The sequence below is a fragment of the Lissotriton helveticus genome, chromosome 9 (assembly GCF_964261635.1).
Source record: "Lissotriton helveticus chromosome 9, aLisHel1.1, whole genome shotgun sequence".
In the NCBI taxonomy this organism is placed as follows: domain Eukaryota; kingdom Metazoa; phylum Chordata; class Amphibia; order Caudata; family Salamandridae; genus Lissotriton; species Lissotriton helveticus.
The window spans coordinates 1,123,324,041-1,123,396,129 of record NC_136070.1 but is presented as its reverse complement, the minus strand read 5'-3'; positions in this window follow the sequence as shown (position 1 = coordinate 1,123,396,129).

The following is a 72,089-nucleotide window of genomic DNA, read 5'->3' as shown; positions in this document are numbered from 1 at the left end:
TGCCTTGCCACTGCCCTGACAGGTGACACAGGAGCTGCAAAACTCCTTAACCTTTTCAGACATACGGGGCCAGTAGAAATGGTTCACCAACCATCTCCAAGTCTTAGTCTGTCCTAAATGTCCTTCTAAGGGGATATCATGACCCAGGGTCAGGATGAACTCTCTATACATTTGGGGCACCACCAACTTTCTGATGGCCCCTTCCTTGAGGTTTCTGACCTCAGGATAAAGCACTCCATCTTCCCAGTAGATTCCGTGGAATCCACTGTCATCACCCTCCTCTTGCTTAGAGGCAATCTGCCTCAAGCTCTCAAGGGTGGGGCAGTCTCTCTGGCCATGACAGAACTCCTCACTGGAGGGTCCACCTGCTCCTGTCAGTTTTGCTAATTCTGACAGATCTGGCAGGGATGGAATCCCTTCCTCAGAGATCAGATCCTCCTGTCCCACTGGAGTTCCCTGGACTGGATCATCAGACCCAGTACCCTTGTCCTGGGAGGCTTGGCCCCTTGTTCTAGGGTCAAGGCACCCAGCCTTTTCCTTCTAGATAGTCTGTGATCTAGTCCTAGCATACACCCATTCAGGGAGCTCCTATATTTTCATACTAAACCCTCTCTCCACCTCTGACCAAGCATTTGAAATCATTGCCTAAATACACTGGACTGGAAGTAGAGGACACACAGCTACTTTCACAGGGCCTGTCATACCTCCCCATTAAGAAATCCACCATATCCATAGGATGGAGTTTGGTGCTGCTGTCTGCATAGGACACATTGTGAAACTCACACGGTAGCAATCTCTCCTGAGACACCAGGGTATCTAGGACCATAGTCACACTAGTCCCTGTGTCTCTGATAGCCTCAACCTCAGTCCCATGTACTTGTAGCCTCTGCCTGTACTTATCCATGTTTGGAGGATAGGTGGACTAGTCTTGCAATACTCACCCACCCAGGGACACTAAGGTTGCCTCTACCACTTGCCTCCCCCTCTCTGGGGCACTTTCCACTCCCGCACTTACACTAGCAATCCCTGGGGGTGGTCCACTAGTGGGGGCTTTCTTTGTGCAGACAACACCTACCTTCTTTTTCCCTGGCTGATTACAATCAAAGAACTTACCCTCTTTTAAGGGATCAAATTACCTACCATTCCTTCCCTGATACCCCCTCCTTTTGAATTTGGGTTGGTTCGGGCACCCCACCTGTTCATTTTTTTGTGGGTGTTACGGAGGACTACTTTTGTTTTTGACCTTCTTTTCCCTGGGCTTTCTCCTGGGTAGGGACATGTCCTCCTTTCTTCTAGTCACCCCCCTGACGCTGAGTGGAAACCCGGGTTCACATCCACTCATCAGCTGCCTTCATTAGGTCTCTAGAACTAGACAGCTTTGAGTCCACTAGGTACTGGTGTAGTATTTCTTTAGCACAAAGAGTCAAAGCGTGCTCTCTCAAAAACAAGTTATACAATCCCCAATTGTGTATTCTTTGATACCAACAATCCTGTCTTCTAGTGCCTTCTGTTAGGCGTCTTAAAATTATACTCATGACTTTGTACTCACTTTCTGGGTGTCTCTGAACTTCACCCAGTACAGTTCTGAGTTAAACCAAATTTCTCAACTAAACATTGCCTCCTTCGCCTGCAGGGTCAGGAGCCAATCCCTTACAGCTACTAGAATCAGTTCCCACAAGAGTGAACACCAAGGCTTGAAGCAGACCCCACATTTTGAAGCGACCACCCATAGACATCTCAATCTCTTCATCATTATCACTGTCACCATTTCTTTTTGCTTTATTTTCCTCTCACTGTTCCTTAGGTAGTACCAGTTTCCTCTGTTCCAAAGCTATCAAAGCTAGTTGGGCCTCAAGCTGCCTCTCTGCAAAGGACAGTGATGGCTCCTGTGTAGGGGACCCTCCCCTCCTCACACCATCTGAAATCACATAGCCAACACTGGAACCTATGGAGGAAAAATCGCCCTCACCCTCTTTGTGGGTGACATTAGAGGGGGTCAGTCTCGACCCAGCCCCTTGAATCTCTTCAGCTACCCCAGCACAGGCCTTCAGAAACTTAATCAATCCTGTCTTCCTAATCTTGTTGGATCCAGGCAGCCCCCCTAAGCCTACACTGTACACTAAGCTCAGCCATCTTGAGTTGAGCCAGTTTAGCTAGGTCTAGCTCCATGGTATTCCTAGTTTTGGGTCACAATAACTAGCAATCAGACTTAGAGAAAAATTTGGGCAAAATGAAAAATAAAACAAAATGGTTTAAACACTGTTTAGCCCAAACTCAAAAGTTTTGTTCTAGGACAATTATGAGGATTTTTAAAATCTTAATTCACTTTACTGAAAGGTTTACTTTTCAAAAACAAGTTCTCATTCACACCGCAGAACCCCAAACATTGAAAAGTTGATCATTAGTAGTGTTAAATATCTATCTATCTCTGGCAAGGGGACTAACACAGTCCAGGGCTCAGAATCGATCTCAGAAAATTATGCCCATGTTCGACCCTTGGTATATTGGCTATGAGCAGGCAGGTTTACCTTCAGAGTAACCCTGGGCGTAGTGGGCGTAGTGGGGCTTCGCGAAGCTACGCGAAGTGGGCAAAAAACTACGCCTACCCGCGCACTTCGCGTAGCCCCACTACGGCCACCCGCCTCCCTCCCGCCCTCCCTAAATGCTTTAAAAGAAGTTATAAATGAATTATAAAACCACTTAACTTGTCCGCCGCGTCCCCGGGGCTCCCGCTCGTCATCGCGCCGCCGGCGCCTGCGTCCTGAATACTAATGCGCATGCGTGGCCGCCCGCGCATGCGCATTTCTCGTGAGAAATGCGCATGCGTGGGCGGCCGCGCATGCGCATTAGTATCTACAACGGCGGCGCCGGCGGCGCAAAGACGAGCGGGAGCCCTGGGGACGCGGCGGACAAGGTAAGTGGTTTTATAATTCATTTATAACTTCTTTCAAAGCATTTAGGGAGGGCGGGAGGGAGGCGGGCGGCGGGCAACTTCGCTACGCCCACGAAGTGGGCGTAGTGTTGCCTGCTTTGCCTACTTTGCAAAGGGCGAAGTAGGCAACACTACGCCCACTTTGTGGGCGTAGCGAAGTTGCCCGCCCAGGGTTACTTCAGAGACAGGTATGTAAGGCACTTAAAGCACCAATTTCAGTAATTAACTAAGACCCAAAACAGAATGAAAATTCAATACCAATTTATAAAAATAGGAAATATTTGTATCTTTAAAATGACATCAAAATGAAAAAACTCCAATGTAGAGAACCAGGAGCTTTGATTTTTTAAATATTTAGCACTACATAGAAACCTAGAGCACCTATTGGGACATCTGGTTGTGCTAGACAAGGACAAAGTTAAAGTTTCTTGGCCAACTATGATGTAAGACCTTCGGACTTAGACTCTTTTTTGGAGCTTTTTCTGTCGGGTTCCTCGATGCTCTTCACCAGTCCAGGTTCAGTGAGGGTTCGCCAGCATGCTTTCCAGGGAGCTCCCCATCAAACTCTGAAAGTCAGACCCCAGCTCGCAGTGGAAGGCCACCAGCTTGGCTCTCGCGTTTGAGTCTGTCCTCATCTGAAGCTTTTTTTCAAAGTTGCTCCAAAGTCCTCCAAAGTTTTGGAACATCTTCCTGAAGTTCTTCTGGGGATCCCAATATGACCAAAATACAATTTACACAGTTTAAAGCACACGCATTTGAAGTCAAATCATAATGCAGTACAATAAAGTTGTGGCAAAACAATGATGTAGACTCTGTATCTTCTTTGATGTTTTTATTCCATCCACTCCTTTTAGCCAACGCGTTTCCTCGCTTAGGGGTATCACCCTTACGACTTCCTCAGGGCTAAAAGTAATACAAATACGATTTTTGAAATACACGTAACAGTTGCATATTCAAAAAAACAAAGCATGTCAGCAGTTTTGCCCAGTGCAAGAAAACCAAAACAAATTCATGCATAATGTGCCCCTTGTGTGCACTATGTAGTATAAAACACCAACATATTCACAATAATCCAAGTGTTCAGTGTATTTACCGCTCTGTAGCTTAATAAAATCATGCCTGGGTTTGAAAAATCAATTGGCGACATATCCTTTGAAATTTAGGAAATGGACAGAACACGTCAACAGTAGTTACCACACCCCTATCGTGTTGTGATATTTAATTCTAGCCATAGCTTGTGATAGTTTATAATCACTGATCTCACATGAGTAATACATACTCCCAAGGTATTAAAATAAACCCGGGAGGTATGCTGCACTTTAGGGTATCGATTTGCAGTCAAAATCCCATTCTGCGAGAGGCAAGAGAAAAATGTAATAAGGCATAAGACATAATCAGCCAGATCCATCAAGCAAAATTGCGATCGCAATAGCTGCGAATTAGCTATTGCAATCACAATTAACAGAAAAGCAATTCATGATGTGAAAAACACAGAAATTGCGAAATCGCTAAAAATAAATCTAGGAGGAACCCCTATAGCGAATGGGAAATAGCGAGAATCCATGGATTATTTTGCGATCTCGCTAAATATTCGCTAATGCAATTCATGAAAACTTGCAAATTGCGAAAAAGCTGAAAATCGCTGTTTGCGACGCGCAATTTAAGGAGAACCAAAAAGCAGGTGGTAACCGTGAAGGAAAAAAAAGAGAAAAAAAATTCAAACTAGCCACAGGTGCAGTCCTGATCAAACACACTTAAGGAAACACAGTAGGAGCATGAGGACTCTCACAATGCCAGGACTCTTCGTGGTGGTCAGGCGGTGAAGGCTCCAGGCTGCAGCATGGAGCAGACGCAGGATCCAGGAGCGAATATTCCGCCAGCGGATCACCCTTCTGGGCCAAACTGCGGAGCAAATTTACTCTAAGTACCGCCTGAATGGGGCAATGATCATCAAGCTGATCCGGGACCTAAACCCCCTGATGCAGCACCCAACAAGGAGGACCAATGCCGTGCCCACCCATGTCCAGGTCTTGTGCAGCCTGCAACTACTGGCCTCCGGAAGCTTCCAGGGGATAGTCGATGTTGCAGTGGGGATATCGCAGAGCACCATGTCCCGCTGCCTACGTAGTTTCCTGGCTGACCCGGCTACACCACTACATCTCATTACCGACCACCCAACAGGACTTGAATGAGACCAAGCTTCATTTCGACAATATTGCGCAATTCCCACATGTAATAGGATGCATTGACTGTACCCACATCCACATCTGCCCACCAGCACAAACGGAATACATGTACCACAACCGCAAGTCCTACCACTCCCTCAATATCCAGATGGTGTGCAACGCTAAGACTTTCATCACGGACATAGTGGCACAATACCCGGGGAGCACACATGACTCCTTCATATTCCGGCACAGCGGCATTCACACACGACTGGCCAGGGGAGACTTTGGCGAAGGACACCTACTAGGTAAGTACACATGCCCCCAAATAGTACACTGTGATCATGTAGCTGAGCAGAACATGCACTCACCCTGTGCCTCTTTCATTCAGGTGACAGCGCTTACGGTCTCCGTGAGTACCTCCTCACCCCATACCTCAACCCTGCAACACCACATCAACGGCGTTACAATGCTGCACACATACGCACAAGAAATTGCATTGAGACGACATTTGGCCTTTTGAAGAGCCGATTCCGCATACTTCACAAGACTGGTGGGGCCCTCAAATACGAACCTGAGGTCTGCTGCCGCATCGTGGCCGTGTGTGCAATACTCCACAACATTGCTACCAAGCGCAGGATACCTGTCGAGATCTCTGGCAGTGAGTCGGAAGGGGACAGCCGCCCACCTGCACATGTGCGTCATGCATGTGGGGAGAATCCTGCAGAAGGACACAGGCGCCGCAAACACATCACTATTAACTGTTTCTAGTGCACCCATTCCCCTCACACAACACTGCACTCATGCATGACAAATGTAATAATGAAATGAGTCGGATTTACGTGAGACCATAAATTCGTATTGTTTATTCACAATAATGTGGCCTTTGTTGTCCATGATTTCACATGAGAACAGTATTGCATCATACGCACCATGAAAGGGTAGAGGGCTTGCTTCTAGATTCAGCATGGCCCTGCAGGCAGAGTGAAAAGTGTCACTGGTGCCTCCGTCCTGACGCTCCCAGTCGCCTCTCCATGTCCTCAATGACAGTGTTGACCCGTGATGCTGCAGTGGGCCTGCTGCTGCGGCGGCGTTCAGTCACCGGCGGCAAGGACATGCTGCTGTGGCTTGACATGCCCTCGCTGGCATCATCACCACCCCCTGGTTCACCATGGGCAGTTGGCTGCAGACTATGCACTGCTGCTGTCACAAGTTCCAGTGCCCTGGTAACGTCCTGGCAACACTGGACCATTTGCACCTGCATTGCGAGGGACCGACGGGAAAGTTATGAGGTTGCATTGCCAATGATGTAATTGGACCTGGTGTAGGCTGACAGGCGGGTCAGCAGCTGGCGGTGGCGGCGGCGGGTGATATCCTGCTGGGATACCAGGATCTGGCTATTCTCTCGAACAGCTGCGGTCAGCTGTCCAACATTTTGTGCTGTGTTGTGCAGCTGCAGATGAATGGCTGCCAGGTGACGTGCCTGCGTCAGATGTACCGCGAGCATGCGGCGTTCAATGGCCAGGCCAGGATCCCGTACATGGACAGCCCTGCCCGGGCGCGTTGAGGCGTCACGCTGCTGGCGCGTCAGTTCGCTGGACAGCGATCTGACTGCGGCTGTGCGCCTCCTCTGCCTCCTGGCTGCTGGTGGTGTGGCCTGTACCACTGCCGTGGGTGTCAGTTGGGGTGGTTGCTGGGCACCTGTGGCTGCAGGGGTGGCCCTGTCCACATGGGGTGGTGGTGCTGGTACTGCTGCAGGTGGCTGAGATGGTCCTGTTCGTGGTTCAGGTTGGCCCTCACCCTCGGTGTCCTCCGAGTACTCCTCTATATGTAGGGCCTCACTGTCGGTGCTGGGTTGTTCTGCTGCACCTGTGATGTAAATGGGTGCATGATTAATGATATGTATCTTGCACATGAGATGTTGCTACATGCATGCAGGCTTGCTTTCCCTGACTGGCTTTTGGAATTATTTTGAATTGACAGGTCTGGCTGTGTTGGGCTATCTGGGAATTTTGATTACACTACAACTACCACAATGCAATACGGCATTTCAGGTGTGCATGGCCTGCATAACTGGGGTTGTCAAATTGCTAGCTCAGGAGTCATGGGCATTGTTAGGGGACGGGGTCGCAGTCACATGGCACTTACCTTGGGATTGTTGGGTGGGTCAAGACGAGTCGAGCTGGGTAACCCCCACGCAGGCTTCAGGAGTCAGGGTGTCCTCCACAAGGTCCTCCAGTGGAGTGTTGGGTGTGGCAGTGGGGTCTCCTCCACCGGTGGCAAGTCGCTCCCCCAGCCTCTCCGCGATTCGCTCTTTGGCACGCCCTCTGACGTCGTACCACCTCTTTTTTAAATCGTCTATTGACCGCTGGGTCACCCCGACAGAATTGACTTTGGCGCGGATGCGCAGCCAGATGCGGTGCTTGTCAGCCTCTGGCACCCTCCGGGAGTCCTTGCCAAACAGGCGAGCATGGTCCTTACAGACCCCCTAAATGAGGAGCTCAAGTTCTTGATCCGAGAACTTTATCTTCCTCTTTCTCCCTGGGGCACTGCTCCCTGCTGCTTCCTGGGACATTTTGGAGGTTGTTAATGTCCTGCTGTGGTGCTGCAAGTTGACTGTATTGGAGCTCTTCCCAGTACTGCTTCCACTTTCAGGCTCAGTTATCTGAATGAGGGAGGGAACAGCCTACTTCCTGGTTGTGATGTCATCATTGGGCTCGAGATGCGACTTCCCGTTTTTGCGATCGCGCAGTTAGCGAGATCGCAAATTGCGATTTCGGTAATTGCGAGATCGCAATTTCAACATGGAAATTGGCCGATTCTGCAATTATTATGCGATTGGGGCAAAATCGCAATCGGCAAACGCGGCCGATTGCGATTCGCTTTTTTTTATCGCATTTCTTCATGAATGCCATTCTGCGAATTCTAAATTGCGATTCGGTATTTATCGCAATTTGGAATTCGCAGAATGTTGCATTGAGAAATCTGGCTGTAAGTCCTGGATCTAAAATTGGAATATTTCAAGGATTAATGTCGATATTTGGGCTTACCTCCTATAGCCTGAAACCTTTTCAAGAAGTCTTGTATCCAAATAGTGCCCTTAAAATCCAAAAGCCAACTTATAGTAAAATCAAATGTTGCCAGTACGTGCCAAGTTCTGCAAAAATAGTCGTCAAGAGTATAAATAAACTAGTTCCCCAAGCGTTGTTGTTTAAATCCCTCAAATAAACCAAAAGGGTGCTTACCGCAACGTAAGTAAGTCTGTTTCAAAATCCCTCGGGAGAGTTAAGCTCACGTATGTTTAGAAGCAGGTCCCTGAAGTACGAGGAATACCTGTACGAACAAAGAATATAACGATCAGTAACATGATAGCCATTATGTCCAGAATATCTTACAGTATTGGTTAACATGTATTCAAAACATACCTGTTGCCTTCGTGTTGTCGTGCCCGACTACAGGTGACGTAGCTGTCTTCCCGCGTTTGCTTAAAGTTAATGAGTCATGAGAATCAAAAACGGACTTCACGCTACCGTCACCAAGCTTGAGCGCCATCTTAATCGGGTACCCCTAATGCATTGCACGTAGTAAAATCAATGTCTCAAAGACAATGAAGCTATAAAAATATAATTATTAAAGTGCATGCGCACCAAGTTGCGAAACCTCATTTGTACGAATCAGAAAAAAAGAAAATACATGCCTACCCCTGAATATAAGGTAGAAACAATAGGCATCAAGTCAGCGATAAAGGTAATCTCGCTGAAAATGTGTAATATATTATCAATTAGCACCAAATTTGTAGTTTATTTAATCTCATGTAAATGTGGAAAAATCTATGTTGGAGCACTATAACGCTGCTAAAAGATCGTATGAGTGAGCACATGCGAGCCATTAAACAGAATGATGTAAGATACCTTATTGCAGAGCATATACACAATTGTGCAGACCAGGGTCCTGAAACGACTTTTGCTTTTTATTGCATGGAGCACAGTTTGCAAGATCTACGCGGGGGTAACAGAGTTAATACTCTGCCGACATGAAGCAAAGTGAATCATGCATCTTGGGGCTGTGGAAGACAGACTTAATTTTGATCATGAGTTGAAATATTTCTTGGGGGATTTAATGTTATATTATTTCGACTTGGGAGCCGATAATCTTCTGTACTTGCCTGCCACACCGCCTCGCTGCCGGGACCACAACCCCCAGGGGGTCAAGCGGCACACACGCTGCCAGCTTCATTCTTCACGCCTGGAGGCGCATATCAGCCTGCCAGGGCTCCGCAGTGTGTGACATGTGTAGGCACACCCGGGCAAAGCCTGGGGCAAGGGCGGGCCCGTATGCGCCTGCCCAAGACTGGAGGAGGCTGGGCCTACCCTATTGGTTTTGTTATGCCCAGCAGGACGATCCCCTGTCCTTCTGCAAAGTCAAACCCTCTTCTACATGTAAGCTGCAGACGACCAGGTAGGAAGCTAACTTACCGCTATTTATTATCACCCCTTACATATGCACCTACAATTTGGCTAGACTTTCAGTTGGTCACCGGGTACGGATTTTGCTTCCTAATACTACCTGGATATCTCCCGCATGGCCTGTATTGCCTGGACTGTCTTATTATTATCTAATTGATAGCCTGATCTCTTGACATTTATGTGCGTTGTGCTTAGTATTGATTTGAACACCTTTAACACTGCCCTTATAAGAACTGACACACTAACATTCCAATCATGGGCAGCTGCAGGGTGGCGGCAGAAACTACAAGTAAAGAGCCTTTCTTTATGGGCAGCACTATGGATGCTTTTCTCCAGCGTGCAGCAGTGGTCCAGGACAATGAGATCGAACTGGCCACTAGACATTTATCCCGTTCTCCTGTTCACTGCCCTGTTCTTATCCCCCACCTACACCTCAGGCTGACACCTCAATACAGCTACAGTTTCCTGTGGTAGACCGGGTCGAGTTGCTGGCAACTATGGTGGATGGCACTGTCCCTCTTTCCTCCACTGTTATCACCCGGCGTACTGCACTTCCTACAGTTTTAGGCCCAGCCTGTGGGTCTGGACCAGGTTAGCCACTCGGCAAAGGCCTGAGCGCAGGAGGCTCAAAGAGGAAGCCCCCTTCGGTGGGAGGGCCCTCTAAATGCAGTAAGAAAACAGGTCCTTAGTCAAACCCAGCAGTACACCTAGTAACATCTAATTTGGACGGGATCTCGATTGACATGCTCAATACTGCACTTTTTCCAGACCCTATTTTACTTCATCTTGCTGTTTTGGAAAAAACGTTGCATACTAACAGACCTCGTGCAAAGGGACCGTGTCTCTCTGACCACAAGTCCTCTCCCTGTAATGCCTCTGGCCACGACCACGACTAGCACTCTAAGTCCCAGTGGTAGTGGCTCAGGGGTAGGAAACGTGCTGGTGTCTTCCACTGTTCAGCAGCCAAACCTTGAGCGACCTGCCAACTCTGCATAAACCATGACCAGGCATGGGCCTGTACAACCTGTTCGTTCAGAAATCTGTAGGAGGGACATCATCTTGAACTCTGTTACATCCCCTTTCCGCCAACCTCGGAAGGTTAACATTGGCGGGTTGCTTAGTCACGCAGACAGGCGAGATGGGGCCAACGTCGCACCACCCTCCCGCAGTGCGGACTACGTCCATCTCCCTCCTGAGTCCACCCCTTACGTTGTGGTGTTATCCAATGTACCGTGCCTTGAACCTAATAACAAGGAAGATTTTTGTCAGCTTAGGAACAAGGTGGTGCACTGGCTCAATTCTAATATCGCCCCTGGGCCTACGGTGGACAATCAAATTCTCATGGAGCGACGGACACCCCAAACTCTGGGCAAGGGGACTTTATCATTGTCAATTTTATTAGACCAAGTATTGTTAATCATATTTTAAGTTCGGTAGTTCTGTTTGAATTTAGGGGTTGGAATTCTACAATTTTGGCACTCCCGTTAGGTTTCTTTTATAGACCCGGTAATTATTACCTAGGCCCCCGTCCCCCAGCGGATCACAGAGAAGGCCTATGGGGGTCGTATGAATGGGACCTTAGGGGTAAGCATTGTAAATAGGTTTGCCCCACTGAGCGTGCTGGAAGACTGTGATTGACGCTGTGTGGGCCTGTTGGACTCTATGGTCCATATATCATGTGGGTACGCTCCTCCCCCGGTACAGGTATCATGTAACAACGGAGGGTGTAAGTTCCTCTCTTGGAACATTGCGGGGCTGGCATGCAAATAGATAACCCTGGGTGGTTGGATCTTGTGAAATCATTTCATGTGATTTGCATTCAGAAAACCTGGGCTACAGAGGGCAATTATCATCTGGATGGCTATAAAACTCTCTTTGTCTCAGCAACTCCATCCCTGTCAGGGAGAGCAAAGACGGGGCTCGTTACTTTCATTTCGCTGGCTGTCCCCGACATTGGAGTATCTGTAGTTTATGCCTCGCCCAACGCACAAGTGTTGTCACTATCTAGTGGCAAAAGCAGACTCTTCCTGGTAATTTTTTATAATGCGGGAGCCAATTTTGAAGGCGAGGGTAACATAACACAGTTGGGGTCAGTATCATGGGGTTGCACCTTGAATACCCAGAACTGTCATCATATCTTCTTAACAGGGGACTTTATTATCAACATGTGTGGGGACAAAAAAGGGAGTGGAAGCCATGGGTTGTGCACGTCATTTGGGCCTGCATATGAAGCACACCCCCCAGGGAACAGAGCTCAATTCTCTTCTGCTTGAATTTGACCTGACATCAGTCATGAACAAGTTGCCCCCCCCCATCCTTACTGCTGTCATTGACGCCTCCGTTTGGGATGGTCACACTGATTCCTGGGCCTTATGGACCATAGTCCCGGGAGACCGGGATAGTACCTCATGCTATAGGCCCATCTCCCTCCTGGATTCTGTGGGGAAGGTGGTGGGCCGCATGATACTCAAAAGGTTGGTATCTTGGGCAGACGCAAGAAACTTCTTTTCTGAGATCCAATATGGGTTTTGCCCTGGGCGTTCCACCATGGAGCAGTGTCTCAACTTGTATCTTGTCTTGAACAAGTACACAGTGGCCCATGCCTACCCTATATACTTTGCTTTTGTGGACCTGTCCTCAGCCTTCAACTGTGTGAACAGGTCCATGTTATGGCAGGTGATGGCTTACGTTGGTATTGATAACAACATCATCTGGTTTTTGAGAGATCTCAACTAGACTCTAGGGCATTTGTACGCTACTAAAAGGATTTGAAAGTGTCTTGCAAACTCAACATAAAGAGGGGGGTGCACCAGGGGTGGATCCCCGCTCCCTTTCTTTTTAATCTATATGTGAATTCTCTAGAGAAGGCTCTTTTAGATATCAAAGTAGACAACCCACAGGTAGGAAAGCGTTGTCTGCCGCTCCTCTTATATGCAGACAACATAGTCCTCCTGGCGAGGACTGCTAGGGGCTTACAACTCCTCCTCAACTCCTTTGCTTCATTTATGGAGGAGATGGACTTATCAGTAAACCACTCCAAGTCATATATTATGCAAGTGGGTCCTGGTAAGGTGAAGGCAAAAATGCCCACTTTTAAACTAGAACATTCACCAATACCTAAAACTAACGTATTTTCCTACCTGGGAGTTGTTTTTTACGACTCCTTGAGCTGGCACCCCCTGATTAACCGCAACAAAGGGGACCATGTGAAAGCCTCTGCAGCCGTTTTTAACTTTGCCAGAAGAGTGGGCAGGAAACCAATAGGGGCCCCCCTGAAGATTTATAAAGCAAAATTTATTTCTAAGGTTAAGTATGGGAGCGAGATATGGGGTCACATTGAACTTGGGGCCGTGCAGAGGGCCGAAAACTCATTTTTGTGAAGGGTAATTTCTGTTCCGCAATGTACCCCATCCTATTTTGTACACGAGGAACTGGGGATGCCTTTCCTTGTTAATGACCTAGCCTTCCGCCCCTGGCGCTTGTGACTTAAAATTTGGTATAAGCAGGAGAATTCACTTAGAAAAGACATCTTACGTGACTGTCTCTCACTCGACCATTCCGCACGCATCCGCTGGCTCCAGTATATAGGCGTTGGCCTTACCAGGCTTGGAAGAGCTGACCTTTATATGAACCCAGAGGGCATCTGTAAAAGGGACCTTGCCTGGGTCAAGGAGGGTTTTTTAAGAAACTCTCACTACAATAGAGAGGACAAAGAGTTGTGTAAACCTAGTGCGAGAAAACATGTTATTTTTAAAACTGTGTCTACAACTGAACTGTATCTTCTAGGGCTCAAAAGTACCTATGAACGGTTTCTATTGACACGGTTTCGGCTTGACCTCTTTCAATATTTATTGGCACACCCCCTAGGTTTTCACAGAGGTCAGTGCCTCATGCCCTGGGACTGTAACGGAGAATGTCCTCGGGACATGATGCACTTTTTAATGTTTTGTCATTTTTATATTGTACCCAGAAAACTATTTATTATCCCCATTTTAAAACATTTGGGTTTTAGGAGGGTAAGACCATCTTTTATGTTTTACAACTTTTCTCTAGCAATACTGTTTTGCATACCCTCAGTTTTTTATGGGACGCCATTAGACTTAGGAAGTCACAACTAATATTTGTTTTGTATATCATGTATTCTGTTTCTGTCTCGATTATTTGGATTTTGGTACACCTGTGAATTTGTACTGTACGATGATAATTTGTAGTTGTTTGACTTTTATGGTTTTATCCCTAAAGCCGAATAGAGTTTATTTATGATAATGATATCTTGGACTTGAACTCTCCACTTTATGAATTCTGCACTTTATGCATTCATGATCTATAATATAATGGTCTGACGGATAACTTATCAATGTAACAAGTATGAAGACTTGGTCATAAACTTCTTTCCTCTTTTTGACAGACTTGGATCAAAGACATTTAATAAGTCTACACAATCCGACTGACTACAATTACATTGGGTCACTGGCACATGGATATTACCAGAAATGAAACTTAATTTATATAGCAAAACACACAAGATGATGGACGGAATGTTGCACAATGGCAAAACATTCAACCCCAGTCACAGTTCTGGGTTTAATCCATCATAATTTTGCTCACCAAGCCACCCCAGTTCAGACACGGCCATATGCAAATCAGTCCCAACCCTGTGCCTCATGGGAACAGTCCAGCCCGAACTGCCAAGCCATGTCTTCCCTGGACCGGAATCAAGCATCCTAGGATCGGTTTCTATCTATTAGCCGTCTTCATATATATAACCTTAACCGCAGACACTTTCGCTTCAAACATGTTTTGCCCCTGTTATTGATGACTTATTTTGATATATTATTATATTTAGTATTATGCACCTTTGGCTGCTATTGCGGGAGCTGTGCGCACAAAATAATTGATAATATATGACACATTTTGAGCGAATTTATCTTTATCGCTGACTTGATGCCTATTGTTTCTACCTTACATTCAGAGGTAGGCATGTATTTTCTTTATCTGATTTCTACAAATGAGGTTTTGTAACTTGGTGCACATGGACTGATAATAATTATATTTTTATAGCTTCCTTGTCTTTGAGGCACTGGTTTTACTATGTGCAATACGTTAGGGATACCCTTTTAAGATGGTGCTCACGCTTAGTGACGATAGCATGAAGTCAGTTTTTGATTCTCATGACTCATTAACATTAAGCAAATGCGGGAAGACAGCCGCGTCACCTGTATTCGGGCGCGACCACACGAATGCAACAGGTACGTTTTGAATGCACGTTAGCCAATCCTGTAAGATATTCTGGACGTAATGGCTATCATGTTACTGATCGAAATATTCTTTGTTCGTACAGGTATTCCTCGTACTTTAGGAACCTGTTTCTAAACATACGGGAGCTTAACTATATCCCAAGGGATATTGAAACTGACTGACTTATGTTAGGGTAAGCAACCTTTTGGTATATTAGAGCGATTTATACAGCAACACTTGGGGAAATAGTTTCTTCATACTCTTGATGCCTATTTGTGCAGAACGTGGCACGTACTGGCAACATTTGATTTGATTATAAGTGGACTTTTGTATTTTAAGGACACTATTTGGGTACATTTGGACTTCTTGAAAAGTTTTCATGCTATAGGAGGTTAGCCTAAATGTCAACATTAATCCTTAAAATATTTCAATTTTGGATCCAGGAGACTTTTTACGGTACATTATGTCTTATTAAATTTTTCTCTTGGCTCTTGCAGAACATGATTTTGACTGTAAATCGATACCCTAAGGTACAGCATACCTCCCGGGTTTATGTTATTACCTTGAGAGTGTGTATTCTTCACGTAAGATCAGTGATTATAAACTATCACAAGTGATGGCTAGAATTAAATATCACAACACAATAGGGGCATGGTAACTACTGTTGACGTGATCTGTCAATTTCCTAAATTTCAATGGATATGTGGCCAATTGTTTTTTTCAAACCTAGGCATGCTTTTATTATACTACAGAGCGGTAAATACACTGAACACATGAATTGGATTATTGTGAATATGTTGGTGTTTGATACTGCATAGTGCACATGAGGGGTACATTATAAATAGATCTGTTTTGGTTTTCTTGCACAGGGCAAAACTGCTGGCATGCTTTTGTAGAAAATAGAAAGCTTCTCAGGACTCCCACTGATACTTGGTCCTTTTAAACCAACGAAGAAGAAATTGGCACAGAAGCTGAAATATAAAAGTAAAATTTTTATTAACCTCAAATGAGTGAGACTACGTCACACAGAAGCCTTAACAACTGAATGAGGCAGTCTGAGGAGTGCAGAAAACAGAGGCCTTATATATGCTTAGGGTTACATAGTCATCATAAGACCAAGGGGCAGTCCTGGCTCATGTAAGCATGCAAATTGACTAAGATGGGCATACAAGATCTGCTTGCTCAACAAAGTGGGAGGAGAATTACTTCTCCATACAGTAGCAAAAATAGCCTGACAGTTATACTAGAGAAGCAGGTGCATTCTACTAGCTAGGCCCTTCTGGGAATATGCGAAGGTGGAAGATGCCTAATATAGTTCATTTCTAGGCAGATTACAAGAGCAGTCAACACTGAGGGAGGACAGAGCACATGGCGAGCACGTGGGAGCACATGGCAAACAAAATGGCTTCCAGAAATACAAAATGGCTTTCAGCTCATGCTAACAAATCCCTCCAATATTTAACACTTTGATTGATGGTTGGGGAAGTAGGGTGCATCTCCCCTTTCTGAACGCATCGGCAGGACATTTTCTGTTTAGGACTGAATTATATTTTTTGTTGCAATTTCTATATGAGCGGCTGTCACCCCTTGCACCCAACTCAGTAGACATGACCAAAACGCAACCCAATGGTCTGGAATCCCCAAAATTGTTCTTGAAAGTTTGGGACTTTCGTTCCCAAAATCAACTTTGGAGAAAACCCTTACAAATCCACTGGATGCACTACAGGCTGGGGATTCTTGGTGTTGATGGTCCAGGTAAGCTCTGTTAACCTGTAGCATGCTGGGAGTCCACTCTTGATTCTTCTTGAAACAATTTAGGTCCAAAGGGACGTAGTTCCAAATTGTGCATCAGGCGCAGTCAGTCAGAGTGCAGGGCCTGGTAGGTGCAAATCAAACTTCCAGCATGGACCCGTCTTCTTCTCTTAGTTTCAAGCAGCAGATCTGATAGGCTCTGCTCCTCTTAGATAGTTATTCAGCGTTCTCTGGGGTCAAGGAGGAGGGCATTCCTGTACAATGAGGTGCAGGGCAACACTACAGAGCATTACCACTTCCTTCAAAGTGTGGTATAATGGTTTCCCAAACAACACTATTCCTCCAAAATTTAATTTGGCTGAAATCTCAGCAGATGAGTAAGCATTAGCTAAACCAACCTCCAGTAAGGCTCATTTCCATAGCTCTCCTCCCCTGACATCTGCAAATTCCTTCCGTAAGCCTGCCATCTGACTGGGTTCAGAGGGGAGGGAGTAGTTGGACCTGGCTTTCTTTGCCTGTCCCCTTCTGCCTTTGACGCTGAAGCTTTATGACCCCTCCCTCCTGCTCTGGCATACCTGGGTAGCAGAACCTTCTTCTTCAAGATAGAATCTCTCCCTGCATGCCACATCACTGCATCAAAGCAGCCTGGCTAATCCTGTTAACTCTGACCAATCAGGAAAGAGGGTAGGAAGGCTGAATTTTAGTTGTATAACTTCTTTTATGTATGTGTTAGGATAAATTCAACCACTAAGTCCTTGAATGTTACTTTTACTAACCCCTAGCGATAGTTATGCGTTTACAAACTATTGCAATGTTAACCTATGTGGCTTGGGATCTACAATGAGAAAAATGTGATGTCCAATATCTCCAACACCTAGGCCTATAAAACATCTTTTATAAGGACCCTGCTTATAGCTACATGATACCCCACTCATGGGACACCTAGGAAAATCTTTAAGGGGTCCTGGATATGCAAAAATAATTTTGCTCCTCAATCCACAGTGCTCTTAGCCCAAATGTCGATTTTGGGAAGCACTTCACTACAATGTGGGAAGTGAAATGTGCAATTTCCCTATCCCAGGGCATATAAAAAATCTTATATAATGATCATCCTTATAAGTACCTGACCCCCACCATTGGCACACCTGGGGGAGACCCTGGGGTACCTAATAAGGCAAAATATTGTAGTTTATCAATTTTTAAGTACCCCTACGACAAAAGACATGTTTGGGCATAATTTATATTTAAAAGCAGTGTTGTAACACAGGGCTGTTTTAAACTGAACTCAGGCTCTCAGCAGTACACATATGCAAGTGCAGAAACGGCTGATGGCCTCTAAACAGCCATGCCCTATTATATTCTGGGGACTTAAAGATAGTTTTAGTCCCTGCCCCATTCTGTACTAGGGGATTATAGAGTAGGTGCTAATCATAGAGATACCCTAACACATAGTGTACCCTAATGTGTGTTTGTGTTTCCACTGTGTTTTTACCACAGCACTAGCAACTGTCAGCAAAACACGGGGAGTTCCGGTGCCCAGGACAACTTTGCAACACTAATAAATCTTTTACTGATATTTCTGTAAACCATACTAATTAATCTGAATAAAGATGACATAGATAAATAAAGGTGTTGAAAAGTTTCCCAACCTCTCATCATTGAAACTGGACATGATATATGCATAGTTTTATGTTTTTGTTCAAGCTCCGATTCACAACGTGTGGCAAAGGTCCACTGACCTTTAAAGAGCCATCAGGATTTTCCAAGGACAACATCTATAAATTGGGTGTTTAATCTTAAAACCATACTTGGCTAATACTCAGGATCCCGCAAACCCATGCAGTAATTTAATTCCACCTGGCTCCTAATCAGGGACTATGTGGAAGTGTCATGCTGTTTTTCATCTAGTGATCCTTCCCTGACTGGAAGCATCAAATTAAACTAGACAGTAAATTGGAATGTTGCAACTTGTTGTAGCATGTATGTTCTTTTACTTTAGAAGTCTGCAGTGTGTTACACTGTGCTAGTGTGCCTACTCTTACACTATTCCTGTTTTACAGAAGACAAAATACCCCTGTCAGTGTCAGGTTTTCAGTAACAAACGCTCTGCCCAGTTTCCTATGGAAATACTTTGCAGCACAGCAACATTAAGAAATAACGCAAGTCATGATCTTCAATAGAGAAAACTGACAACCAAAGAATCTTCACAGAGGAATTCTACATGGAACTAAAAGATAGGATGCTGCATGGGACTGAGCATGATGTGACCATCTGCAGACTCACAATTATTTGCACTTTTGTCTATGTAGAATCCTGTGCACAGTCCTACACACTTCCTTTTCATTCCCTAGAGAAAAAATATATTTCTTAACTCTGAATTGTGAGAAGTTGGCCTGGCATATGCTGTCCGCTATTCTAGTGGGCACCTTGTACCAGTCCAAATGACCCCTTATTGATGGTAGGTTAAAGACAACCTTATAGAAAGCTATCCTAGTGGTAGCTGTGGAGAGCACCCTTCAGGCTAAGTCTTGAAGGAATGTAAAGGAGCTTGTTTTACCAGTCTATAATATCATGAATGATCATTTGAAAGGAGAATCACACCAGGTTTATATATAAAATATATGTATTTATTCTACACACACCCTCCAGTCTCTTTATGAGGATTGAGGCAAAAGTACAATACAGATACTTAAATAGCACACAGTAAACTAGCACAGTATACGTTTTGCCCTAGGGGCCTCACAAACCAAATACGAAGAAAGTGGTATAAGAACCACGAGAGGTATAGAAGCAAGGCCTAGAGCCTGTAGAACTGCTGGAGCAACCAGGAACCACCCAAGGTAGGGATTCAGGAGACCCACGGGGGACGCGCGCAGGGTCTAAACACAGCTGCAAATCCCCATCGACTTCTACGTAGAAAGTCACATTTACATTTTTAAAGATTAAGGACACTTAGGAGTGGACTAGAAACAAACGCCTTCAGTACTGGACACTTCGAGAGTCAAGACCAACGAGAGCACCGAAGTACTCATGTTACCTCACCCAGGGAAGCCGGGTGCATAGGTGTCTTTTCGTGTTGGGTTTCGTCGTCATTTCATAAGGAGAGCTGCAAAGAAGTGCTGCAGGTGACCAGATGAAGAGTGTCCGGATAGATCTAAGGGTGGATCAGAGATCTGTAGAACCTGAAAGCAGAGGGGACAGAGTCTGGGTCACTAACCAGTGACCAGGGAGGCAACAAGAAGATGCCAGCCAAAGCCGGGTGATTTCAGGTGATGTAGGTGAAGCGTGACTCTTCATTCACAAGGACCAAGAGGTGTCAACGGCAACCAGGAGCTGGATTTGAGCTGTCCCACATTGGATGTCAAGTGCTGCAGCATCGGTTTTGGGATTGGACCCAACAAGCCATGGCAACAACAAACCGTGCAGAATGCAAAGATTGGCTTCGGTGCTGACCAGCAAGGTCTGAGGGACTCACACTTTGAAAGGGAGTCAGGGCACATCTGGAGCAACCAGGAAAGCCCAAGAAACAAAAGAGATTTGTTCGTGTGGACCCACCAGTCGACAGACTAGGGATCGCAAAGGGACCTCAAGCAGAAATGTAGGAAGCGGGCCCACGGAACACTCGTGGATTGTAGGCCCCCAAGCTTCACTGCAAAAGGTGCTCAGGGCTGGGACTACAAGTAGCCCAATGCACAACTTCGGGAAGCTTGGAAATTTGATGCACTAGCAAATGTGATGGCTACAGGTCTCAGCTTTGCTGGGGACTCGTGTCAGCCTCAGAGATGTCTGGAAGTCCATGTCCTGTGTCACAGATTCTTCGTTGATCCGGCGGGAGCCCCAGAAAATGCAGACCGGCAAGATGCTTCTTTGGTCCCTGTTTGAACAGGGGAGTCACTCCTTGACCCCAAGGGAGATTTCTTCAGTCTTCTAGTCGAAATAGAATGTAGGAGGTCCAAGATATATATTGCAGAGTTTCGTCCAGGATAATATAAAGTCCTAGGGTCTGGGTTCCTATACTTATACTAAGTTTAGGGGATGGACTAACTCTAAGGTCCCACCTATGGGAGGACCTGGGGAGGGGTGGTTACACCCCTTCCCCTTTGTCCAGTTTCACACCAGAGTTGGGCTGAGTGCCCCAGCAACCGGTTTTAACTGGGAAATGCACGGGGACACCTTGTGTGCCCCAGGCACTGTCTGAAAAGCATTTACTGAATACACCCACCCTGCCCCAAAACACTAAAGCATGTCTGGGTGAAAGGAAACCTATTGTCCAGGCCTCCCCTGCTGGAGTTTCGTCCAGCAGCAGGAGGTCAGACTCATGTCTGTGGCAGCAGCATCCATTTTGTGATGCTGGGGCTCTGTTTAACTTTTACCGGTTAGACCAGTGTGTACGTGTCTTCTCCCTCTAGAAGGGTGGAATGCTACCCCCGCCACCAGGACTGGTGGGGGGGTAGTATTCCAAAGTGTTTGACACCAAGCATGATATGTTTTGATGCAAACATTCCAAAGTTGGCATTAACCGCGAGGTTATAATGCACTTAAGAGTATATGGTATGGCTGTATCACAGAACTTCAAACCAACAAAAGGACACTGTTCCTCAGACGCTGGGTGCAAATAGTCACCCGGAGCGTAAGGGTGCAAAAAGTCACCCATATATCCGAAAAAGATAAAGAAAAAGAGGAAGAAAAGATAACCTAGGTGCAAAAGGACCCACCCATAAACAAAAAGATGAAAGAACATATTTTGTCCTCTGTTGCCCTCACACACCCCTGGGGGTGTCATGCTTCATCATCGGGCGTTTGCTCCTCGTAGGGCCGGCGCTGCAACTCCCTACAGGTCCCCGAAGGGTCTCTTTATCGGAGATCTTTTTAGGACAGCCGGATGGTGCATGCGGGTGTGCGGGGTAGATGTGTGGGTCCAAAGAGGGTAAAAGAACTTCGTGCAAAGTGAAAATTTAGTTAAAAAAGGGGGTAAATATGCAATGAATGTCTTGTTCCTGTAGGCACACTGACCCCAGGTGTCAATAAAATCATGGGTCAACATGTTTCGCGCCCACTTCGCCATAAGGGTCGTTGGCGCTTCGTCAGGACCAAAACTATAAATTTAAAGTGCACGTGAGATCAAATAGAATACCCTCTAAATTTATCAGGGCGGACAGTGAGTTTGTATACCTATAATCTGGCTACTGCTTCATTGTGTATACCGCTCCTGTTCAATACCTAGGAGAAAAGAACATAGTCAACCACAAATAGGAGCATCAGTAACAACTTGATGCCATATGTTGTGCCACTGCTGTGTGCACATCGCTAACAGAAAAGAACAGAACAGGCACACGAGATACCAAATTCCCAAGTAGATACTCAAAGGGGCCCATACCCAGTGAGATATAGCAGTCAGGGTCTAAATGAAACAACCAGTAGAATTAGCTACATACTAGTATTTAGATGGCAAAGCAAATGGCCCCATATATGTTTAAAAATTGTCTCCAAGTATCAGTCACTGGTGTAAAAAATGTTTTGGGGGAAAGATCGGCACCATCAGCACTAGGTGCCGTCGTAATTATGGATATTCTAAAATGCTAACCTCACTTAGACGAGGGATACCTCCTCTGGCGAAAACACTGGGTGCCCGTACATTACCGGGCTTGAAAACACTAGAAAAGTAAATAGGAATAAGTAACCATATATAGCTAAAAAATGGGCTCAGACGATCGTAAGCCACAATGTCCAACTCCCTTCACAAAAGACTAAACAGACTTACGTTTGTCCCGGGGTAATGCTTCCTGTACACCTACCCAGTCCGAGTGTTTGCCAGTAATAAGCACGGACATGAAAACCTATTAAGTAGTTAGGGCCGCGTATGGGCGTAAACCCTATCTGGGCTGTACAACAGTAATCAGAAGGTGGGCACATGTGCAGGAGCACGAGTTCAATGCGCATATGCATACGTCTAGGCAACTACTCCCTGGTGCGTGCGCCGTGGTTCAAAAACATAACATTATGTCTAGGGTCCAGGACTCAAGCTCACCAATTTGTTGTTAAAGGTGGCCTCACGTTATAATTACCCGAACAAATATCCTTGAACTCATTAGCGCACTCAGACTTAACTCTGCACTCATACGGGGTGCCCACGTAGGTGCAAATCGTACCTTTCTGTTCCTAGATAGATCCCTGTAACATATAGAGAGTCCAAACAGGGCGCGAAACATGTTGACCCATGATTTTCTTGACACCTAGGGTCAGTGTGCCTACAGGAACAAGATTTTATTTAGCAGTTAAGTCTGCTAAGGGGATATAAATGAGACATTCGCTGCATATTTACCCCCTTTTTTAACTCAATTTTCACTTTGCACGCACTTCTTTTACCCTCTTTGGACCCCCACACCTACCCCGCACACCCGCATGCACCATCCGGCTGTCCTAAAAAGATCTCCGATAAAGAGACCCTTCGGGGGACCCGTAGGGAGTTGCAGCGCCGGCCCTACGAGGAGCAAACGCCCGATGATGAAGCATGACACCCCCAGGGGTGTGTGAGGGCAACAGAGGACAAAATATGTTCTTTCATCTTTTTGTTTTTGGGTGGGTCCTTTTGCACCTAGGTTATCTTTTCTTCTTCTTTTTCTTTGTCTTTTTCGGATATATGGGTGACTTTTTGCACCCTTACGCTCCGGGTGACTATTTGCACCCAGCGTCTGAGGAACAGTGTCCTTTTGTTGGTTTGATATCGATGTGAGGAGCACGGACACTGGACCTTGAATAACTCCTGGGTCCCCCCCCCCTTATTTTTGTTGATTAATTAATTGTATCACAGAACAGCTATAAGGAAGGGATTCCTAAAGCTGCAGAGGGGCTCAGCTCATGCTAGGGCACCCTCTCACACAGAACCAAGCACTCTGCCTCAAGGATTGTCAAGGCCTGCCATAGGAGTGACTTATAGGTTTATATGTGTCTGTTTTAAATGGTATATATAGGTAATCTATATCTAAGTAAGGGGTGCAAGCACCACCTTACCCAGGATGCAGTAGCAGACCTGTGGTGTCATTTGGGGTGGCATAATACATGCTTCAGCACCTGGTAGGCCTCTGGGGTACCTAAACTCTTGGTACCTAAGGTACCATATACTAGGGACTCACAAAGGTAACCCAGTAACCAAATTGGAGTGTACCTAATGTACATGCAATCAGTTTAGAGAGGAAGCAGCTAGGCTGGGGTTCTGTTGGCAGGGCCCCAGCCAGACTAAAGTCGATAAATCAGTGAAACACAGAAAAAAGTGTGTGTAACCATACTAAGCAGATCCTACTCTCCTACATGAATGAATTTCACATTTTGAAAGAAGGGTGATGTATTTTACAAAAGATTCTAGTGGAGGGTCAGCTTTAGCTACATGTTTTCTTGTTGTAACCTTCATAGGAGGCAATGTTTGTGAAAATATTGAAAGAAGGAAGGAAAGACAAGCTATTCTATAGGGGAGGCAGTGCAGACAAGGCCTTGGCAGAACATCTGCGAGCCTTTAATTCTTTGAACTATATCTGCAAACTCAAAATCCTTGCACACTCCCAAGGCGTGGGTTTCAGTTCCACAGCTTCTTCTTTAGTATCACACTCAAAACGTTGTTCAAGTTGTTCTACCCTATTGATTTTGAGCAAGATCCCGGTGCATACAATTTTGTTTGTCAGTTATATAATGCATGAGTAATGAATCCTTAAACACATTTCAAAATGCCTACTTCTGATTTGAAGCAGCGGATTGTTTTATAAAATATTGTATTCATTCATTATGTCAATGTAGAGCTCATTTTTAGATGACTGTGGGCTATGCTTACCAGTTAGATCTTTCATTGCCAGGGTAGCAGAAACAGGTTTTTGTCTCCTGCCTGCAACCCTTTGACATTCTCACCCATATTGCCATATTATCCTGAGAAGCAGGATTGGGAGGGCCGCCTGGTAAATGTATGCAACTCCCCATGCCGTCTCACCGATAGTGCCCCATTTTCTTGGAGAGTGGGAGTATGAAGGCCAGCCTGATAAATACTTGCATATGAATATGCCTTCTTTCCGCTCATGCCTTTTCCCCGCAGGTTATTACAATGTGCTAAATAAACAACAAATAGCAAGTACTGAGTTCTAATTGGAAAAACAACTATTTCAACTGGCTAATAACCAATCTATTACTAGCCATGTGTTCGGATTTAATCCATCAGAGTTTCATTTATTTTTCTTCAAAAGTTCGAACAGACGCATAATAGAAAAATCTATTCATAAATATGTGGAACACTTCTAAATGTCTAAAGACAGACGTGCACAAGGGAATACAACGAAAAATGTGAAACATTCAAGCAATCTCTTATAAAACCAGACTCACATCTCTCTCATATCAAGCAATCACACCTTCAGTTTTATCAACACAACAAACGTGAGACAAAAAACATAAAGAAAATAACACAATTGGGCCTATGCCTTGCACAAATCAGAATGTAAAAAACCAATTTTTTTCGTAGTCAATTATATATATTTTTTCTTCAATGGCATGACAACAAAGCAAAACATTTTTATGACATAGGGTACCAAGAAAAAAAGGTCGACGCGTTTCGAACCGGACCCTTTGTCCGATTCTCATCAGGACCAAACAGAGTATCTGAAAAAACAAAAACAGGTTTCCTTACATTCTATATAATTCAATGTGAAAAAGAAGGCCAAAAAGCAGAAGCCGGCTTAAAGCACTCCCTACCTGAGCGATACAACGTGAAGCTTCAAGTGACACAAAAGAGGGAGGAACATAGAAAGTCTGTTGGAAAAGATAGACATCACTTAGTTGTGTGAGAGTTAGTGCCTGTTGTCAACACAGTACTGGTCTAGGACTACTGTTTACCTGTGGGTGGGCTGATCTTAACCAAGTGTGGAACAAGGCTCCTACAGTTGTTTGACGGAGCGGGTCGCTGGGGGGCTGTGCAAGGTCAGGAAAAAGTTGGAGAAAGATGGAACAGGAATTCAATCAGCGTTGTGCGAGAGGCCAAACATGTACGGGAAACGGAAAGCGGGAGCTTGCGAATTACCTTTCAATCGGGAAACCGCCAGGACCGGTGTGATTCCAAAGCTGTTCAAATAGCGTATATTAAATTGCGCTGTTACTGAGCCGTCACCTGAAAAACAGGCGAAATTTGATGCGCATTAGAAGTAACAAACGGCTGACTTCCGTATCCAGAATCAATGCCAAAAGCTTTCCAAAGGCTTTCGGACGTACCTTTTAAATGGCACAGCTTCCTTACATTCGTGCTGAGCTAGAAAGCAGTCAATGCGGTGCACCTCGCCGGGTGTTCGTGCGAGCCTCCGTTCGTCAATAAAATACAGGAAGTCAATGAGCGTGGTGTACAAGTCACGTGACCCAGTCGAGGATCATGGTTATTGTAGTTTTTTAGAGCTTTTAGATGCCACATAAGAAAGACCATCTGAAGGTGCTTAATGCTGTGCTGTCAAAATACTAAATTCCTACCCCCCGCGGCATTTCGGCAAATTCGTTGAGTCCATTGGAGACTGTATTGAACCTCAGGATGAGTTGAGCTTCCCGCTGGCTGAGTCTGATTTCCAAATCACCCCCTCTGGAGTCGCTTTCAATTTTTGACAGAACAGTCCATTTAATATCATTTTCAGTATGTCCTTTAGAAGTCCAATGGTTGACCAGTGGGGCATTCGCCACTGATCTCCTAACCCTTGACTTATGTTGAGTAATCCGCTGTCGGATTTCCTGTTATGTTTTTCCTACGTAAAGTTTCTGGCAAGGGCACAGAATGCCATATATGACATTTCTAGTCTTACAGTTTGAAAAAAACGAGTGTTTCCAGAAGACTCCATTGTGTGAGAACACGTCTCCCTCCAGTGTATTGTCACAGCAGATACAGGTGCCACACTTGTGGTGTCCAAAGATGGGCTGTAGGCCTAGCATGCTTCTTAATGTGGACGTCTCTTTTTTAGGCAATGCTGCCCGAACCACAAAGTTTGCGATACTCTTCTCTTTTTTAAATGCAAATAGGGGTGGTTGCTTCAGGCTGGATTCCAGATTTTTTACCAGATGCCAATTTTGATTGACAATTTTTTTAAGTTCGTTAGCATTTGGGCAGAAGGTGGTGACGCAGACAGCTCTCTGTAATGGTGGCTTTGTTTTTTTCTCCAGGAGGGCTTCACGGGGTGTCCACCATTCCCTACGCATCGCATGCTTTAGCAATTTCTTAGGATAGCCTCTATCCTTTAGGCGTTCAAGTAGATTCTGTGCGTGATCAAAGTATTCATCCTTGAATGTGCAATTACGCCTGATTCGTAAGAATTGGCCAAATGGCAAATTTTGGCGAAGATTACGAGGATGGTTGCTTGTGTAATGCAATGCTCGGTTACGATCTGTCTTTTTCCTGTAAAGTGTGGTGGCCAGTGTTCCTTCTTATGAGTAGACTTTAACATCCAGAAAGGTGATTTGATTTGTGTCATATTTAATTGTAAATTGAATATCTTTTTTACGTCTGTTGAGCCACGTTAGAAACTCGAGGAGTTTGCCTTCACCACGGTTCCAAATAAAAAAGGCATCATCTATATACCTCATGTAATGACTTATGCATGTGGCAAAGGGATTGTCATTGAGAATGAATTTGGCCTCAAAAAGTCCCATAAATAGGACTGCCAATTCCGGCGCAAAGGGGCAGCCCATGGCTACCCCTTTGATTTGGTAAAAGAAGTCTGATCCGAAAAGAAAAGTTATTTTGTAAGGCCAGTTTGGCAAGGGCAATGATGAAGTCTGTCGGGACCCTGGCCGGTTGCTCCCTAGTATCCAAGAAGTAGGAAAGGGTCTCCAGGGCATCCTCCTGCGGAATTTGAGTGTATAGTGCGACTACGTCCATCGTGACCAGCATTTGTTCAGATGGATCATACTCAATGTTGGCCAATCTATTAATGAACGCCGTCGTATCCTGTAAGTGTGCTGGTACATCAAAAACAAGGGGTTTCAGGAAGAAGTCTATGTATTTAGACACTGGTTCCCATAGAGATTCACAACCCGAAATGATGGGTCTTCCGGGTGGATTTGTTTCGCTTTTGTGAAGCTTCGGTAAAACATAAAAAACTGGTATTCGTGGTTTCTTATTTTGTAGAAACACAGATTCTTTGGGGCCCAGGAAGCCCTGTTCAATCCCTGTTAGTATAATGTTAGATAGTTGTCCTTGGAGTTCCACTGTAGGGTCTCTGGCAATCTTTCTGTAACATTCCCCGTCATCTAGTTGTCTCATGACCTCTCTTTGATATTTTTCTGTCTGCCAAACTACAACTGCACCTCCCTTATCAGCCTGTTTAATTATCAAAGATGGATCATTTTTTAGGGAGAGGATGGCGTCCTTTTGACTTTGGGTAGATTATATTTTATGAATTGTTTTTTAGATTCCATTTGAGTTATAGCTGATAGCAGTGTTTTTTCAAAAGTTAAAACTTCTTATGGAACTTTATTACCCGGAGGGCAGAAATTCGATTTCTTTCGAAGGCCTGTTACTTCTCCATTGAATTCTATATCCTGATCTTTAAAGAAAGTTTTTAATCTAATTTTCCGACAAAATTCCAGGACTTCCAATTTCATTTTAACAAAATCTGTTTTCCTTGATGGAACGAATGTAAATGTATTGCAACTTATATAGCGCACGTATCACCCGAATGTATCAAGGCGCTTGCTTAGGGAACCCGTCCTGGTATTCCCCTGTGAGATACCCCGGCAGGGTATCCACAAGGTGAAAGCCAGGCATCCCGCCGCGAGGGGCCATAGTGGAGATTAAGCAAGCTATTGCCCAGAGTCGCAGAGTGTGACCCCGTGAGTCGAGTAGGCACCGGAGCGAGAATTGTCGAGTCCGTGGAATTTTGAGCCTGAGACCCGCCGAGGCTGGGAATCGAACCCTGGTCCACGGCCGATCTCAGCTTCCGGGTCTGCCGCCTCTAACCACTGAGCCACGCTTCCTTTTTCAAATACCAAAATCTCTGTGTTGGTAAGGGTTCTATCAGACAGATTGAAAACAGAAGAAGTTCCTAGTTTTTGTAAAATTGGCGTCTCCTTGTCATTTCCCATGGTTGGGAGTTGTATCGGGGTCTGCCCCTGGATCTCCGTTGGCCTCTGCCCAAAAAAGGTTGCGGATTACTCCTTTGCTGATGTTGGTTGGACTGGCCTCCTCTCCTATTTATGCCGCTAGTATCTGGTTCACTTGTGCCTGTTTCAGAGCCCGATGAAGATGAAGTATCGGAAAAGGTGAGGAATTTGTTTCTTGATCTTCCTTGTGAATTTTGTAGGTATCTCCTAGAGTCTGACCGGGTGTAGAAGTCCTTATTTAGGTACGGGTAGGTGCCTTCCAGAGAAAAATTGTTTTTATCTGTTTCAAATTTATTGGATTTCTGCGCCACTGTATAGTCCTTAAACTCAAGGATTTCCTTTTCAACCTTTTCTAACAGGGTTTTTGCATCCTCAATCAACTGATTGTTTTTGATTTCAGTTTCCAGGGATTCTATTTCTTCTAGTTGTTTTTTGGACATGCGTGAAGCGGTCTCTACGGTTAAGACCATGAGATCACGGCTGCATTTCGTTTCAATGCAGCTGAAACCTTTTTTATACTCAGGATCTTCTGTAAATACCATGGGAATATTTCGAATCTGAAGGCCACTAGGGATGGTACCAGCTCTCAAATGTTGGATTAGGAAATGCCCATGCAAATCCGTCCTAATTTGTTTTTTCTTTAGTCTTATCAGTTTGTCAGACTCATTTTGAGTCTTCGCAGTAACGCTCAACGTCGCGGACGCAAAAGCCGGTGGGGCGCTAATTAGTCTTTGAATGTGATCTTCACTGTAAGCGAACGTGTCACTGTCAATCATAGTCCTACTGTTAGTCTGTCCAACGTCTTGTTAGTAGTTAAAAAACAAAAGTGAAAGGAAAGAACACATATAAAATAAAATAGAAAAGTGAAAGTGAATTCTCTTTTGAGGCTGGGACACCAACCTCCAGACTAATGACGCCACAAACACTATTAATTGCAAATAGTGAAGCCTCGCGGATATGGTATCCGCTTTATACTCAACAAATCAATACAAGGGCTTTGACTCGGTCCCAGTAAAGCAGAGTCAATGTACTAAATAAACAACAAATAGCAAGTACTGAGTTCTAATTGGAAAAACAACTATTTCAACTGGCTAATAACCAATCTATTACTAGCCATGTGTTTGGATTTAATCCATAAGAGTTTCATTTATTTTTCTTCAAAAGTTCGAACAGACGCATAATAGAAAAATCTATTCATAAATATGTGGAACACTTCTAAATGTCTAAAGACAGACGGTGCACAAGGGAATACAACGAAAAATGTGAAACATTCAAGCAATCTCTTATAAAACCAGACTCACATCTCTCTCATATCAAGCAATCACACCTTCAGTTTTATCAACACAACAAACATGAGACAAAAAACATAAAGAAAATAACACAATTGGGCCTATGCCTTGCACAAATCAGAATATAAAAAACCAATTTTTTTCGTAGTCAATTATATATATTTTTTCTTCAATGGCATGACAACAAAGCAAAACATTTTTATGACATAGGGTACCAAGAAAAAAAGGTTGACGCGTTTCGAACCGGACCCTTTGTCCGATTCTCATCAGGACCAAACAGAGTATCTGAAAAAACAAAAACAGGTTTCCTTACATTCTATATAATTCAATGTGAAAAAGAAGGCCAAAAAGCAGAAGCCGGCTTAAAGCACTCCCTACCTGAGCGATACACTTGGTTAAGATCAGCCCACCCACAGGTAAACAGTTGTCCTAGACCAGTACTGTGTTGACAACAGGCACTAACTCTCACACAACTAAGTGATGTCTATCTTTTCCAACAGACTTTCTATGTTCCTCCCTCTTTTGTGTCACTTGAAGCTTCACGTTGTATCGCTCAGGTAGGGAGGGCTTTAAGCCGGCTTCTGCTTTTTGGCCTTCTTTTTCACATTGAATTATATAGAATGTAAGGAAACCTGTTTTTGTTTTTTCAGATACTCTGTTTGGTCCTGATGAGAATCGGACAAAGGGTCCGGTTCGATACGCGTCGACCTTTTTTTCTTGGTACCCTCTGTCATAAAAATGTTTTGCTTTGTTGTCATGCCATTGAAGAAAAAATATATATAATTGACTACGAAAACAAATGGTTTTTTATATTCTGATTTGTGCAAGGCATAGGCCCAATTGTGTTATTTTCTTTATGTTTTTTGTCTCACGTTTGTTGTGTTGATAAAACTGAAGGTTTGATTGCTTGATATGAGAGAGATGTGAGTCTGGTTTTATAAGAGATTGCTTGAATGTTTCACATTTTTCGTTGTATTCCCTTGTGCACGTCTGTCTTTAGACATTTAGAAGTGTTCCACATATTTATGAATAGATTTTTCTATTATGCGTCTGTTCGAACTTTTGAAGAAAAATAAATGAAACTCTGATGGATTAAATCCAAACACATGGCTAGTAATAGATTGGTTATTAGCCAGTTGAAATAGTTGTTTTTCCAATTAGAACTCAGTACTTGCTATTTGTTGTTTATTTAGTACATTGACTCTGCTTTACTGGGACCGAGTCAAAGCCCTTGTATTGTTTTGTTGGTTTTTACAATGTGGTCATTACAATGACTGCGTTGTAACAACGCATACCATTACCGCGCAAGTCATAAGATCTACTTGCTCTCGGGGGCGGGGGCGCTGGATGTTGGAATAGTATGATTTACTATTCCAACTTCAGTCTGTGCAACAGTAGGGAAGGTGCTGGATTTTAAATCCAACACCTTCTGACCCTTCCGCAAGTCGTTGTTATGACTTGCCGGGTAATGGTATGCGTTGTTACAGAGAGGTTATTGTAACAACCACGTTGTGATAGCCTGCGGGGAAAAGGATTTGTGGTAAACAATGTTTACCCTTGCATATACGAAAGGCCACGTGCTGATTCCAAAACATTGAAGAAAACACAGCAAGCCCATGGCAATGACTTCCCAAAAGCGCCTTTCTGTATGTTGTATGGTGTGTTATGTGCTGTGTGTTATGCTGACATGAGGTATGCCAGACAGGCTAGTGCCAGTCACTATACGCTCAGGGGATGACTCCCCGAAATAATTTTTTGTGATTTGTGACATTGATTATTATTACATTTTAAGTATGTCTGATGTGCACCTAGGAGATAGTGTACTACAAGAGACATGTTTCATGCATGACACGGAATTGAAACAAAAAATATAAGGCTACACAGTAATCTTGCAAAGCAACCAGAGTGACAATGTACAGAGAATAGCGCAGCAGCATAGTCAGTGAACAAGCGCAATAGTGAGAGCGGCGTGAGAAATAGGATATATTCAAGTTGAAAAAGAAAAAGAAGTGCTAGGCATTGCAAACCTCAGTCACAATGGATCTTCAAGCATAGTGTGTGGGTACTACTGTGAAAGTGATTGTGACTCTCAGAGAGGAGATTTATTAAGAAGCTAAACTAATGAATTTAATACAGATCAATCCCTACTAGGATTGACATTCCATTGCCTCGAAAGTCCCGTTTCAGGCAAGGGAGTGCTCACTTTCCGCACATGAACTTAGTAACAATTTCGCCCATCCATGCCCTCACCTTGCTTGATATCAATTACCTTACAGACACATTCGTTGATGATTTTTTAAAATGTTTTTTATTGAACAGAATTGAAGATCAGATATGCGTAGAAATAATACAGCACAAGTGACATGAAACTCCTATTAATATAGCAAGGAAGTAAATATAAAGATGACATACAAGTGCAAAAAAGATCATAACATTTACAACATTTGATTCATTAAAACGAATGTAATGAAATGTATATTTACCTCAAATACCTCAGCTCTCCCATTTAAGCAAATGGAAATTTTTAAAAAATCAATACTGGAGGCTGACTGAAAGCGGTGCAAGTGTATTGTGACATCCCAATTTGATCACCGCGCCATGGATCGATTAATTGAATGTCCTGCTTCAGCGCATCAACCACATTTTTTTATTTTCAGGCTTTAATTGTTTTTTAGTTTTATTCAATATATCCAGTGTCAAATCCTGGATATAATTAAAATCGGCAATGTTCCATTGTGCTGCATTGAATCTCCACTTATACATTACTTCATTCATCCAGTGCTTAGAAAAAATATACAGCACATATATAGCCGCAATGAACACAATGTATCCAGTGTCACATCCTGGATATAAACAAAATTGGTAAAGTGCCATTGTGCTGCATTGACTTTCCGCTTATACCATTGCTTCGTCTATTCAGGGGTATAAAAAATATACAGTACATATATATATATATATATATATATATATATATATTTCTTTTTTTTTAAGACTTGTATTGCTCAAGGAATCATCTCGACAGGGATCTCTCGGCGCATTTGGCAACACAATGCTGGTGACTAGGACAGGGCTTACGGCAGTGAAAAGAGCCAGGTGTTTAGGAGCTTCTTAAATTGTACCAAACTAGGGCAGGCCTGTAACTCATCAGGCAAACGATTCCAATGGAGAGGGGCAAGATGTGAAAATGCACATCCTCCCGATTTGGCTTTCTTGATTTTACAGGGGAGAAGCAGATTCCGGTTGCTAGATATTAGTGCACGGACCGGGTTGTAAGCTATTTTCCTCCTTAGATAGAGCGGACTGATCCCTTGTTGTGCTCTAAACATCATCACCAGTAGTTTAAACACAGCTCTCTTTCTCACAGGTAGCCAGTGCAATTGTTGTAACAGAGGGTGAGAGGGGTACGTCTAGGTTTATTAAGGACTAGCCGCGCCGCTGTATTTTGCACTACCTGTAGTCTTGCTAGGAGGTCATCCCTGAATCCTACTAAAAGCGCTTTGCCGTAATCTAGTCTGCTGACCAGTAGGGCCTGTACTTAGGTCTTTCTGTCCTGCACAGGGATCCATGGAAAGATTTTCCATTCGTATGATACCAAAGCAGGTTCCCGATACAGCTTTCACCTACTCCTCCAGCGAGAGCTTGTTGTCTATCAGAATACCCAGTTACGTGCCTGGACCATAGGGTTAGATGCCTCCCCTAATTCCAGTGGCCACCAGTCTGCAGACCAAATCTTCGTAGCCTTTCTGAACAGGAGAATCTCTATTTTGTTAGAATTTAACTGCAGAAAGTTCTTGCTCATTCAGGTGGCGATTTGTAGCATACAGGACCTAAATTTAACTCAAGACTTTTCTGGGTCCTTCTCGATGGGGACTATCACCTGCATGTCGTCCGCATACGAGATTGTCTCAAAGCCACAGGATCTTATAATGACTGCAAGCGGGGCCACATAGATGTTAAATAAGGTGGGGCTTAGGATTGAGCCCTGCGGCACTCCCTTGTCCACTGCCGTGGTCTGGGAGACAAATGTGTCTAATTGGACACATTGAGTTCTATTGTTATTGAAATTCTGCATCCAAGACCAGGTTCGTCCTCCGACACCCATCTCCCGCAACCTGTCCAATAAGACATGGTGGAAGATGGTGTGGAAGGCAGCAGATAGATCCAGGAGCACCAGCATAGTAGGGGACTCTCTATCCTGTAACATCCTGATGGTGTTGACTACTTCTACCAGTGCCGCTTCTGTGCTATGGACTGCACGGAATCCTGATTGCGAGGGGTCGAGTAAATGATGCCGTTCTAAGTATCCCATCAGTTGCTTATTTACCAATGTCTCCATGTCCTTTGAGCTGCTAGAGAGGAGGGAGATTGGTCTATAATTTTGCAACTCTGTGGGGTCTGACACCACATTTTTAAGTTAAGGTTTTATGTGTGCCCTTTTCCAACTTCTAGGAAAGGTGGCTGTAGCCAAAGGAATGTGACACACCACAGTTATTGAGGGGGCAAGGACTGAGGCAAGTTCGGCCATTACAAATGGCAGCACCGGATCCGAGGGAGCACTGCATTTTGTATGCTCCAACAGGCTTTGCCTTTGCTCTGTGGTGATAGTAGTGAAGGAGTCAAGTCTGGGAAGCGAGGGATCTCTCTCAACCGGGGTTATCTCCTCAGAGGCTTTTCCTACCGTTAGGGATCGATACATTTCGTCTATCTTGTCCATGAAATGATTTGCCAAATTATTGCATAGCGTTTGTGTAGGAGTGATGGAAGGTGTATTTACTTTAGGGTTTGTTAACTCATTCAGAATTTTAAAAAGCTCCCTAGAGGAGTTCTTTGGCTCCCGAATTTGCAGACCTAAGTGGTCTCTTCTGGATTGGTTAGAGTTTTTTAAGTATACTTTATGTAGTACTAAAAAGGCCTCCTTTTCCTCCTTTTCCTTTCTCGACATCTACATTGAATCTTTTCTTTTTTTGAAGTCTCAGAGTACCAGGGGGCGAACTAGCTCTTTCCTGTGTGTGTGTGACTCTAAGTGGTGCGATAGTATTTAGAGTGTCTTCAATGGACGCCTCCCATATTTCTACGGCCTTATCACTTGCCTCGGCAATGTCAAAAGAGGGGGGTTTGAAAACTTGGCTAAACGACCCCAGGGTAACTTTCCTCCATGCTCTTGGGGGGGAGGGGGCAGTCTACATTGGGGCTTTCTACCTCTACCTATCACCTTAGTAGTGAATTTGAGAGCAAAATGATCAGTCCAGGGCAGTGCCAGTGGGGGGTCTAATGAAAGGCCCATGTTGGCAACAATGTTGTCCAGCGCATGCCCTGCTATGTGGGTGGATTCATGGATCATTTGTGTGAGCCCTAATACCTCCATGGCTGATACCAAGCATTTCGTGTCTATGTTTGCGGGGTCATCTAAATGATGGTTAAAATCGCCCATGAGAAAGAAGAGTTCCGATTGTGGAATATATGGTGCGAGGGCCTCCAGTAGTGAGATACAGAAGACTTTGTTACTTTCTCCTGGGGGATGGTACACTGCTGCCCCATCACACTCACACCTTCCTGTGAGTGTAACCGGTAGACTAATAGTTCCAATCCGTCGGTTATCACCGTATCAAATAGTTTAATGTGATGGGGGACTGAAAAGTTATTGCCAGGCCACCTCCCCCCTTGTTCACCCTGTCTCATCGTAAAATAGTGTATTCCTCAGGGAGAGCAAGAGCTAGCACTGGTGTAGTGTGATACTGTAACCAGGTCTCTGAGATAAGGCATATATCTGGCTTTAAATCTTCTAATAAATCCCAGACTTCTGCAAAGTGCTTAGGGATAGATCTCACATTTTAAATAGAGGACTTGGAAGGGCTCACATTTTGCTTTACACAGTGAATTATTCCCAACTCTAAGGTCCTTGATAGATCTGTTACCTGGCTTGCCATAGGGATGGGGGTGTGATAAATCGGTTCTTTGCCTGGATTGTGTACCTGTCTGCCCACAATGGCCGCACCTCTTGTCTAGTGCTCCCATACTCCCTGAAAGGTCTATCTTACTGCGCCTTCCCGAAATGCTGCCCCTTAGGTCCACCAGCCTTTCCTTAGGATGTTTTATAACCGTCATTCCTGCCAGTAAAAATGAGCAGAGATCTCTGGCAGCCGGCAGTGTCCAGGCGTGGAAGAGCCCAGACAGGATTGCCTTTGCGCACCCGCGACATGCCGACTGTGTGTCCGAGCAGCACCTGGATTTATTCCCCCCGGGAGTTAGCAACTAAGCATGGGCGTAAAATCCGCTCCGCTCGCGGATTTTTCGGATTTTCGGCAAATCCGCAATCCGCGAACGCTCGCGAATTTGTCAAAAATCCGTGAATCCGCTCGCGGCGGATTTTTTGCTTGGTTGCGGCGCGCGGCGTGGTGCACGGCGTTCACTTTCCGTCATTTTAGCGTTTGCCGAGTTGTTTTTCTTTGCGAGTGACGCGCCATTTTAGATCTTGCTGCGTGTTCCCGCGGGAGTTTGTCGCCCGCGAATACGTACTCGCGGCTTGCCACCTTGCACAGCACACCTCGCGAGAGTTCGCAATTGCGAACACGTAGTTGCGGCGGAAAGGAACAATCTCGCACTTGCGAAATAGAGATTTTGCCATTTCGCACAAGAAAATCACCAGCAAACAGGATAAACCTTCTGAAAATTATGATTTTTATCAGAATCACTCCTCAGGTTGACATTTGCATGGCTTTTTTTTTTTGCAAGGAGTCCATTTTGGGGGGGGGGGGAGGAAGGAAGTGCCCCACAGTCTCCAACTTCCTGTTCCTGTCCAGCAGGCTCCTCCCAGTGCTTTGTCCATCTCCTGGTCACTTTCATTTGGATCTGGAGCTGGAAGGATTACTTTTTGTGGGTGCTGCTGGATATTTGGATTTGAGGCCTTTTTGACTGTCTTTGGATCACTTTTGGATTAGAAATCAACTTTCACAAGTAAGTTTGTTTGGGGCATTACAGTTGCTGCAAGTAAAATTTTGGAACTTTTTCAGAACATTAAATAAATTATATTGTGGGTAGCCACAGTATCCAGTAGGACCAGGGTTGGTTAGGGGTGCATGATACAACTGTTTTGTTGAATTTAAACACCATTGAGGCCATGGATGGGCTGGGATTGTGCTGATTTTTGTCTTTTTTTTGGGACTGCTGGTGGGGCCCTTTGCCCAGGGGTGGTGAGTGTTGCATGGGCCTAGTCTTTCTGTGGGGTGTCTTCTTAAATTTAAACATAATTGAGGCCATGGATGGGCTGGGATTGTGCTGATTTTATTGTTTTTTGTCGTTTTTGGGGGGCTGCTGGTGTGGCCTTTTGCCCAGGGGTGGTGGGTGGTGCATGGACTGAGTGTGCCTGTGGTGTGGTCTCACTCTCTTTAATGTAAACATCATGGATGGCATTGGATTGTGGTGATTTCTGGCTGTTTTTCTGTTTTTTGGGGGTGTACTGTTGATGTGGACTGGTCATGTGGGTGGTGGTGGTGGCCATCTTGAGTGCTGGCTGGTACAGGCAACATGTGCCTGGGGTGTAAGGGGCCATTTTGAGGAGAGGCAGTGTCTGAGGCCTGCACTTATTTTGCCTACTTTTCATCCATTATGCCCAGGGGTAGTGAGTGTTGCATGGGCCTAGTGTTTCTGAGGGGTGTCTTCTTGAATTTAAACACCATTGAGGCCATGGATGGGCTGGGATTGTGCTGATTTTATTGTTTTTTGTCGTTTTTTTGGGCCTGCTGGTGGGGCCCTTTGCCCAGGGGTGGTGACTGAGTGTTGCATGGGCCTAGTCTTTCTGTGGGGTGTCTTCTTGAATTTAAACATAATAGAGGCCATGGATGGGCTGGGATTGTGCTTATTTTATTGTTTTTTGTCGTTTTTGGGGGGCTGCTGGTGTGGTGTGGCCTTTTGCCCAGGGGTGGTGGGTGATGCATGGACTGAGTGTGCCTGTGGTGTGGTCTCACTCTCTTTAATGTAAACATCATGGATGGCGTTGGATTGTGGTGATTTCTGGCTGTTTTTCTGTTTTTTGGGGGTGTACTGTTGATGTGGACTGGTCATGTGGGTGGTGGTGGTGGCCATCTTGAGTGCTGGCTGCTACAGGCAATATGTGCTTGGGGTGTAAGGGGCCATTTTGAGGAGAGGCAGTGTCTGAGGCCTGCACTTATTTTGCCTACTTTTCATCCATTATGCCCAGGGGTAGTGAGTGTTGCATGGGCCTAGTGTTTCTGAGGGGTGTCTTCTTGAATTTAAACACCATTGAGGCCATGGATGGGCTGGGATTGTGCTGATTTTATTGTTTTTTGTCGTTTTGGGGGGGCTGCTGGTGTGGCCTTTTGCCCAGGGGTGGTGGTGCATGGACTGAGTGTGCCTGTGGTGTGGTCTCACTCTCTTTAATGTAAACATCATGGATGGCATTGGATTGTGGTGATTTCTGGCTGTTTTTCTGTTTTTTGGGGGTGTACTGTTGATGTGGACTGGTCATGTGGGTGGTGGTGGTGGCCATCTTGAGTGCTGGCTGGTACAGGCAACATGTGCCTGGGGTGTAAGGGGCCATTTTGAGGAGAGGCAGTGTCTGAGGCCTGCACTTATTTTGCCTACTTTTCATCCATTATGCCCAGGGGTAGTGAGTGTTGCATGGGCCTAGTGTTTCTGAGGGGTGTCTTCTTGAATTTAAACACCATTGAGGCCATGGATGGGCTGGGATTGTGCTGATTTTATTGTTTTTTGTCGTTTTTTTGGGCCTGCTGGTGGGGCCCTTTGCCCAGGGGTGGTGACTGAGTGTTGCATGGGCCTAGTCTTTCTGTGGGGTGTCTTCTTGAATTTAAACATAATAGAGGCCATGGATGGGCTGGGATTGTGCTTATTTTATTGTTTTTTGTCGTTTTTGGGGGGCTGCTGGTGTGGCCTTTTGCCCAGGGGTGGTGGGTGGTGCATGGACTGAGTGTGCCTGTGGTGTGGTCTCACTCTCTTTAATGTAAACATCATGGATGGCATTGGATTGTGGTGATTTCTGGCTGTTTTTCTGTTTTTTGGGGGTGTACTGTTGATGTGGACTGGTCATGTGGGTGGTGGTGGTGGCCATCTTGAGTGCTGGCTGGTACAGGCAACATGTGCCTGGGGTGTAAGGGGCCATTTTGAGGAGAGGCAGTGTCTGAGGCCTGCACTTATTTTGCCTACTTTTCATCCATTATGCCCAGGGGTAGTGAGTGTTGCATGGGCCTAGTGTTTCTGAGGGGTGTCTTCTTGAATTTAAACACCATTGAGGCCATGGATGGGCTGGGATTGTGCTGATTTTATTGTTTTTTGTCGTTTTTTTGGGCCTGCTGGTGGGGCCCTTTGCCCAGGGGTGGTGAGTGTTGCATGGGCCTAGTCTTTCTGTGGGGTGTCTTCTTGAATTTAAACATAATAGAGGCCATGGATGGGCTGGGATTGTGCTTATTTTATTGTTTTTTGTCGTTTTTGGGGGGCTGCTGGTGTGGCCTTTTGCCCAGGGGTGGTGGTGCATGGACTGAGTGTGCCTGTGGTGTGGTCTCACTCTCTTTAATGTAAACATCATGGATGGCATTGGATTGTGGTGATTTCTGGCTGTTTTTCTGTTTTTTGGGGGTGTACTGTTGATGTGGACTGGTCATGTGGGTGGTGGTGGTGGCCATCTTGAGTGCTGGCTGGTACAGGCAACATGTGCCTGGGGTGTAAGGGGCCATTTTGAGGAGAGGCAGTGTCTGAGGCCTGCACTTATTTTGCCTACTTTTCATCCATTATGCCCAGGGGTAGTGAGTGTTGCATGGGCCTAGTGTTTCTGAGGGGTGTCTTCTTGAATTTAAACACCATTGAGGCCATGGATGGGCTGGGATTGTGCTGATTTTATTGTTTTTTGTCGTTTTTTTGGGCCTGCTGGTGGGGCCCTTTGCCCAGGGGTGGTGAGTGTTGCATGGGCCTAGTCTTTCTGTGGGGTGTCTTCTTGAATTTAAACATAATAGAGGCCATGGATGGGCTGGGATTGTGCTTATTTTATTGTTTTTTGTCGTTTTTGGGGGGCTGCTGGTGTGGCCTTTTGCCCAGGGGTGGTGGTGCATGGACTGAGTGTGCCTGTGGTGTGGTCTCACTCTCTTTAATGTAAACATCATGGATGGCGTTGGATTGTGGTGATTTCTGGCTGTTTTTCTGTTTTTTGGGGGTGTACTGTTGATGTGGACTGGTCATGTGGGTGGTGGTGGTGGCCATCTTGAGTGCTGGCTGGTACAGGCAACATGTGCCTGGGGTGTAAGGGGCCATTTTGAGGAGAGGCAGTGTGCCTGCACTTATTTTGCCTACTTTTCATCCATTATGCCCAGGGGTAGTGAGTGTTGCATACTTGCATGTCCGTAGTCTTTCTGTGGGGTGTCTTCAATGTAAACATCATGGATGGCATGGGATTGTGCTCATTTTTCTGTGTTTTGTCGATTTTTTGGGGTGTATAACTGAACTGATGTTCCTCTGTCTTCCATTGCTTTTAGGTGCACAAGAAGACTCAAGAGAACCACCAGTGCCAGGAAGAAGTCCTGCAGCGGTGTGTGTGTGCAGCATAACGTCACGCGACGTCACGTCTGGACACAGAACCCTCTGCAACTCGTGCAACTGCTGCCCGCTGACCTGCTCTGAAGAAGATGGCCCCAAAAAAAGTAACCCGTAGCTCCTCTAGCAAGAAAGGTGCCAGTAAGGAGCAGAAGAAGCAAGTTACCAAGGACACTGGTGTGCCGCCCGCCCCATTTTTTTGGGAGTAAAAAAAAAAGTATGCCTGCAGCAGCAGCGGGATCTGCTGGGGACCAAGCTGGCAGCAGCACCCCCGCTCCATTGGGCTCAGTGCCACCACCACCACCACGCCAACTTAAGTCCAAGCCCTTGAGTGCTGCAGAGGCAGCCAGTATAGTTCTTCAATCACCATCGACCAGTGATGTTGGCTCATCGCAAGAAAGCAGCAGCAATGTCCCTCAATCAACACAGGTTGTTGTAGCTCATCTGACGAGTGTTGAACAACCACAGCCGCAACAACAATCACATGTGCAAGTACAAGCCCAAGTACATGTGGAAGGAGAGGCAGCGCAAGGAGATGCGCAAGCAGAGGTGCATGGAGGGTCACAAGTGCCCACAATAGTTGTTCCTCCCGAAGTAGGGGCACATCAGGAAATCGACAATCAAGGCGAGGTATCATTTGAGGAAGCCACTCCTCCTGATGATCCTTCATTGTCTTCCACACCCCTAGCAAGGAAGAGATCAAGGGTGGTGTCTACATCTTCTTCAAGCACACCTCCTTCTGATGATACGGATCAAACTTGGGAACCAGCACCACAGCCGTCTGAGAGTGAGGCACACCATGATCCAACAAAGGTACTTAAGCGTAAAAGGAAGCTCGTCCAAAGTCTCAGACTTATGGAGTGTGATGAGGCTCAACAAGAAGTGGCGGATACTGCTGCTGATGAAGACTCTGCCAACGACGACCCAGTCATCATAAAGGTCACTGCAGCCCCAGCGGGCATGCAGCAAACAGACATTTTGACCCTAGCCCGAAGAGCTGCTGCGCGTGATGATGATGATGATGATGTTGTCGATGAGGAGGCAGTGGAAACACCACAATCATTGGAGTTAAGTAGTACACCAACTCGTCCCGCTTCCATATTTCTTTCTGGCAAGAAGAGACCTGCGTCAACCTCGACCTTAATTAGTGGCGGTGAAAGTGGAAAACGTACAAAAGTTGGCCAATCCAGATCCTCCACTTCATCTGGCATTAGCTTCATGACCACCACCACCAGTATCGCCGCCTCCTCCAGGTCCCACAGACACTTCAAGTCCCCAGTTTGGGACTTCTTTACTGTTTGTCCCAAAAATCCAAAGTTTGCCATTTGTACCCTTTGTAAGCTTGCAGTTAGTCGTGGTAAGCCAGGTAGCAACTATGGTACCGGCGGCCAGAGTGGTCATCTTGAGAGAAAGCACGCTGTCCAATGGTTTGCGCACCTAGCTGCGATCAAGAAAGGCCAAAATCAAGGAAACGTTGATGTTTCATCTGATGTTGACGAGCAGGAAGAAGACGTGTCAAACACTTCCCTTACACCCAGTACCCCTCTCAGCAGCACACCCAATGTGAGGCACACTAAGAGTGTTGGAGCGAGTGAGACACCAACGCACAAAAGTTCACCAGCGAGCAAAATTGGGTCAACGAAGTCATTATCAGCCCGTAAATGCTTGGTCCAGGGCAACATTAGAACAATGCTTACTTCAGAGGTGCCATATGAACGCAACCACCCACTGACGCGTCTGTATAACACTAAGCTGGCTAAAATGCTAGCTGTGGACCTTCTACCTTTTTCTTTTGTAGAAGCGGTAGGTTTTCTTGAATTAGTTGCAACGCTCTGCCCTAAATGGAAGGTTCCGAGCCGGTTCTATTTTGCCAGAGTTGCGGTTCCAGCACTACATGAAGATGTGCTGCAGGCGATTGGGGCAGCTTTGCAGAAGAGTGCTGTTCAAACAATACATCTGACAACAGACATGTGGACCAGTGGCCCAGGCGATGATTACATGTGCATCACTGCACACTGGGTCTCTTTTTCAGGTGTTATAGCAAAGCTAAACGCAGGTGTTGACCCGGACCAAGTTTTCAAAGCTGCTCGGAAACATGCAACACTAGCCATGTTTGGCTTGGAGAAAAGTCACACAGCAGAAAACCTTTTGCAAGAGTTTAACAAAAAGGTCTTGACAATGCTATCCCCCCTAAAACGCAAGATTGGTTATGTTTCCACGGATAATGGCGCCAATGTAGTTAAGGCCATGTCGGAGGGTGGCTATGTTAGAGTGCCGTGTTTGGCGCACTGTATCAACCTGGTAGTTCAAAAATTCTTGAGTGATAAAGAGAGTCCAGCGTTCGAGGTAATGGCCACCTGCCGCAAAATGTGCAACCATTTCAGCCATTCTTTTAAGGCCCGGAAGCATCTGCGGAGACTGCTACTTCAACGTGGAATGCCAGTGAAAGCACTCATCCAGGAGGTGGCAACACGTTGGAACTCAACCTTCTACATGCTTGAGCGTCTGCATGAGCAGTATACGGTACTCGATCACTATTTCTTGACAGAGGCTACATCTCAGAAGGAGGACCTGCGGATGAGTAAGGCGCAATGGGCCATAGTTAAAAGCCTGACAGACATGCTTCGTCCTTTTGAGTTCTTCACGCGTGCAGTCAGCCAGGAGGACTGTAATTTGGGAAAAGCTATCCCATTGTTGTGCATACTGGAGCACCAACTGATGGCGGTTTCTTCTGAGTTTGAAAAAGATGAAAAAAAAAAAAAACATTTCATTTTGTCTGAGAAATTATTACATCGCCTACGTGGTGATGAACGTCTTAAAAACATCAACTCAGATCAGCATTACATTTGTGCTACTATTCTGGATCCACGCTACAAAAAGGCGCTGGCAGACAACGCATTCTTTCCTTTCGCTGATGCAGATGTTCAAAAGTACAAACATTGGTTAGCCTGGTCAGCCAAGAGGTTTGAAAAAGAACGGCAGGTTATTGAAGGAGAAGCCAGTACATCAGCATCAGCAGGCCATCCGCAGTCACAAGAATCCACTTCTGCACCTGTGGCTGGGGCACAAGTGACCTCTCAGCCGTTAAAGACACCGGCAACTGGATCATCTGCACCACACACAATGACAACACTAACAGTGGCTGGGGAGGAGGATTGGCTAAGTTTGATGGGGTATGGTTCTCGAAAAAATGTCACAGGCACAGCAAAAAGTAAGCAAAGTGGAGGAACAGTTGATGACCTTGAGTCGATGGTGCAGGACTATCTGAATGACTCAACAGTGGTCTTTCTTAATGAGGAGCCATTGCAGTATTGGCATGGCAAAAAACAATTGTGGCCACAGCTCTACAACCTGGCTATAAACTATTTGTCTTGCCCACTCGCAAGTGTGTCTTCTGAACGTGTTTTCAGTGCTGCTGGTGGCATTGTAACTCCCAAACGGAGCCGCCTATCGCCCAAAAATGTGGAGCGGCTGACAATGATCAAGATGAATCAGCACCTCATACCACCAGATTACAAAGTGCGAGAAAGCACGCCACATGAAGACGAGGAGGACAGCAACGTAGATGAGGGGATTTTTTCTCTGTTCGGTGCCACTGACCTCATCCAGCCTGAATTCGCAGAGTATGATGACGAAATCTTGTTCTTATTCCCTGACACCGAGCCCTGAAAATGAGACAATCAATCAAGAACTTTCTTTTTCGTCCTTATTCACTTTTATTCCTGTGTGCTTTGTGTCTCTCTTTCTTTGTTTTGCACAGTTAATTTAATTCAAACTTTAATCACCTAATCCCAAAAACAAGACCATCATCAGAACTGTCTTCACTTGTTTGCTTATTGATTTGAAGGTGCCGCAGTCTACATTCCTCAGGTTCACAAGTTCTGAAGAACATGCTCCTCTATCCTCCTCCTCCAGACTGCGATTTACCTCCAAGCAGAGTGCTGGATTACGCACAATGAAGAAAGACTCAGCACTTGTGGGGGTGTTGTACTTCTTTGCGGGTGAGTTGACGGTTTTGGGCCCATTGCTGTGAAGCTCTAATAATGGACAAAAGTGTTTTGGACCAAATATGAGGTGGAAATTTCTTGCCGTTTTTGCTGACTTGCTTGCCTTTGAGGTGCTCTTTTGCGGGGTTCCGGGGGTTTGTGTGTAATTTTTGGTGTCTGTCGAAGCACTGCTGCGACAGTCTAATCTTGATTGCATTTGCTTTTCAGGAAATCTGTGGTGGAAAACAGGAGTTATGATGATTGATGATGATGACCTAGCTGAACAGCGCGGCATTTGGAACGAAGGCCGAGAGATATTGTAACTTGTAAGTATGAGATTTAGCTTTTTCGCTGTTTGGGGGTGTTGTCGGGTGTTTTTTTGCGGGTGGGTTGGCGCCGGCGGGTCTTGCCTGGGGCATTCCTGGGAAGGTCTAATACCGGATACAAGTGTTTTGGACAAAATCCATAAGGAACAGCCTTTTTTTTGCCATTTCTTCAGACATCTTGCTCAATGTAGCGTTTTGGGGGGCTTCCTGCTGTTCGTGGGTGGGTTGCGGCCGGGGTCTCTGTCGAAGCACTGCTGTGACAGTCTAATCTTGATTGCATTTGCTTTTCAGGAAATCCGTGGTGGAAAACAGGAGTTATGATGATTGATGATGATGACGACCTAGCTGCACAGCGCCGCGTTTGGACCGAAGGCCGAGAGACATTGTAAGTATGAGATTTAGCTTTTTCGCTGTTTGGTGGTGCTGTGTCGGGTGTTTTTTTGCGGGTGGGTTGGCGCCGGCGGGTCTTGCCTGGGGCATTCCTGGGAAGGTCTAATACCGGATACAAGTGTTTTGGACAAAATCCATAAGGAACAGCCTTTTTTTTGCCATTTCTTCAGACATCTTGCTCAATGTAGCGTTTTGGGGGGCTTCCTGCTGTTCGTGGGTGGGTTGCGGCCGGGGTCTCTGTCGAAGCACTGCTGCGACAGTCTAATCTTGATTGCATTTGCTTTTCAGGAAATCCGTGGTGGAAAACAGGAGTTATGATGATTGATGATGATGACGACCTAGCTGCACAGCGCCGCGTTTGGACCGAAGGCCGAGAGACATTGTAAGTATGAGATTTAGCTTTTTCGCTGTTTGGTGGTGTTGTGTCGGGTGTTTTTTTGCGGGTGGGTTGGCGGGTCTTGCCTGGGGCATTCCTGGGAAGGTCTAATACCGGCTAGAAGTTAGTTGGACAAAATCCATAAGGAAACACCAGTTTTGGCACTTTTTGTAAGTTAGGGTTCGTTAGGGTTAGCCCTAGCAGCAGGATTGCATGTGTTTAGGGGGGTTCGATTGCAACGCGGTTCTGTTGTTGTAGAGCACTGTTGGAGCGATGCTGGCTATGGATACTTTTGCTTGCAGGCAAGTGGTTTGAATACAATCCACGGTCTGTATTTGGGTCTACTGTTACTTTCAAAGTACGTTTTGTAACCATTTTTCTGCTAGGCATCGTTTTTGGAGATATGATTGGGTTCTTCTACATTTTTGCGACTGGCTTTAGTAAGGGTCTTGGTGGGAGCATTGCTGGGAAGGTCAAATTTTGTTCTAAAACACAGTAGTACACCCACCTTGAGGGGAAAGATCCGCTATAATATTTTGGCCATACTTATTGATCCTTAAAAAGGTGACTCAGACAGAGCACGCAATTTCAAAAATATTGTACTGTCTATTAGGGAAATCAAAGTGTCACTTTTTGAACCACACAGCGTACATACCTTTTATTTATTTATCAGTGGTATTGTAATAGCACTTCCTGTTTTCCGTTCAATAATTACAGGCCGGGTTTCAGTCAACATCCGCCAGGCAGGCAGTGGACAGGGTGTCTCTTCTGTCAGTGGTCACCACCACATTGATGGACGAAGCGTCAGCTGGAATGGAGGAGTGCCGCCAATAAGAGGAATTGTTTGCTGCATGCAACTTACTTACCAATTTCAACAGGACAACTCCAACAACATACGCAATACAGATACAGTATCCATTGTTGTCTTTTATTCTATGAGTGTGACTGCATGTGCTTACCTTTAGTTTGTAACCAAAGATTGTCTGTAAACTCTGTATCTTCAATTATTGTTTGTCCATGCTCTGCTTTTTTTTTCTTCTCTCAACAAAACCTACCCAAAAAGAAACCCCCATTCCCATCCATTTTACAAACCCTAACCCTCTTCCCCCGGGCTGTGTTGTTTTGCTTGATGTCTGACTAAAATGACATCAATAATTCCACACACTTGCTGGGGAGGATAAGGTGATAGCAGCAACAGGCTGGTGAAGGAATACGAGGATATCTTCTAGACTTACTCAGCTTCAGTACTATATCTTCTAGTAGTAGTAGCCAATGTCAAATAAATTCAACGCAAGTACTAGTTATACTTGCAATACTTTACCATTTGTTAGGCTACATTATGGCACTGTTCTAGTGTACTGTCACCTGCTATTTTCTCGATCGTACCGTAACCGTTGTAATGCTACAGTAAGGAGTACAAACAAGGTTTCGTTTTCTTTTTTTCCATAGGCATGCAACTGCCACTGTGTCACACCACTAGTAACACCGCAATGAGGAAATGTCACCCGCCCAGGAATGACAACGTTAATCCCCATTTCACCTGGAGCCAGCCCTGGGCCTAGCCCTAATTTCTAACACAAATTACAGGTAAGATAAGCGTTTGGTGGGAGGTAGTATAATGGAGTATTATTTCGGAGTAGACAAGAGATTGACGGTTGTACTACTAAAGTCCTACGACTGTTCAGGAAAACAAAGTTACTGTTACACCCCCGCCCCCCACCCACCAGACTGAAAAGCAGTAAAAAACAGGTATGGTCAGATAAAGTTGAAAAATATATTTATTTATCCCTAACAAAATAATCTCCCTCACCCACCCTAACCCCAACGATTGTCTCTGAAACGTCCCAAAACGATCCCAACTCCCAAATCCCACCCCCCAAAAGTCTATAAAAAAAGGGCAAGGGACACTCCACTACTGGAGGGTGCTGGTGCTGGTGCATGATGCGGCATGGGCATCATACTCCTTGCGGAGGGTGGCAAGCTCGGAGCGGAGGCCCTTAACCAAGGTCTTATACCTCAGGACCTCCTGCTCCAGGTTGGACATGCGGACTCGTAGGCGGCGTTGGCGTTCCTTGCAGCTCCTGTGGGGGGCAGCTGGTATTTCGGGTGCTTGGCGGTGGCGGTCGGCTTTCTTAGCCCGGCTCGGTCCCGCTGGTTTAGTCACGGAGGAGGATGCAGTGGTCACAGTCGAAGATGTTGCCCCGCTCGACTGCGTGTCCTCCTCCTCCTCCAGGGCCACCAGCCGCCGATACTCGGCGACTGTGGCCTCCAGCCTCCGTTGCCGGGCCAATCTAGCCTGCTCCCTCCTTGTTGTTGATTTGGAAGGAGCAACTATATGAAGAAAGAAAGACATAGTCTGTAACCAATGCTCCTTATTAATAACACAAAGTGATTGAGCCGAAAGTTGGGTCACAGAGTACAAGTAGCAAATTGAAAGCACAGTACATAACTATTGAGGACAGTATCTATGTAACCTCCCACTTCTGCATCCTTGCTCTAACAGTAGTGGTAGTTTAATGAACTAATTCTACGACCACTATGGACTTCCATTACAGTCGACTATGACAGTACACCAGTCTTATTCTTCTTCTTCTCTCTTGTTTAGGGAAATGGGTACGTTATCTTATGCAAGCCGGCAGAATGACATGGACACAGCACAGTGAAGTTGCACCCGAGAAAAAAAGTTGCACACCATGATGATGGAGACAGACTTGCGTTACTGTACCGGTCCAGTACATGCAGGTGGTGAAGCTATTACTTTTCTATTACGGGTGGCACTGAGAATACTCTGTTACAAGGGCTACTGCTTAATTAATTTACCTTTCACCCTACAGTGCAAATGAGTACTAGAAAAGGAAACTGAAGAAGCTAACTAATTTGATTATCTATCACTTCACATGGGACGTATTTAATGACAGATGAGATGACTTTAGGTGCTTTGCTTAATATTGAGTGAACACAGTGATACAACCACACATGAATGACGTACTACAAGTAAACTAAAGTTATTAAGAGAGGTACGGAGTGTCCACCGTAATAACCAGATATATGCTGTGAATGCAAACGCAATACAAAGTACTGCTACTATTCATGGTAGTATTGGACACATTTACAATTTCTTTTCCTTGCCTTCCCTGCACTGGGACGGACGTGCGGGTGCGGTGGTACATGCTCTTCAAGGTAACACTTACTTCACCTGGCGACCATCTACTCTCTCTAGATACACATTTGCTATGTAAGAGTCAGAGAATACCATGCTCCAGGCATCCATTCATTCAAAGTATACGCACACATACAGTTTCTGTTTCACCCACCCAGGCTGCTGTCCTTCCACCCATCCTTGCTTCATCATTGACCCAGCCATGCACCATACCATATTCTTTCCTTCCCAGCCACCTCTGGGTCCAAGCAAACACATATCGTTCTTCTTTGCCAGCCATCATACAAGTTCGCGTCCCACTTACTTACACCCTTCTTTCGCTTTTCGTTCATCCCATCCATCACGTTCGTCTAAGAACTTATTGGGATTCTTCTCACCAAAAACTTCACAGCTAAGTCGAAGTACATTTCGAGGAGGCTACTACCTGGTTGATTTGTAATTGTAATACACCCGTGCAGAAAGCACACTATGCAGTCTTCAATCTCAATAAGTAAGGAATATATAGCTTACCTGTTTCCGCCACCACCGTTTGATCCCCCACAGGAACGGCCACCAGCTCTTCTAACGCCGCATCCTCCCCAGAGGCCTCCGAGTCCAAGTCCAACACATCCACCTCCGCGCTGGCCCCGTCACCAGATGTTACACCTACAAAGTACATTTAAGAAAGTTAGAATACACCACTCACTACTATATAATATTTGGTCTAGGAGAAATGTTAAAAAAACAGAATACAATGTAATAATTTGTGACTGTCTACTCCATAGTAAAAATGTCCCATTTTCCAGGGAAGGCTGTTGTCTTGCTGCACTTTTATGCACAACTGATGAATGCTTGCTTTTGATTTTTAACACGCACCACTTTTTCTCCTAACAGACAGAAGCTTGACTCCTGAGTCCTAAGAACACGACCAGGATCAAGTTCAAAGTAGGTGAGAGTTCGGCTCGACCACAAGAAATGTGTCCAATTAATCGTCAGCACTAACCACTTTTCCGTTTACAGTTAAATAGTTTTATGACAAAGTAGATTTTAATAAATGTGTTTACTTTTAATAAAGCTTTTACACTTAAATAGACTCTGTGGTTTTTGTTCCTCTAGACTAGAGTGGATGAGCTAAAGGTTTTGGAATTTTTGCAAGCATGAGTGCCTCTGACACTTCTTGACTGTGCTGTGACTCCGTACTACTCTCTTGTCCTGCGTACGATAATCTAGAGATCATTGGGGATCTATAATCGGTGACTTCGGGAGCTGAATGACTCTGCCACACTATCTAGTCAGTAAGGAGACAGTGCATAGAGGTATTGCTGAATATAATGGGAGTCCAATGGAATTGCCAAATGTCCAATCTTAGTTAGCTACACAGACAGACTAATAAGAATAGTCTAGTAATACCACAGGGAGTCATATTCGAGGCAGGATAAGAATTTATATCCAGTCTACAAGAAGATCAAAGACGATTTAGAAAAAATCGAATGAGGAACGCTAGGAAAAAATAGGTACTGTTTAGTAAAATGTAAACTTACTGGGGCCAGCAAAGGAGCCCTCGCCTGCCCGATCCTGGCCTGCATCCTCAGCACCCTCCTCCTGTGTCCTCTTGCCCTTGGGGGGAGCTGATGTACAACATGAAAGAAAGAAAAACCATAAAACATGGATGAGATTTTTCAACCAAATCAAACATTTCAAAAGAACAATAACAACATATTTTGGAAAAATAGCAAATAGATAGACAACTATTCCACGGGATCTATCTCATGTGGTATACTACGTTATTCGTATTGCCTGATTTGCGGAACGTTGACTTAGAAAGTTCCTATGTAACTCAATAAACAGACTACTAAAGAGGTTTGCCTAGGCCTGGCACTGCAGGCAGTAGTGCGCAACACGTGACAGACAAAGTCCATCCTGCTTGCAGAACAATGAATACTCAAACTATCAATCCACCCGCCACCACCGCCACTATTTCTTCTGATAGCCATGTGACTGTCTAAAGGAAGGACACTGGACTTCAGTCTGTTGGGGCTGATTTATAAGTCCCTTGCGGAAGTTGCGGCTGATTTTCCTCCATTGTTGCGTGCCTTTTCTGACGCAGCGGCAGAACAAAAGACTCGCCATGGTGTTGGTGCGGCGTATATATTAAAAAAAAAACCACATATGGGCATATGGGCGATGCATCACGTTGTAAAGCCCTGCGCCATCAGGGGGCGTTCCGGCGCAAGGGAGGGCGTACCTGCGCAGGAACGAATCCTAAAAGTGGCTGAGGGAAATCTACAAGATGTCAATCAGTCATTTTTAGGACAATGATGCATGACTCAAACCCTGCGCGCTTGAAGCCGACGTACGGCTTGATGCAGCATTGGGGAGATAGGGTACCCCAGAGCATTGCTGGAGCTGCGCCATCGTTGGCACGCAACTCCAGCAATGCGCTGCCTTTACGGCACAGATGCGTAAGGCTTCTGTGACGTTTTGGGCCAATGGGTGGTGGTGGCATGGCACACAATTACTGCCGCATCCCTGCTACTTTGCAGGGATGCGCCGGTAATTGAAAATATGACCCTTACTGTCTAGCATTACGCAGTTCTTTTCTTTACAGTACACTCATACATAATTTCTCAGGCCAATGAAATGCTTCTGAACACAACATACAAAACAAAGAAGCATAGTAGCAAGCAAGGCTACTGAGAAGGAGAGCAGTGCACCTGAAAATGAAATGCATAGAAGATTTTGAAATATAATTTACCTCAATGTAATCGGCAGCATTATTGCTCTTGGTAAAGAACAAAGATTTGCAAATAACAGAGCAGGATAAAACAGAGTAGTAAATGTACTACTACTACTACTCACCAAGCCCGGGGACCTCTACGCCGAGCGCGTCCAGCAAGTCCCGCTCCCGGTCCATGACATCGGTCCAGCGGTGGGTGGCCTGGTTATATGTGCGCCGGACCCCAGAGATCTTGTATATGGCCCGGCACACCTTCTCCCACCGCTGGCGGCGCTCCCGGATGCCATAGCCGGTCGCGATCTTGCCGCCTCCCAGGATCGTCTTGGGGAGGCGGCGCTGGACATGGAAGATCAGTGCCGCCACTTCCTCCGCGCTGAAGATCTCCCTCGGGACCACTTGCTCCCCCCTTAAACGCCCGCACGGGAGCCGGGCACGGGGTGCGGGACCCTTCCCCTTCTCAGGGTGCTTCCCGGCTCCCTTTACCATGGTCTGGGCAGAAATAAACTTAAATGATAAAGAAGAAATAGAATAGTGAAGAAGAAAAGAAAAGAGTTTAAAAAAGTAGTTTAAAAGTAAATAAAAGCTGCAGAAAACACAAAAATATAGAGCTAGAAAAATAGAGGGTTAGATAATAAGTAAAATTAGATCAAAAAAACTTCAAACAAGCAAAGGATGGCAGAGATTGAGAGAGGATACAGAAAGCATGCCCAGAACCATAGCAATGAATGAGAAACAAGATGGCCGCGCCCGTTCACGACCGCGTGGGTAAGTTCGCGCGAGATTTTCCTTGCGAGTACGCGCGAAATTGTACTCGCGAGCAGCACACTTTGCGAGATTACACATAGCGGGCGGAAACGGAATTACGTCACGCCAACAAGATGGCCGCGCCCGTGTACGACCGATAGGTTAACTTGGCAAACGAATAGCTAGAAGCGCCTCGCGAACACGCGCAAGATCACGCGAACATACACGTCGCAACAAAAACAATTTTGTATTCGCACGTATTCGCGGCTTCCGAAATCGATCTCGCACGGATTCGCGCCCCAAATAACGCGCGAAATTGCAAAAAAAACGATTTTAGCTAAAATGAAAGCAATGAGCAGGTGCAAAAGTTCAAACTTAACATTAGTAACATTCAAGGTAGTGCTTCCTGATGGGCCCCTCCAGAGTTTGCAACAATTCTATGACCCTGCTATGACCCAAACAGCAGGCTCATAGAATAGCACCATAAAGGTCCTGTAAAAAAAAAATTTCACTGCAACAAAAAGCAAATTACAGATAAGGAAGGAAGCAGGTGCCAGCCAGACTGGAACTTTCAAAATTACTGACACATTAATGAAACACAAATTAATTGATGGCAGTTGAAGAAGGGCAGGTGTGCTAGCTTTTTTCAACCACCATAATCTACAGTAATAAATAAACCTAATAGGTGCCTGTGAGGATGTACTAGAGGGTGGCATGGGTGTCCCAGAGGGTGGCAGTGGTGAAACAGAGGGTGCTGTGAACCTGTGATGATAAACCAGACGTAGAAACAACATAGTCGCGGCCGTTGCAAGCCGAAAAGTAAGTTCGCAATTGCGAACTTGTCCCAAAATCGGCGCGAACACGCGCCAACACAAAAAACGGAAAAATCCGCAAATCCGCTAGAGTTCGCGGATCTTCGCGGATTGCGAATCCGTAAATACGCAAGTTCGCGGATTGCCAATCCGCAAAATCCGCCCATGCTTATTAGCAACTAGAATGCTAACCTCTTGAAGATGGCCACCAAAGTCAGGTAGCCCCCTTCCTGCACGGCAGCCTCTCTCCACTCAAACGGCCGCTCAAGAGCCCTACCGCAGTGGACCGGAGAGTTGCCCCCCTCCTTATAATTCCCAGGTAAAGCCAACAAGAAAGTGCAAATGCACAAAGTTAAAATTTAAATTTACACACATAATACGTTTTAAAACCAAGGCGCCTACTGCGCTCTGGAGCACTCAATGATTTTTAAAAAGATGGTTAGGGAGCGCGTAAATCACCGTCCATTACCGCAGCATATGTGATAGCACATATATAAAAACAGTAATTCATAAATGATATTGTACAGCATGAAATCACCATTTGTAGAATTACCTTGTCCATCTACTGCCCCCCAAAAATATAGAGTACAAATATAATAGCAGCAATCGACATAACAGGCAAATTGCTTAAGCTAAGTTGATCATAATACCACTCTTAAGAGTGAGAACACCCCTATGGCCCCTGGCTCTGAATCAGGAGAGAAATGACAGTACCATAAAACAGGATATTCAAATGTATGCATGGCATACCTGGCTCTCCTTGCTTATACCTTTGCAGTTCTCCGGTATCTACAGAATTGCCCTTATGCAAAGACCAATTACACTGCTACAGAGTCAGAGCCAGCATTTTCTATTAACTCTACAAACTGCAATGTTTTAGGCTACCCACCTGTCTTGCGTACCTCTCCTCAAACTATATAGTCCTGAGCTTTTTATTGAACAAATATTGGTATGTTGGAATCCAAGATTTTTCCACATTTGTAAAATCAGTGAGTTAGCAACTAAAGAAGCTATCAACGTAAATCAAACACAAGGAGATAATGGACGAAGCAAATCAGTCTTGACCCTAATCCTCATGGAAACAGTCCAACTCGAACTGCCAAACCAGGTCTTTCCTCATCACCCCTCATCAACCAGTCTAGTTTGAATTCAGTGGCAAAGTGAGTAATGCCACTGGATTCAAGCTAGCCCTCATGAGGGGTATTACCCCGAAACCGGTCCCAGGATGCTTGTTTCCAGTCGAAGAAAGACCTGGCTTGGTAGTTCAGGCTGGACTGTTCCCATGAGGAACAGGGTCAAGACTGATTTTCATATGACTCGGTCTGAAGTGATGTGAGCTAAAGAACAATGATGGATTCAACACAGATCTGTGACTGGGGTTGAGTGTCTGAAAACTGTCAGAGATCCGTCCATCATCTCCTTGTGTTTGCTTTGTTCGCCCTAAGTTGGCAGGGTATGCCCAGACGTGGGTCCCTAGCTCACTTTGCCACTGGTTTCAAGCTAGCCTGGCTGATGAAGGGTGTTACCCAGAAACCGGGCCCAGGATGCTTGTTTCTTGTTCAGGGAAGACCTCGCTTGGCAGTTCGGGCTGGACTGTTCCCATGAGCCACAAGGTCAAGACTGATTTGCATATAGCTGGGTCTGAACTGAGGTGGCAAAGTGAGCTAAAGAATGATGATGGATTCAACCCAGATCTGTGACTGGGGGTGAGTGTCTGAAACCTTTCAGCGCTCCATCCATCATCTCCTTTTGTTTGCATTGGATTAAAGCTAACCTGGCTGATGAGAGGTGTTACCCCAAAGCTGGACTCAGGATGCTTGTATTCGGTCTAGAGAAGACCAAAGATGATAGATTCAGCCCAGATCTGTAACTGGGAGAGAGTGTCTGAAAAGTTTCACCGCTCCATCCATCATCTCCTTGTGTTTACTTTGCTTGCCCTAAATTGGCAGGGTATCCAAGACATGGGTACCTTGCTCACTTTGCAACTGGATTCAAGCTAGCCTGGCTGATGAGGGGTTTTATCCCGAAGCCGGTCCCGGGAGGCGTTTTTCCGGTCAAGGGAAGACCTGGCGTGGCAGTTCAGGCTAGACTGTTCCCAAAATGAACAGGGTCAAGAATGATTTGCATATGGCTGGGTCTGAACTGGGGTGGCGAAGTGAGCTAAAGAAAGATGATGGATTCAACCCAGATCTGTGACTGGGGTGAGTGTCTGAAAAACTTCATGTCCTTGTATATTGTTTATCAATATAAACACCTGTTCCCACTTGCCAATACCAGAGCTCTGGCTAAACACCAAAAGAGTGCCACACAAGCTTTCAGGTCTTTATTGACCTGAAGGCCGAAACTAAGAGCAAAGAAGTCCTTTTCCCAAAAATGCCCCAGCATGTGGCAGGTATGTAGAAAAATCTATCCAATAGGTCCTTAATCTCCTTTAACGTTGTAACATAGCTCAATTGATAGAGCTGAGAGTGATTATTTATTACAAATATTCCCAGATAGCATATCAGACTTTGGGAGCAGGAATGCTGCTGAAGAGAAGAAGGACGATTGCTCACTGAGGTATTGAAAAAAGAGCATCTCAGTTTTACCCTGAATAATATTATATCCCAAATCCTTCTGAATTGCGAAACTCACCCAATACCCTTTGAACAATCTGCTTCTCTGGCCCGAGACATAAGATAATATCCTCTGCAAACATTTTTAATTTAGCAATCCCCAATACAGGGGCCTCAATCCCTTAATTGTCCTGAATCATAACAGCCAAGGGCTCCATCCAAAAGGTAAATAGAGTTGTGGACAAAGGACACCCTGAAGTGTTACCTATTTATATCTACTACCCCCACAAGATTGGAAGTCAAAAAAACCTTTGCTAGTGCCCTTTGGTATGAATTCTGCAGCATTACGATGAATTGGGCAGAAAAGGTAAACACCTCCAGGCCATAAAAAAGCCCATCGCAGTTAACAGGTCGAATGCTTTCTCTGCATCAATCATTATTACCAATGCACAAGTCTGATTAGCAGCAAGTAATCTAGAGCATGGCTTAAGAAGCCTGTGTTAGCCGACATCATATGACTAGCCACAAACCCCATCTGAATATTCTGTATTAATGCCTGGGCGACCAGAGTGATACAAATAGCTCATATTTTCATTACAATCTAGTAATCAGCACTTAATAAGCTTCTTGGTCAATATGAGTTGACATCACTTGCGTTTTTGTCTTTTTTCCAAAAACTAACGCCCATGGACTCTTTGAAAAATGAGGGAAGCTCCCCACTCTCTTTAATAAATGTAAATGACTCCATCAAAAGGGCATAAGTTCACGTGCAAATGCTTGTAAAAACTAGGTGTGGAACCCGTCATTGCCACATGCCTTCGTACTAGACATTGTGGCAAGAGCTTCCTGTGCCTCTGACACTGATATATTGGACGACATTCCCTATGCCTGAAAATTTGCAAACCAAGGAAACCTACTGGAATGAAAATGTTGGGATACACTGGCCTGCGTGATCAATTATTAATTTTCATTCATCCAAGGTCTTATCGTGCTGCAGGAATATTAATTCTCCAGTACCTGGCTTCTGCAGCTCCTTTACAAACATGACATCGCCCTTAACCCGTATTGACCATGTGATGAATTTCCCAATCAACTGGCTCTCCTTATATACCTGCTGTTGGAATGCCCTAGAGCTTCCTCTATAATAAAGAATTCGCTCCAGTTATGCTTGGCCTTTTCAAGATGGTTCTCTGAAGAGAGCTGTCGATCCCGAGGCCTGTTCCTGTCCTAATGGGCCACATCAACTGCCGATTGCAGTCAATATATCTGCTCTGCATGCACTTTAGATTTCTGAGTCTTATAGACAATGTTCTACCCGAGCTGCAGCTTTGAAAGCTTCCCATACGACAAATAATGATGCTGTACCCCTATTCAAGGGAAAGAAAATATTGAATATACGTTCTAATTTCTTTAAGCCATTCTGGGCTTTCAACCCTAGTTGTATCGCACTCTACTATGGTAGTAATCAGTGAATGATTGGAGAAAGAGTTATCCCAATTATCTGAGCTCCAAGCAAATGGGAATTAAAAACAGAAATCAATACATGTTATCTTCTCAAACCTCGGGATCAGCGTGATGTTACAACAAGGCCACCTCCAGATCTAACCAAACCCAGATTGCTGTTATAGCCTTGGGTTAAGGAAGGATCGGATGAGGGCAAAAAGAAAGGCGGGGAAGGAAGGGAACAGCGGGGAGGGAGATCTGAAAGACAAAAGATAATGGCGTTGATACCATATACTCTCACTCCTGTTTCAATCAACAACACATTAACCAAAGCTGTGTTCATCTACCTGTAAAAGAAACTAAAGGAACGGTGACATAGAAGATAAAACTCTTCACCAGCTTCAGAGCCCTGGAAGGATATAAACGATGCTACGTCCTCCCTGTAATACACAATGAATACCTTTCTTATTCTATGCCCTTGTATACCCTTAGTGTAAGATTGAAACACTATGCTATTGTACATACCCAATGACATATGAACATAACGGGAAAGTAGAGGAGAGTCTTGAGCAACATCCGTGAGACCCCAGAACTCTTCGTACCCGTAGGAAAATAAAGTCATGCAACAACGGGTTACGTCACCCGATAGTATAAACAGTACAGTACCTGAATTACTCTATTTTCAGTATTCTCTTGGTAACATATCGCTGTTCTGGTCACACCCAAATACTCTTCGCCGTATAGAATAAGGTCCTGAAGAGCACTGCTGTAACTCACTACGATATCCTGATCTCCTCTGCACGAGCCGCAATACGCAGGCACAGCATACAGAGTAAAGACTTACCACGCACGGTAAGATCAAGTATCTACAAGACGAGACTTCGTCCTCCGCACGAGCCGAAGGAAAAAGGCTCACCAACGGAGGGCAACTGCGGAAAGGAAGCACTCTCCCGGAGAACACTCCACACAGGTCACCCTTCGTCCTCCGCACGAGCCGAAGCAAAAGGCTCACCAACGGAGGGCAACAGCAGTAAGGAAGCACTCTCGCAGAGAACACTTCACACAGAACACAATTCGTCCTCCGCACAAGCCGGTGAAAAAAGGCTTACCAACGGAGGGCAAAGGAACTAATTGGTAACAGCTCCGGGAAGCAACGCACTCCAAGAGCGCCAAGTTCAGGTCGACCACAACCAAAATATCCAACAGGAGGAACAGGAAGTGTTTCCTTTTATGAGAACGCCCCTAGTTAGGCGCTAAGCAGTCTGGGACATGTAGTTGTTTATTCCATATGACATCCAGCCGGATGACTACGTTCTGAGGCTCTCACAGAAACCTAACAGTACATCCCCTCTCACCTAGAGCGCCGAAGAGGGCCTTGACTAGACGGATGCCGCCTGTGAAACAACGCCACCAACCGAGGTGCGTGCACACCAGACGCAGGTTCCCAAGAGTTCTCTTCAGGGCCATACCCCTTCCAGGACACCAGATAACGGAGGCCCCAGCCGTGCCACCTCGAATCGAGAATGCCATCCACCTCGTATTCCAAACCGCCCTGAACCACAATTGATGGCGGAAGCCTCCTCACTACAGACAAGGACAGCTTCAGCAGGGACACATGGAACACAGGATGAATCCGCAGGTGTTACGGGAGCTTCAACTTCATAGCAACCGGGTTGACACACTGCACAATAGGATATGGACCAATATACCGTGGGTTAAAAACGCTGTGTTTCCGGAACCTGATGTTCCTAGTGGAGAACCACACCAATTCCCCCACCTGATACAACGGTCCAGAACGCCGGTGTTTGTCTGCCGTGCGTTTGTACACCAACTTGGTCGCCTTAAGACTGGTCTGTGCACTCACCAAAATATCCTTGATGTGTGACACCCTCCTTGCGGTTCCCGGCACATTATTCCCCTTGATGGGATTGAGGAAAGGAAGAAAACGGGGATGGCGCCCATAGGTACAGTAGAAAGGCGAGACATGAGTGGCACTATGAGTCGCATTGTTATACGCCACCTCCGCCAGCCACAGATAGTCCACCCAATTCTCTTTGACGTGCTCCACATAACACCTCAGGAACTGCTTCATAGTCTGATTTAGACGCTCCGTCTGCCCGTCCGTCTGTGGGTGGAAACTGGTGGACAGGGCTGTCTCTATATGCAAAGAGGAACACCATGACTTCCAAAACCGAGCCCTGAACTGGGAACCCCGATCAGAAACGATAACAGCAGGTAGTCCATGGAGAGGAACCACATGTACCATCAACAGACTTGCCAGATGCCCCGCAGTGGGTACCTGGGGACAGGCAATGAAATGCTCCATCTTGGTCAAGTAATCAATGACCACCAACACCGCCGTACACCCCTGATCCTTGGGTGAGCCCACCACGAAATCCAAGGAGATGCGTTCCCATGGGACTGAAGGAGTAGGCATCGGCTGCAAAAGCCCAGCGGGGCGACGATGATCCGCCTTAACAATCTCACAGACATCACACTGCGATATCCATTTCTTGACATCAGGTCTCAGCGAAGGCCACCAACATCGTCGATTGATTAGTTCCACTGTCTTTTCCACACCCATATGCCCCGCACTGGGAGAGTAATGACACCAACGACATACCTGTTTCCGCAGAGGCACCGTAGGAACCAGCAACCGCCCATTGTTCACAGGGTAGCCATCCTTGATAAGCCAGTCCTTGTGGCTTCGCAACCAGGTCTTCCAATAAAAGGTGTTTATGCCCTTAAGGATCCCTTGCAAAAACGCATCAGGCTGAATAACACATACCATCTTGGCAGGGTCGATGATGGGCGTTTCTATTCCAGCGTCAGAAGTTCTTATAGAGGTTTGACGAGTTAATGCATCTGCCTTCCTATTGTCCACCCCTGGACGGAAGGTTATAGTGAAATGAAACTCTGAAAAGAAAAGCATCCACCTCAACTGCCTCGGTTTGAGGTGTCTGGCGGCTGTCATGAATTGGAGGTTTCTATGGTCTGTGTAAACAGTAACCATGTGCTTGGCCCCCATAAGGAAATGTCTCCATTCAGTGAAAGCGACCTTTATCGCAAGGAGTTCTTTCTCGGCGACACAGTAATTAGCTTCAGCTCCATTCAGTTTCCGAGACATGTACGCCACTGGATGCAGCTGACCTGTCTGATCATTTCTTTGGGAGAGGATGGCTCCAATTGCAACATCAGAGGCATCCGCCTCGACAATAAATGGTTTTTCCGGGTTAGGATGAGCAAGTATAGGAGCAGACACAAATGCATCTTTCAACATTTCAAAAGCCTCATGGGCTTCCTGATTCCAGACAAAAGGCTGCGCTTTCCTCAACAAATGGGTGATGGGAGCAACCACTTGACAAAACTGCTTGATAAAACGCCGATAAAAATTAGCGAAGCCAATAAAGTACTGAACATCCTTTTTATTCTGAGGAACCGGCCAATCTCTGACTGCTTGAATTTTACGTTCTGCCATTTCCTGGCCATGTGGGCTGAGCATGACTCCTAGGAATTCCACAGACGATACGTGAAAGTCACATTTGCTCAATTTGCAATACAGGCTATGCCTTTGTAAAATCTGTAGTACTGATTTGACATGGTGGACATGCATTTCTTCTGATTCCGAGTAGATGAGAATGTATTCAATATAGACAATGACATAACGATCCAGTATTTCTCACAGCACATCTTTGAGGAAGTATTGGAAGGCCGCTGGGGCATTGCATAGTCCAAATGGCATGACCAGGTACTCAAAAAGACCATACCTGGTCTTGAAGGCGGTCTTTCATTCATCCCCTTTTCTCATTCTCACCAGATGGTATGCTCCTTTAAATCCAACTTGGTGTAGATGGTGGCTTTCTTCACCTGCTCCAGTAACACATTGATCAAAGGAAGTGGATATCTGTTTTTCACTGTCACCGCGTTGAGGGCACTAAAGTCTACACAAGCCCTCAATTCCCATTAGCCTTGGGAATGAAGAAAAGAGGGGAGGCAGCCGGGGATTTAGAGGGATGAATGAACCCCAGTTCCAACAGGTTATCCAGATAGGCCCTCAGATGCACATTTTCAGGCTCAGACAACGCGTATAGGCGTCCACAAGGAATTACAGCCCTGGGACAAGGTCTATTTGACAGTCATACTGCTATGCGGATGGAGCACTTCCACCTGTACCTCATCAAAGACCCCCTTGTACTCCTGATAGGACTCAGGCAATTGTACTTCCTTCTCGGCCGCCATGGCCACATGCTCTCCGCCAGCTAGGGCGGACAATGGTCTCTTGTTGACCTCGTAACAGTGTTCCCAACAAAAAGACGAGTTCATGGTGATGATACCAGTACCCCAATCTATCTCAGGATAGTGCCGTTTCAACCAGGGGATTCCTAATATGATACCATATTGTGGTGCCTTGATTATACTGAACGTGACACGTTCCTTGTGACACCCATACAGCATTTCCAGTTCCCCTGTATGATAACCAATAGGGCCTATGTCTAGTTTCCTCCCATCAACTGCATATATCTCATCACACGTCTCTCTGGGATACAAACGTATTCCGACCCTCTTTGCCTCCGTCATATCCATGAACATGCCTGTGGCCCCTGAGTCCACCATAGCATGCATAGTAATCCATTCTGCCTGTATGTATACCGGGATTTCAACAAACAAATGTTGTGCCCCCACGACACTCCTTAACAATGAAGGAATGCAAACCGGACTCCAAGGAACCCCTTCGTTCACCTTAGAGTCAACTAGTTTTCCGATGGCTTATCCACCACTGCTGACGCCCCTTTATTTAGGCGAAACCTAGACATCTTAGGTTTAACCGGGCATTCCCTAACAAAATGCCCTTTTTTGCCGCAATAAAGACAGAGCCCGTTTTTACTGCGCAGCTGTTTCTCAGAAGTAGTTAGGGCGGCTCTGACTGCTCCTATATCCATGGGTTCCGTACCAGTAGCAGGGTTATTGTCTGCTGCCTTCGAATGCCCATAAGAGGGGACCGTTCTACCCTTAGTCTTGTGGTCTCCTTTGCGTTCCCTTAGTCTAGGGTCCAAACGCAAAACCAAATTGATTAAGTCCTCACACGTAACAGGCTGGGGATCTATCTGAGCTATGACATCCTTCAGACCGTCAGTCAAACCCTGATGAAACAAGGAAGCTTGCTTTGCATCAGGCCACTTCGTCTCAGTAACAAGTCGTCTGAAGGAATTCAGATAAGTCAAAACGTCTTGATTGCCTTGTCTGAGCTCCAACAGCTCTCTATCAGTGAGTCCGCCCTTCGATCGAAGACCTTCGTAAATTCATCTCTGAATGCTACCCAATCATGTATGAGAGGGTCATCTCTTTAAATCAGTGGAACCGCCCACTGGGCTGCGTCCCCTGCCAAATAAGAGATAAGAAATGCCACCTTGGCCTGGTTGGTGGGAAATGACCGAGGCTTGCACAAAAAATGCAGCATAACCTGTGTTAAAAATACCTGTACTGAACCCGCATCCCCCTTGAAGCGTTCAGGGTTAGCTAGAGGGACGGTAACAGGCATTTCCACTACCACTGGATTGGGTGGGTTGGTACCTGAGGCCCCTGCAAAGGGATTCCTCTGTATGGTGTCCAATCTATTGCGCAGATCGGTTGTCTCTTGTCTAGAAGTGAGCAACTCTGACTGAACTAGTACTAGGGCAGCTAGTACATCATCCAGAGTGGCCATTATAACACACACTGACCAGGAGGATGTATTCCCTTGGGTCGGATATTCTGTTATCTTCTCAAACCTTGGGATCAGCGTGATGTTATAACAAGGCCACCTCCAGATCTAACCAAACCCAGATTGCTGTTATAGCCTTGGGTTAAGGAAGGATCAGGTGAGGGCAAAAAGAAAGGCGGGGAAGGAAGGGAACAGTGGGGAGGGAGATCTGAAAGACAAAAGATAATGGCGTTGGTACCATATACTCTCACTCCTGTTTCAATCAACAACACATTAACCAAAGCTGTATTCATCTACCTGTAAAAGAAACTAAAGGAACGGTGACATAGAAGATAAAACTCTTCACCAGCTTCAGAGCCCTGGAAGGATATAAACGATGCTACGTCCTCCCTGTAATACACAATGAATACCTTTCTTATTCTATGCCCTTGTATACCCTTAGTGTAAGATTGAAACACTATGCTATTGTACATACCCCATGACATATGAACATAACGGGAAAGTAGAGGAGAGTCTTGGGCAACATCCGTGAGACCCCAGAACTCTTCGTACCCGTAGGAAAATAAAGTCATGCAACAACGGGTTACGTCACCCGATAGTATAAACAGTACAGTACCTGAATTACTCTATTTTCAGTATTCTCTTGGTAACATATCGCTGTTCTGGTCACACCCAAATACTCTTCGCCGTATAGAATAAGGTCCTGAAGAGCACTGCTGTAACTCACTACGATATCCTGATCTCCTCTGCACGAGCCGCAAGACGCAGGCACAGCATACAGAGTAAAGACTTACCACGCACGGTAAGATCAAGTATCTACAAGACGAGACTTCGTCCTCCGCACGAGCCGAAGGAAAAAGGCTCACCAACGGAGGGCAACTGCGGAAAGGAAGCACTCTCCCGGAGAACACTCCACACAGGTCACCATTCGTCCTCCGCACGAGCCGAAGCAAAAGGCTCACCAACGGAGGGCAACAGCGGTAAGGAAGCACTCTCGCAGAGAACACTTCACACAGAACACAATTCGTCCTGCACACAAGCCGGTGAAAGAAGGCTTACCAACGGAGGGCAAAGGAACTAATTGGTAACAGCTCCGGGAAGCAACGCACTCCAAGAGCACCGAGTTCAGGTCGACCACAACCAGAATATCCAACAGGAGGAACAGGAAGTGTTTCCTTTTAAGAGAACGCCCCTAGTTAGGCGCTAAGCAGTCTGGGACATGTAGTTGTTTATTCCGTATGACATCCAGCCGGATGACTACGTTCTGAGGCGCTCACAGAAACCTAACAATACAGGAGGCTGAATGAAAGCGATGCGAGAAGCAAGTGTGACATCCCAAAATGATAACTGCTCCATGGATCGATTAAGTGAAAGTTTTGCTTCAGTGCATCAACCACTTTTTTGAGGCTTCACTTATTTTTTTTGTTTTATTCAATGTATTCAGTGCCAAATCATGAAAATAATTAAATTCACCCCCTAAAATTAACAGCCTACTGCTCCCATAGCAGTATTATAGTTCTTTCCTTAAGAATCTGCTTAATCAAAAACTAGTAATAAACAACAGTGTTTCAAACAAGGGTATTATTTGATGGTCAAGTACATGTGGCAGAATAAGTTGCAACGGATTATATCCAAAGGGGGAGAAAACCAGGGAGACATTTTTTTAGGAAAGGTTAAATTTATTTCAATCGACAAGCATGATGGACATATTAAACTCCATATGTACAAGCACATGGGACGGTAGCACTGTGTAACATTGAATTACATGTAACCTACAAAATACTGTGCACAAGTGCTTGTGAAGTTTAGTGACGGTGCAAGTGACACGTGACGTGGTATATACAGCGATAGTGATGGGCGCAACAAGAGACAAGTGGGATTTAAAAATGCTTTACATAGTCGGGATACCCAGGAAGTTAATGGTATATGAATACAAAAATTCAAATTAATGGGGTATCCGTAAATGGGAGCGCCAGGAGTTCTGCTGTGGAAGTTGATGGCGTTTCGGCCTGCAGAAGTGTTAGGCCATCAACAGGACCAGGTTACAGATTATTTAAATTGCAGTGCTGGGGATAGAAGGATACATACATTTCCATATTTATGTGTTCAATTAGTGGACCAAGGACAAGTATGTCAGAGTAAGAAGGAGTTTAGAGAGGATTTTTTAGCCCAAACTAGGTCGAGGGGAGAGACGTGAAAAGGGCGCTGCAGAAAAATACAGCGTGACTGGTTGGATTTTGTTGCTTTTCAAATAGTATAAGCCCGTCCCTTCTAGGTCTATATGCCGCTCCTGTGGTTATCTTACATGTTTGGTGCAGTCGGCGGACTGAGAGAGCTGACTTTCATAAACCTCACCTCTATTGATTCAGGTTCATATTTCTAAATATCTGTGAAGAAATAAGAGCTACTGGGAAATTCCTAATTATTCACGAGTATATTAATACAATTATTTCTGGACTCTCAGTTTTAAGTTCTACTTCCATTACTCCTACCACAGAAGCCTCTCAGGCATCTATAGGCCAATTAGAAAATCTAAACAAGAAGATAATATACACTACACTTGGTGTGCAAATCCGCAATTGCCCTGCAATCTTTATTGATGAACATAAATTTTGTTCTGAATTTAGTCATCTAGCAACCATTTTCTCCTCTCACTGGACGATTAGGATATATGTACAACTTTAGATCACAGAAAAAAAGAGGTAGAAAAAAAGCTGAATTAGAAAAACATCTTTGAGACATGCTGTAGTCGAAGCAGATTGGGCATTTGATAAAACTTCCAATGAGCTCAATTTATTTGAACAGAACCAACTAATTATTAAAATGCAAAAAAAAATTAAGGATCGCTCAAAGAAAGGTGTATCCTTATTGTTCTGATGACTTTTACAATTTAAAAAACCTCTACAATGGAGCAATTTTCTTGGGAAGATTTGAATATCAGAAATACGTCAGACTCTGTGATGCTTCAGGAAGCTCCACAGAGGATACACTGGAAGGAACCAGGTGTACTTCCACCCCTTGCTCACATAACAAAACTGCTTTTTTATAACATTCATAACACAGAGGAAGGGATAGAGGCAGGGACCATCAATATCAAGATTATCCGGGAAAACCATGAACAATATGGAAATGTTATAAATGGGGCAATCAACAGAAAACCCTGTGTCAATTGAATACATTGTAATTGCATGCAATACCACCTCAGAGTCAACAATTACCACAATTCCCATCCTAATTGTCTCTAAACATAGCCTGTCATCTGAAGAACCATGGGCCAGATGTAGGTCGGGAAATACCGGTCGTCCGTTACCGACCGGTATTTGAAAATGGAGATGTAGGGGCCTTAAATTTACAGAATCTGTATATTTACCGAATCGGTAAATTTACCGATTTGGTAAATACCGATTCTGTATATTTACCGAATCAGTAAAACAATATGTAGGTGGCACTGAAAACAGTGCCACAGGCCCTTACCGATTCGTTATTTACCATGTAATACTATTGCATGGTAAATAACAAATACCTGTGTACATGCACATCTGTGCATGTACACCTGTGACATGTGGCACACATACATACCCTAAGGGCATGTATGTGTGTCACATGGCACACAAGCCACAAACAGGGGTGCAACAGGGTGTCAAAGTGACACCCTGTCCCCCTTGGCAATTCGGTAATTTTACCGATTCTGTAATTACTGAATCAGTATTTGCCATTGAATCCTATGGGCTTCAAGGCCCATAGGAATCAATGACAAATACAGATTCGGTAATTACAGATTCGGTAAATACAGAATCCTACTGATTCGGTATTTTTTACCGAAAAATTACCTACATTAGATTTACCGATTCATGAATACCGAATCGGTAAAATTCGGTATTTATGAATCGGTAAATATAATTTACCTACATCTGGCCCTTAATCTTTTGAGCAAAGGATTGATTTTGCCCCAACAAAGAGAAGAGGTTTCTTCCAACTACAATAAGATTTATTGAGATTCTTTAAGCGGATCAAATTACATGTCTTTGTTTCAGACAAACCTGATTCTACAGAGATGCAACAGAACTAAGCCTGACATTTGCTTTTACTCCACCCTTTACATCTAGGCCTAGTGAAGTACTTGCATTCTAAAGTCTTATCTTGCAGGAGACTTCAAAACTCAAAACCACATTTGATAGGGATTGAGCTCAGGTTTAAATTACTGACATCTTTACTGAACCTAATAAGAATGGTGATATTATTACTTATGGTGGTCTACCAAGGCAGAATGTCTGCTCTGTTCCATAGCTCCTAGGGATTGAGCTCAGGTTTAAATTACTGACATCTTTACTGAACCTAATAAGAATAGTGATATTATTACTTATGGTGGTCTACCATCCACCCTAACTAATAATCCACATTCTCACCTTAATTGAAAATCAAATTGCTAGGTAGGGTGTTATTATTTCATTTTGTTTAAAAATTAAAATCTATAAAATCAATTAACACCTTTACATTAATTTGTAAACATTTATTATGAAGAGAATATGTGCAGTAACATTTTATTGTAATAATTCTAGACAGACCCCTCAGGATTTTGCAGCTCTGGATGGCAAATTCTGCAGCCAAAAAAAGCACAACTTGCACCCCCAAAATCTCAAAAAAGGCTGTATTTTTGCGATGGGCAAGAAATGTGCCTGACAAAGAATACATTGCAAGGCCTGTGCTATCACTGCCAGAGACTGCTGTGTCACAATCTGAAAGAGTCTCCAACAGCACAGCACCTCAATCTGAAGGCTGTCCGATGACAAAGAGAGTAGATTAACATATGACACCATCTCATTTTGGCATTGGACAACCTGTGCATGCAGGGCAGCAGTGGCAGGGGAGGAGGATGGGGCCATCAGAGAAGGTTGAGGGTATATATATATAAAATCAAATGAGGAGAAATTGGTAAGGTTATGGGTTAATAGGAGACAAGTGGTTTAAGGGCGAGGAGTTCAGTGGAGGGTGAGGGGCAGGAAAGTCTTTCAATGGCCATCAGTGTCCACAGAGGGCACACAAATATGTGAAGAAGGCTGCCGGCTAATCGCACAGGAGGAGGCTCTGTGCATTTCACAGGCAGGCAACAGAGGAATTTAACACCTCAGCTGCCTACTGACCTGTTGCTCACCCTCCTTTTACTAGCTCAGCTGCAGCCAAGAACCGGTAAAGAGATGGTGCATGGCATACTTTTATTTTAAAACATATTTTGAGGGCACGTTTGTAAAAATCAGTGTTTTTTTAAAAAGTGCCAAGTTTATGATTTTTTTGCAAATCAAAAATTGTGAAATCCTGGGGGCGGAGGGTGCTGTCTAGTAGACAATTGTTATAGATCAGCTATCTCTGCTGGTCAAGCTCTAGTCAATTGTAACACATTAGGTAAGAAGGTCACAGTTTGTAGAATCTAAAAAAGATTAAGGAGACTCCCTAAACCTAGATACGAGTCGCTGTGGGACGTAAAACTAATTTTCGACCTATTCACAAATTGGCTGGATAACACTCTTTTGGATAGAAAAAGTCTATCTATCAAACCCGCAACCTTGTTGTGCTTAATCTCATGCTGAGGAGCTTCTGATTTTAAAGCTCTCGAAATCCCAAATAGATATTACAATATGTTTGGTGTTAAATTTTAGATAATTAGAAGAACTAAAACTATGTCAGATTAAATTTTCTATCCACGTTTCGACCTATGCAAAAAGCTATGTGTTGTAGATTGTATGAAAATATACTACTGTAGCATGAATGGTCTTCGTGCTCACATTGTAAATCAATTACTTATATCTTTCATCAAACCTCTCAAGCTATAACTTCTACTTCTATAGCCAGATGGGTTAAATCTGCAATGAATTTAGCAGGCATTGACTTAAAGAAATTCAAAGCACCTTACCTCAGAGGTGCTATGGCCAGTAAATCCTTCTGGACTGGAGGTAAGTTAGATGAGATTCTAAAGGCAGCCGACTGGTCTAATGCAAACACATTTGCACAACAATACTGCAACCCAATTGAACATATGTCTGATGTAGTCTTACAAAGCTACTGTGCCAATCATTTAAAATGGCTGCCACACACGTTCATTTTGTATGTGGCCGCATGCCAAGGTACTTTCCTATAATGTAGTTAACCCACACCATCCTCTGCGAGAGCGATCACAGTGAGGATGCCGGGTTGGTGTGACTATCTCCGCTTGTCTGACTGCTCACTTCCCTGCCTCCTTAGCAGGGAGAGCAGGGCTTGGAGTGGTGGTGGAGTGGAGTGGCGGTGCCAGGGAGGCTTAATTGAAGGAGGCATGCCGGCGAGAGAGGTTGTGCTTGATCGGGCGACTCCGGAAGAATATGTTTGTGTGCGATGGTCCGCGCTGATGGTCGGTATGCGAGAATCGTTATTTTAAATCTAAATAATGTCTAAAAGTGGTGAATCCGGTTCACAATAAAAGCGGAAGAGAAGCAAAAGGCAGAGTAGAGGTAATGAAAGGTATTTAACCCAAGAAAGATTGATAAAGACAGTAAAAATCATCAAATACACGAAGTGATGAAGGCAGAAGAAAAACTATTACACTAAATAGTAACTAAAAGAAAAACTATTACTCTAAATAGTAACCAGTGATAAAGCTAGTTATAGAACTACCTTCAATAACCTCAAAATACTGTAATTAAACAGCATGCAGAAGTATTGAAAGAAAAATAAGAACTCTAGGCTTGTAAAGATGATACTTTTCTTGTGAGCAGCAGCAACAAAGAAGGAATATGGCTGCTTGTGGTGGGACTTTATAGCATATTGGAATGTTCATTGAAGTTCTGTATTTGGGCACTGTGAAACCCTTACAAGAGATCGTTCCATTGCCAACTAAAACTATCTTCCCAGAGAGGGCACCCCAGTCAGTAATGTTACCCACACTAGCACCCCGTTTTCCTACCCTCTATGTTATTGCAGTGACTTTCTTTCTCCACTTTCTAAGTTTACCCACTTAATCATATCTGCTTCCAATATTTTATAAGTTGCTGCTAGATGTACATTCCATTGAATCACTAATCTCCCATCATGAATAGTAACAATGAGATAGGACCCTCCGACCTCCTCTTGTGGTGAAAGAAAATTTGCCCATCTTGGAATGACCCAGATGATCTTAAAAAAGCCTTAAAACCTACATACTAATGCTTTAATCTTAGCTCAACTCTTCTATCACCTTCCAAAGGACTCTCCGGGATAAGGAGAAAGGGGGAAATGCATAGGCTATGTTCTTTCCCCAAGGTTGAAGAAAACCATCTATTGCTGTAGCTCGGGGTCTGGCTTCCAGCTGAAATAGGTTGGAACCTGAAAATGTAATCTGCTTGCAAAGAGATGTATCTGAATTGGGCCCCATAGGTCCAGAATCAGAGCAAAGACTTCTGGATGTAACTTCCAATCACAGAAATCTTGAGTTACAGGCTGCTCTTACATTTTGAGTCCCTGGAATAAATTCCGCTTTTAGGATAATCTTGTGTTCCCAACTAAAATACCAAATTTGTTGTGCTAAGTCTGAGGGTACCTTGGATCTTGTACCTCCTAGTCTGTTTATATAGGATACCGCTGTGAAGTTGTATACGTGCATTAGAGTGTTTGAGTTCTTTAGAAGGTCCTTGAAGGAGTTCAGGTCCATCAGCATTTCTAAACAATTTATATGAAGAGACTGTTCCTCCAGAGACCATCTTCCCTTAGCTCTAATTCTCCTAAACATCATACGTTCATTAGAGATGGCAGTGTTGGCATTGCCCAGGAGGCAGATGGTCCGTTAGACCTACTCACATTGTTCTTTAGGGTCAATAGGTGTTCCATTAATGTAGAGACTTTCAGCCAACTCGAACATTTTTGGTAGGGGTCAAATGGTGTCCAAGAGACGGTCTTGACATGATCTTAGACTCTTTTCTATCCCCTTTCTAGGGTCTTTTGCAACTTTTGCTATGAAAGTAACAACCTTAGGATCAAGCTCAGTGGTCATCGCAATCTTGTCTGGGAGGGACGAGCAAGGGCACTCAGACCTCAATCTAGATCTGACTTCTTTTGGAATCTCGCTTCTCAGCCAGAAGCTGATGTAGTTTGATAAATGTTGGGAAGGCAGCCATTTGGGAGCAAGGGGGTGTTTAATTAAAAAGGGCTCAAAAATATCCTCCCCGAAGGGACCAGTAATGCCTATTTCTTAGCCTGAGGCCTTGCTTGCCTCTTCTGAGCTTTCTAGAGTTCGATCCCCTAGCTCCTCAATATCTATGTCAAAGTCTGAGGAACAGGAGAAATTTATCTCTACCTCTTGAGGTTCATCAACACCAAGTTGTATATGGAGCTCAAGGCCTGTTTGTTGCCCTCTTGTGATGCCCAAGGCATTGTTCTTATCACCGCCGGAGAAGCGTGAATATGCTGCTATGTCTTTTATCTTTTTTCTTTTTTGCAGCTATAACACGGTGTTCTGGTGCAGTAGAGCGCTATGCCCTTGACAGGCTTTCACATTTTATTAATAATGGTCTCATTAAGTGAGTCCATAGCTTTGTCCATGGCCTTGAAGGAGCAGATTTCATCTGCAGTTAGGCATTGCTTTCTTTTTGTGCTTCAGACAGACTGCATTTAAAATTGATCCGCACATTTTGGTGCAAGTGAAAATAAATGGCACATGAGACATGAAATGAGGCCTAGTCAGTCTGAAATGGTTGTGCTGAATTAACATGTGTTTTTGCAGTGTAGAGAAAAACTTGTGATTTAAGTGGCCTTTTTAGTTGTGACGAATAACCATAGAATGTGTTCTGTCTTACCAGCTAATTTTTTCTTATGATCTATACCCCTGTCCCTGTCTTAAGAGACTTTGGCTTGTTGCATATTTAAAAAAACATATTTCAGTTTATAACACCTCTTTTTATAATGTGTGTTAATTAATAATGCACCAAACACTACACATGGGCCTAAACACTTTTTTGCATGAAAAGCTACCTATAACATTAAAACATGAGTATGTATTAACTGTGTGCGCTTTTAAAATGTACACTAATGCATAATAATGCTATGTTGTACATTGCACATTTTTTGCATGTTGTGCACAAATAATAGAAAAGCTGCTTGAAATTAGTAGCTTTTGCTAGGGAAAAATTATACAAGGGTATCAGTATGGAGATGGGAAACATGATGGGTTGATTTACATAAAGTTAATACTCTTTTGTGTTTGTTTTGTTTTTTGGGCCTAAAACTAAATGGCTGCCTGTGAATCCAGCAAGGCTGTGACTTGCATTAAAAGAAGAGAGCATGCACAGATGATACCAGCTTGCCTCAAGACACGAAGGAGCCAAGGCCACTGTGAACTGTACATTCTTGTGATTGTGCCAATGTACCAGTGTTA